Genomic DNA, 60,948 nt, shown 5'->3' with positions numbered 1-60,948 from the left:
TGTGGCTAAAATCATCAAAATACTGAATATCGGGGGTACCGTTATATTTGCCTGCAGACAAAAGAGAGATCTGTGCGAAATTTTAGCTTCCTATCTTAATTCGTTTAGACTGTAGCGTGATTACAACAGATGGACAGACGGACGGACTGCGCTAAATCGTTTTAGAATTTTACGCTGATCAAGAATATATATACTTTGTTGGGTCTAAAATGATTATTTCGATGAGTTACAAACGGAATGACGAACTTAATATACCCTCCATACTTTTTTGGTGGAGGGTATAAAAACATAGCAATCAGATTATTAAAGAAAATAAACATGAAGTACCGATGGCGAAATACCAAAAAATTGATTATAGACAAAACCAGGCTTAGTAATTCCTAGTACGTGAAACTATCCATTCTTAAATAAATCAATCGTTTCTCAGTGATACTCTTAATTAAACTACGCTACATAGAATCTTAGGTTATTCTCATGGCTCAATCATTAAGGTGCTAGTACATAAAAAGTTTGAAGTCATGGCTAGGCATATTGATGTCAAATTATAATGGAAAACGACGACAGGATTTTAGTGCGGCTCTGTAATCTCTTAAAGAAATGTCACAAGATATGCCTAGCCATGACTTCAAGCTTCGTATGCAAAGATATAAATTAGTAACGACTTGACAAAATGCATTATGGAAAAATAGTTAATGTGAAATATATATAGGGCCAGAGTAATTTTACGAGTAAAATTTTTTGTAAACCAAAAATTTGGACTCAAAATTGCATTTCATTGACGTTTTCGAATAATTTAAAATTGAATTTGCTGTTAAAACAACTTAACATTGGTGATTATGTTGTTATGATGTAATAACAGAGGTATTTACACCTGGTGACAATATTTTGACTCTGTCTTGTCCCATCTTCATACCTTTATGTCTTTGTCTTATGTACTTACACCTTACGGTCTTCCTTCATATTATTTAATCTAAAAACTGTTTAATCTAAAAGCTGTTATTTTATCAGATGAAATGTCAAAAATCATGCTTTAGGCGAAAATATTTATTGTTAAATTGAAAATTGGTTTTGCTGTTCATTGTCCCAGCAGCTTTACGACTACCTGTATTCTTGTACCATGGTTTTGATGTTTGTTTTGCTTGCAGCGAATTCAAATTTAATTAACAGATCGTTTGGTAATCAGCTGAGCTGGAAGGGGGATCTTATACTTGGATCATGGTTATTCTGTTACATTGCAGCGCACAATACTACTAACAAAAAACAAAATATGTAACAGCGCTAAATTTGGTATAAAGGCATTTTAACTGTAAGCCCCATATTTCATGTATGCCCGGAAACCTTTACAAACAATAGAAGTCCAACATGTGTACACTATTTAAAAGTCGTAAATCGATTTACATATCCCTACGTTGTTGGCTGCACTGTATTTGGTGGATTGTATTTGGCGGATAATTTGTTTTGATTTACCGAGTTTTTTGTTTTCATTCTCAAACTTAAATAGAGTCGTAAAGGTTCTGGTGTGTCTACCTGTGATTGAAAAAAATCTAATTATTTACAAATATGAGTACAAATACGTTATGTACAACCGAGAACAGCGATGAAGCTGAGGAAAAATCTTCGAACTCCAACGTCAACGGACTTCTGGATAGTTCAGGAGAAGTTGTCAACACTTCCTACCGCTTACAATCTTCATATTGCTCCACTGTGTCTAACGATAGTGAATTGTCGTCCTTATCGCTATGTTTGGATAGGGAAATGGAAAGCTATTCGAGTCCCATTGATATTGATGAGTTACCGGCATTCGAAGTACGTTTGATATCGCCTCTTGGGCGCACACCTTCGCCTATTGACAGTGAGGATATGGCGACACCGACAAGACCTGCCCCAAAGGAAAGACTTGCCCCTAGCCCCTGCCACAACAATCCTGACTACGTGGCGCTTCAAGATATAAATGCTCAAATAAGTCCGCCAAGTGATAATAGTGAACAGCCCGAGGACGAATCGTGCCTTAGTCGAACTAGTAGTTTAGAGACAATATTTGAAGGTGTATTTCTGAATACGCCACCTCGGTCAAATGGCAACACACACTACCCACGTAATTCTCGATGCAGAAAAAGTCTGCTGGAAAAAGTGGCTTTGAACCGCCTGCAAAGTGGGAAAGAAAATAAATCGCCACAGTCAAAACCAGAATCGCCTTTGCGACATCGCAATTCCTTAGATTTTAGTCCCAACACACGTGCAGACCATGGATTTTCCTAGATGTTTAAATAGTATTATTTAGATACAAATATATATATAATTTTCTCAGTACACTTCTGATTTTGTGTATTCTCTAATCGTGTTTTATTTGAAAAAAAAAACAGTCCGCTATTCAAAACGATTCATAAACTAAATCTATTTTACGCAGTCGTGTGTATTTCCTCATATCTATTATCAAATATTGATTTATGTGTATGTACCTATATGATAAATAAAACTATAGTCATGTTTCAAAAACACACAATATTATCTTTCAATTTTCAAACCGCATACACATCAAATTTGTATAATGTTAACAACAAATCTTAGGAAATGTGAATGAGTATGGTGGATGCACCAGTAGTTTGCTGTGTTTGATGCACCAAATACGATATACACTGGTGGCCAAAACTAGAGCAACTTAAATCGCAAAGACAATAAATGTCCTGTAACTTTTACAAAAATAAACAAATCGTAATTATTTTTCCAGTTTTAAATGAGGGGTTTAATTCACTTTTAAGAAACTAAAAATAAAAATAGAAAAACAATTTTGAACGAAAAATAATATGTGGAAAACTAAAATGACCCAATTTTTGCTTGGTCAAAACTAAAGCAATTTTTTATTTTTTATTTTAAAATAATTAAATTTTGGCTAGTAGTCGATAGCATAACCATTATTTTTGATAGCAGCTGCACACCTACGAGGCATTGAATCTATAACACGCTCAATTTGATCCTTCGGTGTGCTTTCCCAGGCACCCCGAATTCTTTAGAAAATGTTGTGCTTATTTATTTCCGAATCTCTCTTGATCTTCCTATCTACGATACTCCAAAGGTTTTCTAAGGAGTTTAGGTCAGGTGATTGTGCCGGCCATAACAAAACATGAATTTTTGACTCCCGCAACCAATATTGGACAAGTTTTTATACAAGTTTGGGATCATTGTCATGCTGAAACTCCCAAATCAGCCGAATATTTTACTCAGCGTAAGGGAACAACGTGATGTCCAACACATCTTTGTAAACAAACCGATCCACAACTTCCTTTATTTTATGGATAGGCCCAAGTCCATAGAAAGAAAAACAGCGCCACGCCATTTTTGACCGTCCCTCATGCTTCACTGTACCTTTGCAGCACTGCGGCTTGAGTCCTTCATGTTTTGGTCTTCTCACCGTGAAATTTTTCACGTCTGAGCCTTTAATATTATACGTAGACTCATCCCAGAAATAATGTTTTTTCCATTGAGTTTGATTCCACTTACTATTATCGTTTCCGAAAGCCTTTTTGATTTTTTCAGATATGAATGGTTTTTTGATGTATTACGGGCATGCAGACCAGCTGCCACTACTCGTCTACGCACTGATCTCGAGCTTATATCCAATGATTGCTCTCTCACCAATCCAGTTGAACTTTTAAATGGTTGTTTTTTTATTTCTCTCACAATTTGTGGATCAGTACGAGCTGAAGTTTTTCACGGCCATCATCCGTTATAGACTGTTACTACTGATCCAGTTTCAAAAAACCGACTTAGTATACTGAAATAATTATGAAATCACATAAATATTTATGAAATATTTCTCGGAAATCATTTTCTGTGATATGTTGTTTTGATAGTCACTGATAATTTGCTGTTTTATTCAGGTACTGTATTTGCTTTTAGCCATTTTTAAAATTTTTTTGGGCAGTACTTAAAAAACGAAAAGAAAAACACATACTGTTGTAAAAAACTTCTCAAAAAGGATTTATGACAAGCGAAATTGTCGAATGAAGCAAAAAGCGATAAATATCACAGTAAAAACAACTGAAATTGCAGCGGTTATATGAATGTACAACAGAGTTGCTTTTGTTTTGTCCAAGCCAAAATTGGGTTAATTGACTTAACCAAACATTATTTTTTATATAAAAATGAATTTTGGTTTTATGTTTTAGGTTTTTAAAAAGTGAATAAAGTACCTAATTTAAAACAAGAAAAACTTTCTCATTTTCTTAATTTTTGAAAAAGTTACAGGGCATTCATTCTCCTTGTAATTTCAGTTGCTTTAGTTTTGGCCACCAGTGTATATGTCCGATTCAAGTGAAATTCGGAATGAGTGACGGAATTTGCTATATCAGATTTGGATATAGCACCCATATATACATTTTCGGCCTATTTCATTTATTTGATGCAGCAAAACACTTTATATATCTCAATTTCAATGAACTTTAAAATATGTTACAGAATTTGATACATAAATAAAATTGCCAAATTATATTAAAATCAGTTCAGATTTGGGTATTGCTCCCACAGATATATTTTCAACCTATTTTACGTATTTCATGCACCAAACACGATTCCTATCAAATTTGAAACATGTGACGGAATTTGCTAAATAAATAAATTTGCCTAATTATATTAAAATCTAATTATTTAAAATCGGCCCTACATATTTTCTGTCGATTTCGTATTTTTGATGCAACAATCGCGCTAAGTATGTCAAATTTCAAAGAAATTTGGATGTATGACAAAATTTGGTCAAAAAATTGTCAAATTATTATTATTATCAAATTCAAATCGGTTCAGATTTGGATGTTATTGTATTAAGACCCACCACGCCATTGCAATGGCGTAAAAAACTACACAACAATTTAGTTGAGGCTAATAGCAACAGAAATGCCGATCAACATTTATCATGTTCCTGCTTTTCTTAGGTCAAATGTACCTGGCATATTCACGCGATTTGTTTGTTGTTAAAAAACATTGTGAGCCCATTGTAAAAAATAAAATAATCTTGAATTATTTTTATTTCAAATTCACAAAATATGTACAAAATTTTCAAAATTAAATCGACTCTAATAACAACATAAACGGATGTTACAAACCATTTATAAACTTGTTTTTCCTTTTTGTGCAAGATAAACTCAAATAAGCAGAACAAAATTGAAGACAAAATCATAAATTTATTAAAACTAATAAATATCGGATTTCAAGATACTTTTACCGCCAGTTGCATTTACATTTTGGACAATAATAGATATGATGGAAATTTCCACCACTCTGCAAGAAGGGTTAATTTACGAATTGACATTTATATGCCAAGCATTTTCCAAATTTTTCCATCTATAGGTTCTTCGCTAGTCCTGTCTATTTTATGTAGGCTTTTGAGATAACCAATTACGAAAACAAACGAAACGATTAACGTTCAATCAATCGTTTTGTACTCCGAACAAAACAAAACCTCAAATTTTTCAATGCCAGAAGTACACAGACAGAACGATTCCCGAGCTGTCTCATTTGCAAACGAATCGCCGGGAAACATTTGCTGTGTGAAACGATAAGTGGTAAATTGAGCGTTGTTATTCTTAATATTGTTTGTTATACTTTTCTACATTTTATGATGGTGAAATAAATGATAAAAAGGAAAGATTTTATCTTAATATTTCTTTGTACATTATTTGTAATGAGTTAATATACAGGGAAACGTTTGAAAACGTATGCGATGAGTTTTGTACTGTTTCGTTTCCAATATTGCGTCATCCAGCAGAGTACATTTCAGTTTTGCTTTGTTTCCACTCATCTACACAAATCGTACAAAATAACAAACAAGTTCCGTTACCTTTATATCCGTTTTGTTTCGTTCCATACTTCAAAAATGTACAGAACGAAAGGATTGCAAACGTGTGATATAGTTTATTTTCGTAGGCTGATTTTAACTGTTAAAATTCGGGCTAAAAACATATCTGAGTTAGACAAAAACGCTGAAAATAAAAACTATATATTTATATTTTATTGGTAAAAAAATCGTATGTACATAAATAAGTACTATCTATTTACAACAGTTGTACGATTGCATGGTAGTTTTAAAAATCATAAAAATTAAAAACGCAGAATTCCTAGTACAAAAACAGGTAGACATTGCATGTGGTGCCTTTGTACATCCTCCGTCTTGTTGTAGCATAGCTTTGTAATTTTTTCGACTACTGCTGTAATCTATTCTTAATAAGTGAATATTCAGGTAATATAGACAGGAAGGCGATCACGATAGCTGGAACTAAGTAACAGTAGATGTATTTACCTGCTTCAGTCAGAAATTCTGCGAATGGCGTGAACCGGAAAATACTTTCACTTTCAATAAACCAGGATTTACTTCGCTCCATCTATAAAGAAATTTAATTATGTTAATCAGGTTGTTGCAAGTTTAAATGCTGGTGCATTTCATATGGACTTACTTCAGACAACGCTCCTCAAGTCTTGCCTTTACCTTGCTCTTGATGACGGAAACGCCTCCGGCACTGTGTTTTCCACGACCAGTTATTATAAAAACAAATTTATAATTTCTTGAAGCCAAACGTAAAGATGTGATATGACGATCTAGAAACAGGTCTAAGCATGCCATCGCTTCTAAGAGGTGAAAATAGTGAAGATCTAAATGGTCGGGGTTATTTTGGGTATATTTGTGGACGTTCATTATACAGTTTGCGGCTCGATGGTTGTACATATCTATTTTCTGTTTATGCAAATTAGCTATTTGAGAATAGTAAAGACCTGCACCACCATTGCCTGCTTGTATAGCTTCCTTGGCCTTTTGGTAGCATTCGGCCCTCAATTGACAGTGGTGCGCTGCAAGGTTGCGAGCTTCTTCGAATTCCTTCAGCGCTAGCCGTTTCGCTGCTTCTGGCGAAAAGGAAGGATCTCTAGTATTATTTTCGTCATCCCAAACGTTGACATTCGAAGTCCGACTTTGCTTTTGATATTCATTAGAGTTTTGCTGTGAATGTTAACATAATGTTATTTTAATGTAATTTAAATTAATTTTAATACTTACGACGTCCTCCAGATGGGTGTCCATTGTCTCTGCGTCGTGCATGGTGCTTTGTAAAATTGATACTGTCTCTTTGTAATTGTTGTCTGTCGAGGATAGAATATCGAGCAGTGTTTCGCGTGGAATGTCTGGGAACGTTTCGCAGAGTTTCATCTGAGTGAGATGTGCGGCCAGGTCCGTAGGTTGTGAAAGTTTTTCCATTTCACTTCTTTGCATATCGATGCCTTCTTTATCTCTCTTGTACAGATTCCAAGCATATTCAATGTCTAACATTTCACGTAAATTACTTGGTGATTGTTTATATTCGGAATATTTTGGGTGCTTAAGAAGACGTGCAAAGTCTTCATCTTCTCGCATCATTTGCTGGCGCTCCTCTTCCAAATGATTATATGCTGACTCTATCCATAACATGTACAACTGCTTGGCCAGAGAACGTGGCATAAATACCTTTAAATTGAGTGGTAGTGTGGATGGAACTTGTTCTTCAAAAGAAGACTCATTGCGGAAATTATCGAGTAGTTGCTGAACTAAATGTTCACCGAGGGACATTTCCAGCATAGCCTCATTTTCGTTACTTTCATTGCCAATGTCTTCATCAACATCGTCGTCATTTTCTTTATTGGAAGACTCATCTATATTTTCACCTTTGTCTTCACACTCTTGGGTTGTGGCTATAGAAGTACCATCTCCGGATGTTAACCCATTTCTAGAATTTCTTATCTTCAATACATGTTTGGAGTAGTGACTATCTCCTAGAACAAAACAGTTTTCGATATTTTCTTTCACTTCTAATAGATTGCGATCGTATGCTAGTCTTGGACGAGCGAACCTCTGACGTTGTGGTCTTTGAGAAGGTTTTGTCTCTTTGCTGTCCACATTGGTTTCATTAGCACCCACATGTAATTCATTGTGTGATACAGGATATTCCAACTCAGCCCGTACTTGAGGTTCATTCGGGGTAAGTTTGCATGAGCACACAAACTCGTCAAAATCGTTATCATTATCTTGTAGCTCTGTGTCTCCTCGGAGTTTGGACAACTCATCTTCTTTCAACAAAATATCCACTGCCCAGTCAATGTCCCCGTTACATTTCACAAAGAGATCCCACAGACCACCGATTTCCTTATTGGGATATATTTGTCTTAGTGTGATAAATGAAGCATTCTCATTGGGACAATCAATACTATGGCGGGTGAAAGACGAGGAAGAAGTAATTTCTTCATTGTTCTTTATGTTCAAGGCCATAGTATCCTTATCTGTATCGTGGTCTCGCAAAAGATCAATTAATGACTTGCCCCTATCAGCGCTTACATTAATCTTATTTTTATCAAATGAGGGAGTTACTTGTACCGACTGCAGATCCGGGCCCCAAAAGTCTATCGACTCGGCTTCGTATGGCTTCCAAGCATTGGACAACTTTTGTTCGAGCAAACTATATACATCTCGCTCAGAAGCGGACTTTATCGGAATTTGCGAAGATGTTTGTTGAGAATTTGGTTTTAATTCCTCATCGAGTTTTTGCTTCTGTTTTGGGGGCGAAGCACTTGACTTAAACTTCTTACGCTGATCTTTCGGCGCGTTTGTGTCATACGGGGTCCAGTTAGATTTGTCTGTGTCTTTAGAGTGTGGCAGTTCCATTGTTTGACTTTCCTGTCCAACAACGGTTTTGTCTTTTTCATCGGCATTTGGTGAAACCACGTTGGCTATTGGTGGTATACTGCGAAATTGTGGCAAACTAACAGTATACTTTGTTGTTTTAAACATCTACAAGAAATCAGAAAAAAATACGAAAGTCAACAAAATTTTAACTGAAAGAATACTTGGATGTTGAAAGTATTTCAATGTATACATATGTTACTAACAGTAAAATGTATATATATACAAAACAAAATATACAAAATATATAAATATATATATATATATATATATATATATATATATATATATATATATATATATATATATATATATATATATATATATATATAGCTATCGCTAATCTACTTTAGTTCGGGCGGAACAACTTTTTATACTTTCCACAATTAAGTTTACCGAAGTGAAACAATATGATTTACTATATTTTATCCGTTCAATAGAGAACGTGGTTCTGGGTATATAAATAGGGATCGTATTGAAAAGATTGCAAAAAAATCTTTTGTTGGACAGTTTAAAAATACAAACAGTTAAGTCAGAAATCTTAAGTTAGACCAGTACCGCTAATATAGATCTAATATTAAGATCAACATTTAAATTATAATACAAAATAAATTACGAAATTTGAGCTGAAAACTTTAAAATACCGAATAGCGGGGGTTACCAAAATTCATATATTCTTGATCAGCGTAGTAGAATTCTACGAATTAAATATGTCTGTGTGTTGTAATCACTGAAATTGATTCAAATTCCGTATTTTGATAATTTTAGCAATAGACGATCTTATAACGAATATGTGCTTTATGGGGTCTTGGGAAATATTTCAATATTTTGCCAACGGCCCGGAAACTTAAACATGCATTCTACTTTATGGTGAAGGGAATAAAGAATTGTATGTATGTGACTTGCCTTCAACAATTCAGGAACACTTGTTTTTTCATATTTATCTATCATATGTCGAATTTTGTCCGCAGGAACTCCATGCAAATTACGTCGGGCTAACACATTTGGCGATTTTCTCCACGAGGGCTTTGGTTCAATTATTTCAATTAGATATCCATTTTCTATAGCACATTTTACGTAAGGCAACATCTCCCAGGCTTTCATATTTGTATTGTCCACAAAAATTGGACTGAACCCGCTCATTGCTTTCTCTCGAACTCGATATTGATTGAATTCATGTGCTTCATTCAGAAGATTTACATTGTACTTGTAGACACCTTTGGCGTTGTAAAAATAGTCGTCAGTGCTAAAAATAAAGTCCCCAACAGAACAAAATGGTGGTTGTAAGTCGACATAATTTTTTACAATAGAACGAGCGGAATATGTTTTCCCTACTCCAGGGAGTCCACGCATCAGCACCATAACACGATATCCTTGCTTAATGAGATTGCCAACTTTCTGTGCCTGTGCGGACAAAGGTTCGGTTTCCGTTCGAGGTGGCTTTGGAGCTATGTCATCAGGATTGAAAGCGGAATCCGTTTTCGCGTCATCACTTGTTGTTGGGGGGTTGCCTTCGTTACTTGTCATTTGGTTTACACACAAATCCACTGTAATAATGCAGATACCATGAAAATATCTAACGTAGTTCAACGTTTAAATGATACGTACAGTTCCAATTATTTGTAATACAAACTTTTCGTAGCTTCCAAAGTGGTGTCGTACAAAATAGTTCTTTCAAGTGCTGAAGAATTTTTTCCTGTTCCGGACTATCTTGTTCCCTGGCAAACATTTCTACTTTATTGTGTTGTTCTTTGTTTTTGCAATTGTTTTGTTGTAATAATACGACGTAGTATATGACTATCTTCTGATTCGTGGCGGTAACTTTGTAGAATGGAATGCACCTTGACTTGCTTCAGTTATGCTAGAACATTGCCATAATTCCAAAGACATTTAAGTTAATATTGCGATAAGTAGATTATTGTCAAAGTGATTATAAAACGAAGAAAAACATAGATAGTCAGCCAAATATTCACGTATTTATAAAAAGTACAGAGCGGAGAAATATTTAGAACCGCCGTTTTAAAACACATCTGCCAATTATTTGTCAACAACGACATCTGTTGAAATCTGCCGATTTAACATTCGAAGGCGCTTTATTAGCTGATTCCATAGCTACACTTATTCAACAAAGGTTTCAATGTTTCACCACTGAATTTGAACACTGAGGGCGTTTCTTAAAATGCTACGTACTCAGTCGACGTTTTTCACCACACAAGTAAAACGCATGTATTTATATGAAAGTTACCCAAATACGTCGAGGCGCATTTGAATAACACAGGCGTACAAAAAATTTTACCATAGTGGCGAAGTTGAATATTGGTGTATGCTACGTTGAATTTTAGGTAATACCATGGTACAATGAAGACAACGTGGGCTAACTTAGAAAAAGTTGTACGTATAGGGGTCTACCCGTAAGGATTGTAATGTCAGAATCATGATCAAAGTATAAGGTCCCCCTTCCAGTTAGGCTGATTACCAAACGATCTGTCAATTAAATTTGAATTCGCTGCAACCAAACAAACTTCAAAACTATAGTAAAAGAATACAGGTAGTCGCATCGCATAGATGCTGGGACAATGAACTGTCAAACCAATTTTTAATAAATAAAAAATAAATAAAAAAATAAAAAATTGTTCAGAAAATATTCAAATTCTGGTGTTTTCAAAATGCTTATTGCAACGAATGCATCGACAAAATCTACAGTTTTTGTCGCGAAATAAATCATAAGAGATATATAGAACATGATATTGAAAAGAAATTTTGACCATTCATTCAGTTTTCGCGGTTTTAAATTATTTATTCAAAATCAATGCAACAAGTTGTTTGCTTTTTTATTGTTTTGATTGTAATTCTGACATTACAAGCCAAACAGGCAGACCTATATACTTGCAATTTTTTCAAAGTTGACCTACCTTCTCTTCATTGTACCATGGGTACAATCATGGTACAATGATATCAAGGTAGGGCTATGATACCATATGATTTCAATTTTTTTTATTTTCTTGGCTTAAAATGTCATCTTTATTTGTTTATGTATGTGTTTTCTTTTCGATAACAAAAACATTGTTCAGAAAACATTTAAATTCGGATGTTTTCAAAATGTTTATTTCATCGTATGCATCGACAAAATCTAGAGTTTTTGTAGCGAAATAATCCTTTAGAGATATATAGAACATGGTTTTGAAAAGAAGTGTTGACCTTTCATTCAGTTTTCGCGGTTTTCAATTATTTATTCAAAATAAATGCAACAAGTTGCTTGATTTTGTTATGGTTTTGATACTATTTCTGACATTACAAGCCAAACAGGTAGACTTCTATACTTGCAATTTTTTCAAAGTTGACCTACCTTCTCTTCATTGTACCATGGGTACAATCATGGTACAATGATATCAAGGTAGGTCAACTTTGAAAAAATTGCAAGTATAGAGGTCTACCTGTTTGGCTTGTAATGTCAGAATTAATATCAAAACAATAAAAAATCAAACAACTTGTTGCATTTATTTTGAATAAATAATTTCAAACCGCGAAAAATGAATGAAAGGTCAAAATTTCTTTTCAAAATCATGTTCTATATATCTCTTATGGTTTATTTCGCGACAAAAACTGTAGATTTTGTCGAGGTATACGTTGCAATAAGCATTTTGAAAACACCCAAATTTGAATATTTCCTGAACAATTTTTTATTATTGAAAAAATACACACACATAAACAAATGAAGTTGACATATTAAGCCAGAAAAATAAAAAAATTGAAATCATATGGTAGTTCTGCCCTACCTTGAATTAATTGTACCATGGGTACAATGATATCAAGGTAGGGCTATGATACCATATGATTTTAATTTTTTTTTTATTTTCTTGGCTTAATATGTCATCTTTATTTGTTAATGTATGTGTTTTCTTTTCATTAACAAAAAAATTGTTCAGAAAACATTAAAATTCGTGTACCTTCAAAATGTTTATTTCAACGTATGCATCGAAAAATCTAGAGTTTTTGTAGCGAAATAATCCTTTACAGATATATAGTACATGATTTTGAAAAGAAGTGTTGACCTTTCATTCAGTTATCGCGGTTTTCAATTATTTATTCAAAATAAATGCAACAAGTTGTTTGATTTTTTATTGTTTTGATACTAATTCTGACATTACAAGCCAAACAGGTAGACCTCTATACTTGCAATTTTTTCAAAGTTGGCCTACCCATGGTACAATGAATTCAAGGTAGGGCAGAACTACCATATGATTTCAATTTTTTATTTTTCTGGCTTAACATGTCGGGTGTTTTTAAAATGCTTATTGCAACGTATGCATCGACAAAGTCTACAGTTTTTGTCGCGAAATAAACCATAAGAGATATATAGAACATTATTTTGAAAATAAATGTTGACCTTTTATTCAGTTTTCGCGGTTTTAAATTATTTATTCAAAATCAATGCAACAAGTTGTTTGATTTTTTATTATTTTGACACTAATTCTGACATTACAAGCCAAACAGGTAGACCTCTATATTTGCAATTTTTCAAAGTTGACCTACCTTCTCTTCATTGTACCATGGGCCTACCTTCTCTTCATAGGTAGGCTAACTTTGAAAAATTTCAATTTGGTTGGTGTTTGGTTTGTAATGTCAGAATTACTATCAAAACGATGAAACCATGATCAAAAAACAAACAACTTCTTGCATTGATTTTGAATAAATAATTAAAAACAGCGAAAACTGAATGAATGAAAATTTATTTTCAAAATTGTGTTCAATATATCTCTAAAAGTTTATTTCGCTGCAAAACTATAGATTTTGAAGTTAAAAACCCCCCGAATTTGAATATTTTTTGAACAACTTTTTTAATTATTGAACAGAATTAACACATATAAACGAATAAAGTTGACACATTGTACCAAGAAAATAAAAATATTAAAATCATATGTTATCATAACGCTACCTTGATTTTATTGTACCATGGGTTCAGGTGACAAGTGAAAACTTTTACAAGGTGTGATGGCTTCAATTCTTGTTCTATGAAAATTTGAAATGAAATTTTTTATAAAGGAAAGAAATGTCAAATGAATAATTTTATAAAAGAAAAATTTTTCATTTCATATTTTCATAGAACAAGAATCCAGCCCCTGTTTTGGAACACCGCATATTTACTTATACTTGCAATTTTGTGGCAACTACATATACCGGTGATTGCTTTCGGTTTGTAAAACCCTATACTAGTCCCATTTTCGATCTTCAGAGCCATACATCTAGTCAGTGTTTTTGTTTTGATTGTGATCCTTATCAGTCATTCCGTTTTGTTTTTATTTCTACGGCGACGGCTTTTTAATAGATGCTTTGTAATTTGGTTTTGCTCTTCATCATTCGTGTGTAAATGTGTAGTGGCGTTGAATATTATTTTCTATATTTCCGCATAATTCAATTAAACTCAAGTGTAAAATGTTAACTGGGGAAGATTGCACATAAATAGAGTACGGTAAAGTTTTCTTTAAATTGAGCAAAATGTATAGACATTACACATTCCTGAATTTTCCAGATAAGCAAAAATGTATTTTCCAATTGGCTGGCCAAAAACCATTAACTTGGCTCTACCTGGAGAAAGTAATAATTTAAAACACATCTGCTTTGATGCAGTGAAAATACTCTTGGCTGCGGCGGGAAACGACTTTTTAGGCATTTGGTATGCGAATCCACTGGTTCCAATCGTCTATTATCGTAGAAGCGTGGAATCAGTGGTAAGCTACGGAGAAAATAAGTTAGTTGTTTGGAAGCCAGATTCACGACAATTGATAGTGCTTACGACTGGTGGTGTTTTAATACTCTATCAAGTAGATTTCGATGGAAACGGAAGTGGAATATTTCTCCAAATGGACTCTCCGCATTACAGTTTAAAACGGGACTCTGCTGAACTATTTATTAAGGAGAATATTCCAAAGCTAAGTCTGAAGGAAGTTTGCATTGTGGAACTTAGTTCAATTGTGACAACGGTATGTTGCATTAGTTTAACAGAACTTCTGGTAGCAACGGAACGTTGTGAGCTAATGCGACTGCAGTGGTGTGACTTGGAGTCGGCAGAAGTTGGAAGCTCGACAACTGTTGCTGATGCTATAAATTTGCGACAAATACAGTTCTACGTCAATCAGCAATGCAGCTTGAAATCTATTCCACCAGTCAGTACAGGCTCTTTTGTTGCAGCCCTCGAATATTCGCCGTTTATTGGAGGCTGTGCCGCGGTATTTAGCGATAAAAGAGCGGCATTCTTAATTGCAAACCACCTTAGATTTGAAGCGGCAAACATGCATGGATTTTGGATCCCTGAAATTGAGGATGCTACCGTTTGTAGCGTAAACCATAAATTCCGTTTGCTTGCATATGGGAGAGCAAATGCAGACATTTCTGTTTACGGCATCGAAGATGGAACTGGCGGCTTGGAATTTTCTCATCGCCTTTCGTTAAATTCAACGGTAATGCCTGGTACTCTAGGTGCGGTGAACGAGCTCAAATGGAGTCCAGATGGTTGTGTTTTGGCTGTTTCTTGGGAAAACGGTGGAATTGCTTTATGGAGTACATTTGGGGCACTTCTGATGTCATCATTTTCCTGGGATTTTGGTATAAATGTTGATTTGATCCACGACAATCCTTTGTGTGTGAGCAAATTAGAATGGTCCACCGAGGGCTATCAACTGTTCTTGACTTGCAAAGGTCGGAAAAATGAAGAGCAGCACATCGATGAGCCTTACACCAACGTATGTCAATTGAGTTTTGTAAAGAGCGCGTTGACGATGAATCCATGTATGACAGCTCATCCCCATATCTTGTTGCAAGGTTAGTACATAACAAATCAATTAATTCTACAATTGAGGATTTTTGAATTACGGACAACAGATACTTTTAGTTAACCAAATATAAAATAGAAGATGAATGTTGTTTTGAGTACACATTCTTACATTCACTTTATTGTACATTTCTCCCATGTTTTCAGTACACATTCTCGCACGATATGCAGCGCTTGTTTTACATTTATTGTACATTTCTCCTATCAAAAATATAAGAAAAACTAACTTGTTATACATTCTCTATTATAGTTGCTGTTATGCGGAATAACGCCACCAAAGCCAAAATGTTACTAATATAATGAATCCTTGAGCTCATATTCATCAGATAGTTTGCTCTTTGTGAAATGTGTAACATTCCAATATATTATAAATTAGTTGGCTTTAAATTACCAAAAGTTTGGGGTTTATTTTGAGATTAGTCACATGAATAGCGTTCTTGATTAAATGTGGTAATTTCGTTTAAGACCCATTTTCCAAAAAGTTACCATTACCAGTTGTGTGCAATTGTCACTTCAGCTGTCTTGGGTTGAAGATTCCCATTGAAGAACATCTTATTAGAAGACATATGATCCGAAGCTCCAGAATCAAAATACTAATCTTCCTTAGTAGTGCTGCTTACAAAAAAAAAAAAATGTCAATCGTAATATTTATCTTCTTCTTTGTATTGGACTTAATAGGGCATTTAACAGCAATATGTTCAAATTTCTGACAGTTGAAACATTTTGGACCTTTGGGTTTTTGCTTCTGGCGGGTGGGAAGAGCCGAAGATTCTCATCACAACGGGTTCGTACATTTTGCAAAATTTTAAATTAATGGAATCATCAATCCCAACAATATTAAGTTTGCCATTCCCCGATACATTTTATGTCCTGTAAAGTATATATTCTTGATCAGCATAAAATTCTATATCTATAGGTTGATAGAATTTTACTCAGCTCGCACAACTTTTAGTTGTGAAAATAGTCTATATAGGTCCACGTTTAGGTATATAGATTTAAGGTCCTTTTGATGGTTTATTCACAATATAAACACGAAATTTGCTGTAAATTGGAAATTTGTGTTCTGTGAATGTAAAAAATTATTAAATCCATTATCCATAAAGGATCAACTTTTGGTCTAGTTCCTAATAACTGTATTTAGAGATATTCGGTGTTTTGATGGCTTCACGTGTCACACTTTTCAGCGGAATTGTTTCAAATTTGTGTATTTCGTGTTCGTAATGGGTACTACCTCTTATGACTGAAAATTTCCTGTGTAGACCCACGCCTTCGTATACCTCCCACATAACGGTACCTCTTAATATTTGGTATTTTTGTGATTTTAGTTAAGACTTTTTAACAGGATTATCTCAAACTTGTTGTTTCGAGTTCGTTTCACATTTTTGTATAGAATCATATAACTGTATTTTTTCATCCAAATGGTGGAAGTTATTCATATTTCTCTCAATGTATCCGACAATTTCTTGTAAGGCGGTCTCCCTTGACAGACTTTTGACATATGTATGTATATATCTTTAAAGGAGAAAATGTTTGTAAGTTTGATTGTTGGTTTGTAATTTATATACTCGAAAAACGCTGAGCAGATTTTCCTGAACATTTCCAAGTATACCACAACATCACCTGAATGCAACATAGGCTATATAAATTTTTGGAATTCCATTTAGAACTGCAGGAATATCATCAGAATCGGAGGTACCTCCAAAAAAATTAGAGTTTATAAGCACATATCTATTGATTGATTACAGATGCGGTCTCCAAATTTGTGTAACGGAATTTGGTCTACAAATAAATTTGTAAAATTATATTGATATCGCTCTCTTTTCCTTGTTCGACCATTACTTAATGTGGCGTTTCCACTACACTTGATTCGCTCTCTATTCTTTGTTTGACTCTTTAATTGTGAAAAAACTACTTAATTCTTCACACAAAATTTTCTGAGCGAACCCTCATATTTGTACATTGTGCAAATCAAATCACTCTCAGAACAACGAAAAAATATGTCCCATCCCTAACAAATAAGAGCATTTATCGAAAAAATAAATTATGACATTTAAAAATTAAAACTAGAAAAATTTGATAAAATTTAAAAAATTTTTGGGAAGACTGAAAATTATGAATGAAAACTACAATGTTGAATGGCGTATGCACATTCAAAGGAAAGTAAATTTTGTTTTCTCTCTCATCCGAAGTGCGCATTTTGTCCACGAGTTGAAATTTCCACAGAAAACTGGAAACAAAAGATGCAATATTTTCAAAATGTTTGTATCGGCAGAAAAAATGTTTGACAAGTGTCTCTCCAGCAGAATTTAATATTAGAAAAATACAAAAATATATTCAAAATGTCAACATTTACACAGAAAGTTGAAAACATGAATGAAAATTGTAAAATTAATGATATAATAAATCTTTGGGAGAAAAACAATAATTTTTTCTACTCATATTAGTGAGAAATTCTTATAAATTCTCATTAAAATCAACAAATAAACTTTTTGAAAAAAGTAATTATTTTACTGTGAATTACGAATCGTGCCGTATGAACGGGTTAGGAAACACAAACCTTAAAAATCTCCTGCAAGATGGTCAACACCGACACAGATGCATTTTGGGTCAGATCAGGACTGGTATAATGTTATCAGGACCAAAAGGCGTTAACGATTGCGCTCTAATTGAAGGTCAAGAGTCTAAAGACCAGTATTGGTCCATTTCGAAGGAAATTGAAGAATTTCAAAAAAAATCCGAAAACTACCACTTAAATGAAAACCGTTATATGGGGACTATACGAAGACGTGGATCTGCATAGGAAATATTTTGTCATAGGCTGTAGTGCCCATTTGTAACTTAGCGAAATAATCAGCGTAAAATTCTAAGACGATTTAGCCCTGTTGTAATCACGCTACAGTCAAAACGAATTAAGACAGAAAGCTAAAATTTTGCACAGATCTCTCTTTTGTCTGCAGGCAGGTCAAGTTCGAAGATGGGCTATATCGGTCCACGATATCGTATAGCCCCCATATAACAGTACCCCACGATATTCGGTATTTTGATGATTATAGCCTCATTTTCCAATAGAATTATCTAAAAATGAGTACTTTATCCCTTGGAAGATAATTATCTATATAGGTCCACGATATCGTATAGCCCCCATATAACGGAACCCCCCAATATTCGGTATTTTAACGTAATTGTCTGAAATTCTACACAAGAATTTCTTTGTGAGCACTTTACCCCCTGAAAAAGAATGGTCTGAAAATCCGCACAACGAGTTCCTTGTGTTTACTTTATTCATTGAAAGATAATTATATGTAGATAACATTATATGTAGATAAAATCCACACAAGGAGTTCCTTTGAGTACACGATACCGTATAGCCCCTATATAACGGTACCCCCCTATATTTGGTATTTTGATGATTATAGTCACATTTTTAAACGGAATTGTCTTAAATTCTACACAAGGAGTTACTTGTGAGTTCTTTACCCCTACACACAGATTTGCCAATATAGGTCCACTATATCGTTTATCCCCCCATATATCGGCACCTTCCGATATTAGGTATTTTAAAGATTTTAACGTAATTTTTAATGGATATTATATTTTATTTTTTTAAATGTCCTAGTTCGTTCCAAATGGAGGAGGGTATTCAAAGTTCGGCCCGGCCGAACTTACTGCTTTTTTTACTTGTTCTCTTTCCTACCGTATTGACAGGCAACATTTTCTTAAAAACCCTTTCGAACTGCATGTCTAAGGAATTGTGTGGGTTATTCATCGCCGGTTTTTTTACAATTAATTCTTTCTGGAACAGGGTTATCAGAAATGTTATAATTGTTTGTTATTGTATTTAAGATTTCAACCATGGCTCAATAAAAAAGGTGTATCAACTCCAATGAAACCAGAAAAATGCAACTCTATGCTGGAGTCTTGTCGTGTCAAATATACTTTTAAATATGCAACAGTTACTTTTGTTTATTTTTCATTTTTTAAACAACATTTTTATATTGGGGAAAACCCGCAAAACAAGAATGAAATTTTGGGGTTATCCCACAAGATTGATTCTAAAATAGTAGGACAATATCCGAAAATTGTAAAATGTGTTGTACATTAACGTCGAAAATATGCATTTATTTTGCAACCAAAACTTGAAATAATTTCAAATTATTGTATTTCTTATTCAAAACAATACACACACATACATGTTCTACGTTCTATAATTGTGCCATGGTAAGTACATCTGCTACCATATCCTTTGTACACAGATATTAAAACCTTATGTTCTCATTCTTCACAAGTTCTTTCATAAAATGATGTCTAATGTCAATATGTTTGGATCTGGCATGGTAAGCGCTATATACTGTTAAATTAATATCGCTTTAAATGCTTTTACAAAGCTGTAGTCTCTTGTTTTTTTTGTGTTCCAAGAAATGCATCAAATTTGAAGACATATTCTGAATTAGATTTTCTTTCGTCGATATCACTCCCAATCAGCATCGGAAACCCCTCTAGATATTCTTTATCTGACTTTTTCAAATTTAAGCTTTCATCACAGTACCTTTGAGATACCTCAAAATTCTTTTGACAGCTTCCCAAAAGGCTTTCCCTGTGTTGCATAGAGTATGTTTCCAATGGCTTCTTGGTACGGAAATTTTCTAATTTCCTTTATATCTTTTTCTGTTGTTGGTCACATCTGTTCTGACATTTTTTGGTTTACATCTAACGGTGTCGAAACAGAATTGCATTAATCGTGTTGAACATCTGTAACGTATGACGAATGTAGAGTTCCTGATCCAATCAAGTTTCCCATTTTTACGATCTTGAGTTCCTCTCATTCACAAGATATAATGAGGCTTTTCTTAATACAGAGTTTCGATTCTTCCCTATTTGTAAATACCAAGATATCATATACGTATGTTACCACGCAGTTAATTTCATCCTTGTTTTTCTTGTAATAAACTCACGGCTCTATTGTTTTACGCCAGTTGTTTTCAGAGTACAATCTGGTTTTTATTCCAAACTCTACTATCTTGCTTCAGGCCGTATAATGACTTATTTAATTTGCAGACCATTCCACTAGAGTTTTGAAGTCCTTCAGGATTTTTTATGTATATTTCCTCGTTTAACTCATTTTGAAAGAAAACAGTAACTACGTCCATTTGGTCAATATCCAAATCATGCTGACCTGCTAAGCTTAGTAACAAACGTATGGATGAATATCGGTGTTGGGAAGTGGATTAAACCTGGCGTATATTACAAGCCGCTTGTGATTCCTGCTCTTACCAAAGTGATAGTGAAAGCACGCGGGGTTCTTCTTCGTAAAAGTTAAATACCCTAATACATGTTGAATATTAAAAAATAGGTTGAAAACATTTTATCTCCTAAGTGGTCAATTGCTTGGATAGTTTTGAGGATATTCATTAAATCTGAGTTGACTTAAATTATTTTTGGATTTTATTCCCTGAAAATTTATTTTACAATAACAACAGCGTTGTTTTATTTCGATTATTTTAAGTTGTGCTAAGACAAGAAATTAAATTTTTTGATTATTGATTTCATTGCAGGCGATGATACACTATATTTGAACCAAGGTGATAACCTGGAAAAAATTTATTTTGGAGGGAAATTCGTTTTTCCAAATAATAAAACAGACACACATACACAATCATTGGACACAAAAGAAGCAGACGGTTGCTTGGAAGTAAAAAATGCAGTCGATATATCGTCTATTTTGGCAGAGAGCAAATATTGGACAGTCCTACAATTACCTCAGACATATGTTGCAACGAACTGGCCCATACGTTACTCTGCTATAGATGCCGAAGGTGTTCACATAGCGGTCGCTGGTCGCACTGGTTTGGCCCACTATTCTATGCCCACGAAAAAATGGAAACTTTTCGGCAACGAATCCCAAGAAAAAGATTTTGTCGTGTCTGGAGGATTATTGTGGTGGAAAGGATTTATTGTATGCGGCTGCTATTCTCTTCTTGATCGTACAGACGAAATACGTTGCTATCCGGAAGAGTGCAAATTGGACAACCAATTTGGAAATCGTATACAAGTAAGAGCTCCGGTTATATCGCTGAATATGTTTCGGGATCAACTGATTGCTTTAACAGCAGATGGAATTGTTACATTGTTTGCTATGCGTAAGTGTGACGCGTATACGCTTAAAGCCGATTGCGTATATGAGGTAGATGTCAAAAGCATTTGTATTCATCCGGCGTGTATAGTTTCACTGACTGTCACTAATTTACGGAATGATTTGACCGCCAAATCTATGGTTACAGCGGGAAACGGAGAAGCAGAAACCATAATTGTCAATGTATGTGGCCGTATACTGATGATACAAAGGGACAACAATAATGCCGTTGTAAATTCGTTGATGGCATCTTGTCTAGCATCCTGTGTAGAATGTTTTTGGTTATCCAATTCGACCCAAGTTGGAAGCCCCATGCGCGATTGTCTTTGGCTGTTTTCTGGTATTCACGGAATGAGAGTGTGGCTTCCTATATTGCCTCCATCCACGGAACAAAGAAGAGACTCTTCGCACCGACTGCATACGTTCATGTCTAAACGTATTATGTTATCGTTCCCATTGAAGTTATATCCCTTGGTCATATTATTTGATAATGTGATTGTATTAGGCGTGGAGAACGAAACAATATTGTATACGAACGAGTCAAACTCTCATTTTTCTTTGCCATTTTCTCAACTTGAACGCAAATCTCAAGTATATTTACATAAGATTTTGAGACAACTCATAAAACGCAATTTAGGATACAGTGCATGGGAAATAGCACAGTCTTGCAGACGTCTTCCGTATTTTCCACACTCCTTAGAGCTTTTGTTGCACGAGGTTTTGGAGGAAGAAGCTACTAGCAAAGAACCCATTCCAGACGCTTTATTACCAAGTATTTTGGACTTTATAAGAGAGTTTCCTGTTTACTTGCAAACAATCGTGCAGTGTGCGCGTAAAACAGAAATTGCCCTTTGGCCATATCTGTTTTCGATTGCTGGAAAGCCAAAAGACTTGTTCCAACAATGTTTGGAATCTGAGGAATTGGTAACAGCTGCAAGTTATTTAATAATATTACAAAATCTTGAGCCTTCCATTATAAGCAAGCAATATGCGACTCTACTACTGGAGATTGCTCTACAACATCGAAACTGGGAGCTGGCCAAAGATCTGATAAGATTTCTTAAGGCAATTGACCCAAATGAAATCGATTCGCCACGCTCTTCAATGGTGGTTAATTTGAAAATTGCACCTCCCTCACAATCGCAGTCACAAGTTAATCAGAACCCCGATGCATTCAACTTAGTATTAGGGCCAATAGGTAGGGAGCGAAGTTTCTCGACCACTGTACTGGCATCAAATACGACAAAAGATAAGAAGGAAAAACAGGCATCCAATCTTGCTGGAACTTCTGCAATGGAAAATGTTCCTTCTAGTACCAGTGGATCCGTTGTAGTAGTTCGACGAAAGTCTGAACGCAGTCATTCCACAAAAAGTGAAAAACGAGAAACTTTTTGCATTGAAAGCATTTTACAGAAGCATGCTAGAAAGCTTTTACAAAGTTGCAAACTGATTGATCTGGGCTATATGAGTGCGTTCCTGGATTTTCATTTGGTAACATGGTTGTCACAGGAAGCTGAAAAGGCTGCTCGTCTCGAAGATTATGTGAATGCAATCAATCTATTACACGAGGAATTAAAGCTACCAACCCCAGCTTCTTGCCCATCACAAACAGATTTTTCTGAACAAGATTATCATCAATTGGAGAAAGGGTATAATTTAGATAAACACTTGCATATTCCGAATTCCTCAAGTCAGACATCAGAATCGGGATATTTTAGTTTAGCGCTAATGGATACCCCAACCAGTACGAATAATGGCAACACCATTCTTCACACGAATATTCCGTCCATTAATGAAAATGAAGAACTTCAGTATCCCTTAGTGCAGACGCAAACTCATAATTCCAATGTCGAATTTATCAAGTCGCGTTCCAACTCTCAAACTTCACTTGATCACACGTCCTATAGGCGTGTATTTTCGGTAGGTGATGAAATGTCGTCGACTTCACTTGCGTTTGGACTTCATTGTAGCACGGAATTACCTGAGAAGTTAGCAATAAAATTGAGATATCTGTTGCAGTTGTTTATCGAAGCGAATTGTGTGGATTTTGCGCTGGTTTTGTCAATACTATTGCAAGACGCCTCCTCTATCGGACGCATTATCAACGTTCTTACAAGATCTGAATCAGTGGCAACATGTTGTCGCATACAGAATGCTTTGAAACGTGTTGCATTATGGTCATTCGAAACGGAATGTATTTACAGATCATTTATGATTTCGCTGCAGCCTCATATCTATCTTTTGGATCAATTTATTCAAACGTCAGCGTCCACTATGTCGCCGGCTTCCTCATCGTTGGCAAGTGCTCAGATCAATATGAACAACGGCCGTAATTCAGAGAACCGCGATCCCAACGATGTTTCAGAAACAGGGGATCACCAGGTCGAGTGTTTACAGTCCAATCATATTCAGCACGGTGGCGAAAGTGTCAATGGCAATTGGTCTTTTGAAGATAAAAGAAATATACTGTCTCGTCAATTAAGTTCGGATAGTGCTTTAAGCACCACCGCTCCACGTCAAACACAACTCAGTAATGTTGGGACCAAAATCCCGTCACCAGGAACCGTAGTTCATAATGAATCCAGCGGTTGTCTTGTTATGTAATTCGTCATTTTCACTGTTATCTATGCCAGTGTTTGGAGCTGGTAAAGTAAGTCTATTTTCTTGTTCGCAATATATTCGTCGTGGTTGTTACACAAGCGTCGTTTCGCATGTAATCGTGAGCAATATGATTTGATATTAGATATGTGTGTTGGCTACATTCGTTCCCATATTGTTGGATGATTTGATATCACAAATTGTACATGCCTCCATATATTTAACACAAACAAAATATAGAAAGATTAAAATGTAATTATTATTAACATATATTGTATGTGCAAGCGTACTTTATTATACAACGATTTTAAATTTTAATATTTAATAAATCTAACTTATCATGGAAATTGAAAATTAAAAGTGTATAATGTAAACATAATTAAAATCCCTACATACGTACAAATATACATACATATTTTATTTTATTAAATAATAATTTGTTTATTATTAACTAAAGTCTTTCAATGTATCTTTGGAGTTGTAGAAAATAATATTATTTCGCTTGTGGTAAAATAATTTAATTATTGTATCAAAAATAAATTAAGGTGATACATTTGGTTTAATTTCTGAACTTGCGTTGTTGTTCCACTTAAGAAAAATATTGTTTTGGATTCCGCGACTGATCCACATCCCTCAGCGTTCATATCCTCCATCATTCTATGGAAAGGGTATTGTATGTTCGTATTAGTCCAGAAATTCGTAACACCTCTAAATACATGTATTTGACCCTTAATTGTCATAATTATTATACGTGTCATAATTCGGCGGGCTAAGTTTTCAATTATTTTAATACAATACAGTTTTGTTTATGCATTTAAGAATTTGGGTCAACGGGTATAGGTTATGTGAGTTTATCTACTCAGAAAATGAGTGCGAGTAAAGAGAGCAATTTTGATAGTTGAGTTACGAAGAGTTTTTAAAATTCTACTGGAAAAATTTACTTAGTCAGAATAATCCAGTAACATCAGATAATAAAAAACAGCTATTTTGCGGCGAAGATAAAATGCTTACGAATTCTGGGCAACAATTCAATATTTTTTTGAGATTGTAAACATTTAACGTTGTATTATACTATTTAGCTTTGTACTATAAAAATTGTCGTTTTGATTTGGTTTAAAATGCAACGTGGACAATTTGCGAAGCAGCTGCTTAAGGCAATATTTTTTACATTTCGTGATAAACAATTTTGAAGCAGAATTTTAAGCGCGTCCAACAAATTATTTGAAGCGGCTTAAAGTATGTTATATAAATTTTGAATCAGAATTATGTATTTTAACTGAAAACTTATTTTTCAAATGTGGCCGACCTTATAAAAGCCTTTGGCCTACATAAGGTCGACCAGTAAGCCCATTTTACAACTAAATTTGTTGTCAAAAACAAACAAATTCAAAGAGGGTCGAAATACAATAGTGCAGGAACTATTATGTTGTCTTCTTGGTCGAACTTATAAAGGTTCAATTAGACGTGACATACAACATTGCCGTAACCATAACCGTTCACACGTTTAATATTTTCGATTAGCGGTGCCATGGTTATGGCAACAACTTCTATCAACAATTTTTTGCAAAAATACTCAAATAAATGCACAGGTATGGAAGCGTAGAGCGAAAGATGTGAATAAAAACTTACCAATATATTTCAGTGTTCACTAAACACAATAAAAAACAAGTAAGCAAAGGCCGACCATTAAATACTCTACAACACTACAATTTGCATTAAAGTTTCTGCAGATCTGAAACCTTTTTGACGGGGTTAACATTCCCCAATCTACCATATAATAAAAGCAAATGTTGAACCTAATTGCTCCACTTTTCGAATAATCATCACACATCTGGAACCAATATTTTTCAAAAAGTAATAATCTCTAAAAAATCGGAGAGAACAAAGGTTTTACATTTGTTTTTGTGTTTGTGATGTCGCTAATTTTGTTATTTTTTCCACTCAATATTATCTGATGATGTTGAGAGTGATATGAACGAGACGCGCATTAAACCTATTCGCCAGTTTTGCCATGGAATTGAAGATAGAACTGTTTAGATCATATTTTTGAAAGAAAATCTAGGCATTTCATACATTTTCCCGTTATTTAATTCATTTTAATAACGAAGAAAATGATTAAATAAATGGAAACAACTTGTTGCATTAAAATTTGACAGGAAGCGGGCATAGCCTCAGGGCTGTATTTCTGTAGTTTTACGAAGCTGTGATATGACAACATTACAGGGCATATACGGAGATAGCGGTGTTGTAAGGAGAGTCGGGCTTATCCAAAAATTTTGCTCAACAAAGACGTAGACGAAGAATGGATTGATTCTAGGCTTCTGGCTGGATTACCCGATGAATATAACCCAATGGTTATGGGAACCCAACATTTGAAGAACAGCGATTGGTACTTTGATTCTGGTGCAACCGCTCATACGTGTTCCAAACTTGAATACCTCAACGATGACTTTTAGGAAAATAAATCTGAAGTAATTATGGTAAATAATACAGAGATTTTTATGAATGGCGTTAGAAATGTCAATTTGGTTTCAAAGGTTGCAAAATACAAGAATAGAAAATGTAACTTTTCAGGATGTTCTTCATATTCCAAATTTGTGTAAAGATCTGCCATCGGTTTTAAAAATAGTAGAAAATGGATGGGAAGTAAAGTTCTGAACAAATCTGGAGATATCGTTACAGGCGAATTGATAGATGCTATGTTTCGCATGAATATCGCTAATAATAGATCTATCATTTGTCAAAAAAAAAAAAAAAAATGAAACTAGGTGAAAAATGTCTTCACAAGCTGTTCTAGGTGTAGACTGCGAAATGATCAAGATTGTGATTCGTGTGTGAGTGTAAAACATCAAGAACACCTTTTAAATATGAAAAGCCAATGATATTTTAGGTATGTGGCCCAATGGAAACTCCTTCAAAAAGTAGATCGAAATATATGCTCACATTCATAGAAGAATCTACAAGAAAAGTTTTTGTATACTTCTTAAAAAAGTCGTGTTTGAAATACCTTAAAGTAGGTTGAAGCAAAGCCGTCATACACATCCCAAAACAAACAAATAAAAAAGCTGTAAGTTCGGCCGGGCCGAACTTTGAATACCCTCCACCATTTGGAGCTAATTTGACAATTCTCAAAAACCATAAAATCCGTTAAAAATTCTCTTAAAATCTTAAAAATACCAAATGCAGGGTCTACACGACGGCATGAACCTGCATAGGTAACATTTGTCACAAGCCATTACAATATTCAAATGCGAAAATTAAAATAATCGGTTATAAAGTCGATAAAATCATTAAAATACCGAATATCGGGAGGTACCGTTATATGGGGTCTCTACGAAAACGTGGACCTGCAAAAACAGTTTTCTGTCTTAGGCTGTAGTATCCATTACGAATTTTAAATACCAAATATAAAACAATTACGGTGAATAAATTCGCTAAAATCATCAAAATACCGAATATCGGGAGGTACCGTTATATGGGAGCTATACGTAGACGTGGACCTGCATAGACAATTTTCTGTCTTAGGCTGCAGTATTCATTACGAACTTCAAAATTCCAAACAATTCCGGTGAATAATGTCGCTAAAATCATCTAAATGCCGAATATCGGGAGGACCTATATGGCCCATTTTCAATATCAAAGGCCTGCAGACATAACATATATTTGAGTAAAATTTCATCAATCTACTTCAATTCGTTCGGAAGCTAGAGTGATTTCCACAGACGGACGGACATCGCTAAATCAACATAGAATTTTATGCGGATCAAGCATATATATACTTTGTGGAGTCTAAAATGTATATTTCGAGGTGTTACAAACGGAATGACAAACTTAATATACCCTCCATACTATGGTGGAGGGTATAAAAAGAAGGAAGCTGTACAATAAAGGTTAAGAAGTCTTATTTGTTGGATACTCAAATCATTCCTTAACGTATAGATTTTATGACCAAATTCGAAGTGAATTTAGTAGCAAGATACAGACTGATTTTACAGCGGTTGAAAATGTTGCAATAAATAATTATTCAGTGGGGGAAATAGATACGGATACCCCAGATGCTGGAGACATCCTGCCGGAATTAGACAGCGACATTACATTCTGATGATACAGACTGCTCTCCAATTATTGGTTTTGATAATGAATCCGATAGTAAATCCTCTGGTCGATCTAAAACTAGAATCACATTGCCACCAAAATTGCAACGGTCATCTAGAATTTCCAAGCCGTAAAATGACATGAGTACGTCTATAATGCTATAGACGCAAATGAAAACAATCCAAGACGGCTAAGGAATCATTAGAAGGAAACTATTATTGTTTTAAAATTAAGCGACTCTCAAAAGGTGAGAGATTCAAGGCCAGGCTTGTAGTCAAAGATATTCTCAGAAGTACGATATCGATTATGAAAGAGCCTTCTCACATATTGTCAGATATTCCTCCATACGTTTATTATAAGTATGATTTGTATATTGTCCAAAGTGACGTAGTTACTGCTTTGCTTCAAACGAGGAAATATACATGAAAATTGCTGAAGGACTTAAAATCTACAGTAGAATGGTTTGCAAATTGAATAAGCCATTATACGGCTAGTAGAGTTTGGAATAAGAAACTAGATGGTACTCTGAAAAGAATTAGTCTAAAGCAATCGAAAACTGAGCCGTGTGTTTATTACAAGCTAAACGAAGAAGAAATCTCCTACCTGGAAATGTACGTAGATGATATCTTCATATTTTCAAATACGGAGAATCAAAACTTTGTATTAAGAAAAACCTTTCAACAAATTTCAAGAAGGATGTAGGTCAAGCTCATAATAACTCTACATTCGTCATATATTACATTCGTCATATATCCACATAAGCGTGGAATATCTTTGTACAGAGGATATGGTAGCAGATGTACTTACTAAACCCTTGGAAAGATTGAAACATGCTCATTGTTGTAAGCTTATGTCAATGGGAGTACAATCTATTAAGGCTATTGAAGATTGATACGAACCCCCAAAATAACACTTTGCTATGTTATATGTTGTAACATCAATATACCTTTATAATCTATGTTGTCATTTCGTGGAAACCTTAAATACAAATAGAGATGATCATTCAAAATGCTAGGCTTCAGCGCTGTCCTAAACTCTTACCTCATATATAATTCCATGTATATTAAATACTAGTTAAAAACTGTAGAGCGACTGCAAAAAAAATTGTGGGTTCTTGGTCCATTTTAAACCCTAAATATTGTGCGAACATCTTCCAAAGCAATAGTCTTTTATTCTGACCCTAACTCTACCTCCATGCAAAATTTCGTAAAGATCGGACTATAATTGCGACCTGAATAAATAGTGTTGTAATGCGAAAAAATGTTACAAAATGTACAATTCAGTGTTGTAAGCATGGTAACATTAAGAAGATAAAGTCATTTCAAATAAGCATATCCATCTTTGGATTTTCCGTAACTTACCTAGCCAAATTTCACTGCCTAGAAAGCAGGTTCTCATCTCTGACTTGTGTATGTACAATGAATTTGAAATATAAATTTTGACACTGAGATATTGTCAAATGAATAATTTTGAAAACAATTTTAAACATATGATTGCATGACTTTACCTTCTTAATTCTATCATGGTTGTAAGTCAAATTGAAAAAACCTCATTCGATAAAAAAAATATGACAAAAATATAAAAATATCAGAAAATATTACAGAAAATTATTCACAATTTTTATTAGCATCTTTTTAGGTGATTTTTCTAGATTTTATTATCAGTTATTTATGGCAGACGAAAGCTGCTTCGAATTGGTATTTCAATAGTCAAGGGGCTTTAACTATTTGGAGCGTCGGATCTCAAAAACTAGAGCGTCTATTTTAGCACTCACCAAAATATTATCTAACCTTTTCGAACAAATGAGAGTAGCGGCAGTGAACACAGGGAGTCTTCAATTTTGTAGAACCATGCTAGTTGACTTTGTTGTAATTCAACAAAGTGCGCTTATCGGGTTTAATTAAATCGCAGGACTTAACAATTATATTCTCTCACCCAACATGGCACATTAGTGAGAGAATATTTTGACATTACTATGTTCTTGGACTGGACCGCATGACCCTGCTTTGCATTACATCAAAGTAGTTTCAAAACTACTCAACGTCATTTCTCTATGATACACCTCCACCAAAAAGACAACAACTTCATGTTCAAACGATAAAACATGAATACTTGACTTAACTAAGAAATCTTTCTTGACAGGTTACTGAGAAATTTTTACTGGAAAAGTTTTCGTAGACATCTAATCAAGGTCGGACAAGGAGACTACAATTGAAAACAAAGGGAGAAAGATATAAATAACAAGTAAAAAACTGTAAGTTCGGCCGGGCCGATCTTTGAATACCCTCCACCATTTGGAACGATTTTGGCAATTTTAAAAAAGATAAAATCAGTTCAGTGTCAGTGTCTTCTAATTTCTATTTCCGTTTTTTATCGTCATTGTCGTTTCGACAAACATAGGGTTGGTAATAGTTCGGGCTAAGAAAGGCATATGTACATGCCATGTATCAAATTAAAGTGATTGGATCATTATCAGAAGGATATATTTTCACCACCAGCTTTATCGGGGATTTCATGACCAATACAACCTAGCTGACGCAGTTTTCTCCACACTTGTAATTCATTAGCATTAAAAAGATAATGATTTCCATATTGAAAGTGAACCTTCCTGTTCCGTTCGTTCATATGCCAATTGGGTTCAGTTATGAACAATTGGGTTTCTTAGTTCGGTAATTTTATGAACAAGTTTCGTGAATGTTCCAGAAAAATATGAGTTTATGTCATATACATCAATAAGATCAGAGCGATCAAAATTTCTAAAACGTTTATAACATTTACTATTAAATAAAAATTTTTAACTGAGAAACAAATTTAGAATGAAGTAATAAAAACTGTGAGAAAGAAGAAGAAAACGAGTAAAAAGAGGCAAGTTCTACCGGGCCGAACTTTTAATTCTCTCCATCATAAGTAACTTGTAAAATCCGTTGAAAAAGATTGCTTAAATTATTAAAACTTCGACTGTCAGGTGTTACAGTTATATGGGAGCTGTATGCAAACGTGGACCTCCACGGCCAAATATCTCTTAGAAAAGTTGGTGGCTATTAAGAACTCTAAATTTCAAGTTTGAAATATTTATGTTGAAAAATGTCACTAAAATCATTAAAATACCGACCTGTATAGGAAATTTTATGTCATAGGAGGTAACAACCATTACAAACTCCAAATATTAAATTTGAAACAATTCCCGAGAGTTTTCGGCCATTTTCGGGCACTGCGACGCGGGTTTCGATCAAGTCGTTTCTTTATTTTTCGAACCATTTCTTCTGACGTTGCTGTTTTCTTCCGTTCACTTCCTTGACGTCGGCCTACGCTACCAGTATCACGGTAACGAGCGATGATACGAGAAAAAAGATTTATTCACATTTAAATGCTAGAGTGCTCTAACGATAGGCACTTGTGGTTTTCCAGCCAAATATAAAGAAATCACTCTATCACGCTTGAATTCCATCACGAATAACTTCTGGAAAATTTTCACGAAAATGCTTTTGTACGCTTGTAAACAATACACTGGAATAATTTTAATGTATATAAGTATAGGAGTGTATAAAAATTGATAAGAAAAACGTAAGTAAAAATAACGGTACATCCCAATATTCGATATTTTTACGACATTAGTGACATTATTCAACGGAAGAGTTTCAAATTTCGTATTTGAAGTTTGGAATCGTTATTACAGCATATGCAAATTACTTATGTAGGTCTACATCTTCGCATAGCTCCCATAAAAAGGTTTTCATTTAAGAGATATTTTTCGACGGATGGAGGATATTAAAAGTTCGGCCTGGTCGAATATAGCTGCCTTTTTACTTTTATGCTCTTCATCATACTATGGAGGGTATATTAAGTTTGTAACTCACACGTGTGTATTTTGTCAGAAAGCAAGTTAAGTTCTTAAATGGGCCATGTAGGTCCAAGTTTTCCTATAACCCCCACATAACAATACTTCCCGATATTCGGTATTTTGATTTAGATCACTATTTCTAAAAGAAATGTTTAAAATTCCGTGCTTAGAGTTTGTGACCAGGTCTACTTCCTGTGGCAAAACATTTTCAATATAGCTCCACTTTTTCCTGTAACGCTCATATGAAGGTACATCCTAATATTGTGTATTTTGACGACACCTTTTAAGTACAATTGTTTAAAACTAGGTATTTAAGTTTTTTAAAGGGTTCTACCTCCTGTGGCAGAACATTGTCTATATAGGTCCACGTTTTCTTATAGGCCCTATGTAACTGTACCTCTCCACAATTTAAGCCAAATTTTAAACCAGTAAAGAAAGTCCTAAAGTCGGGCGGGGCCGATTTTATGATACCCTACACCACTTTGCTAATTTAGTTGAGCTCCACTTAATAATTAAAAGTTTTTATTCAATCATACACGCTATGATTATGATTATAATTTAAAATTCAAATGACTAAATATGCCGAAGCATTTGTATCTTTTAAATTCGGACTTGTATTGCCCATTTAGTGCGAAATTAATTAAAAATCGGATAAAAATATATATGGGAACTATATCCAAACCGATCTCGATAAAATTTGGCAAAGATATTTCTGAGCTGTATTTGATATATTTCCCTGAATATCGTTGTTACGGAGTGCATATTACGGCTGTGGGTAACAAATTCAATAAATCGGATGAACAATATATATGGGAGCTATAACTATATCTGAACCGATTTTGCATACTACCTTCTAGACTAAATTCGGTCGTATGTGCCAAATTCCATCCCATTTGGACAAATATTAGACGTTTGGTGCACAATAAATGGTAAATCGGACGAAGTTATATATGGGAGCTATATCCAAATCTGAACTGATCTCGATAAAATTTAGCAAAGGTATTTCTGAGCTGCATTTGATATATTTCCCCAAATATTGTTGTTACAGAGTGCATATTACGGCTGCGGAGGACAAAAATAACAAATCGGATGAACAATATATATGGGAGCTATATCTATATCTGAACCGATTTCGATCAAATTTGGCATACTTATTTTCAGGCCTAATTTGGTTGTATGTGCAAAATTCCATACTATTTGGGCTGAAATTATACGTTTGGTGCACAATAAAAGGCAAATCGGAGGAAGATATATATGGGAGCTATATCTAAATTTTGACCGATTATCTCCAATTTCAATAGGGTTTCATCTCAATCGGATAATAAATGCGACCTGCATTTTGTTCACAAGAATACATGGACAGACGGACGGACGGACAGACACAAATATATATATCAACTCAGAAAGTGATTCTATGCAGGACCTATGGGTCTATCTCGTTTCCTTTTGCCTGTTACAAACAAATGCACAAAGACATAATACCCTGACCACCTTGTTGTGTAGGGTATAAAAAGAGCAAAATTTCCAGTTGATTTATTAAAAAATCGGCATGTATTTTCTATGACATTTATATATCCGCCTTATAAGGGTACCTCCCGATGTCGGTAAATTCGTTCCAAATTTAAAATTTTTCGGATCGACCGAACTTACAGTTTTTTTACTTGTTAATTTTTAAAGCGGCTTATGCTCTAATGTAGCCGGATTCCCAAGCCTACTAACCCTCTATAATCCGGACTATGGGGAGTACGTGCTCTCTACGTTATGGGGAGGTGGCCCTCTCGCTAGGCAGGGGCGAGAAAGTGAGGTGAGTGTATGTAATTTCAGGAGAAATTAGGGTAACTTCCATTTTGATACCAGAAAGTGCGAAGTTGAAGACACTAATTGAATTACGATCCTTCGTGCCAAAAGGAGTAGGAAGATATATCCCATCTTCGCTGCATATTATGGCCAAAAGTTTTGTAACACCTCTAGTCGTGTTTGTCCGCACGTCCGTTGTTGTATGTTAACTTGCAATCATTCAACCTATATGTCGCAGATGAAAAAGAACCTTGATATTTCTAATAGTCCAATTACGTATCCTTATATCTTGAGCAATTCATTTATTCTATTGCAAGGGTATTACAAGCGTTTTCCAACTGTAAAAATCGTTGACAAAGGTATTAGGATGTACACAGTTTGTGCCAAATTTTATACTACTTTAGATGATTATTGTGCGCACCAGTCAGACAGACTGCCAGAAATTTTGGCAATATTGGTACCGTTATATTGGCAAAATGTTTGGCTTTTGACAAATAGAGCCACATTTTTTAACGCCACTGTTTAAAATTCGGTATTTATAACATAATTACACGATTTTAGTAATATTTTCGAATGGATTTGTTTTATGTTCGATATCTGTGTTTCGTAATCGGGTCTAGATCCAGTGGCAAAACTTGGTCCACATATGCTTATGTTTCCTATTACCCCATATAACGGTACAGCTCATATTATGATATTTTTAAAGCTTTGACTGCGTTCCTCAATAGATTTAACTTGCTAGACAATTAGTTTAGGTTGAAAAGAGGGGCGAAGCGATTGCCAGAGGTCCTGGTAAACATAGGCTGGAAATACATAAAGAGCATATTTGGATGGCTTAAGTCATCGGCTGGCTTCTTCGTAGATGAACAAAGGAGGTTTAGGTTTACTTAGTTCGATTTTGGCCCTAGGCTCCTTTGTTCATTTCCGAAGAAGCCAGCCGATGACTTAAGCCATCCAAATATGCTCTTTATGTATTTCCAGCCATACACTTAAGCCGGTATAGGCCTGTTGTGCCCTAACTAAGTTGGACGAAATGCACTGTTTAAAATTCGGTATTTATAACATAATTACACGATATTAGTAATATTTTCGAATGGATTTGTTTTATGGTCGATATCTGTGTTTCGTAATCGGGTCTAGATCCAGTGGCAAAACTTTGTCCACATATGCTTATGTTTCCTATTACCCCATATAACGATACAGCTCATATTATAACGCGTGGTTTTGTCTAGGCTGAGGTAAGTTCAGTCGTTGCCAGGATCAACCTAAGGACCCACAAACCTTAAGTAAAACACGAGTGTTAATAATTTTAGTGTTTTTATTATAATCCTCTGGTGATTATATTTCGAATAATATGTGAAGAAATGGTGTGAGTTTGAGATGGCTGGGTACGTATGGAGACGGATTACGGTTAATTCGAAGGTCAATTCAGCTGGTCAGTGTTCGTGAGTTGTAGGCTCGGGAGTATTCGGGTTGATGTCGCCTCGGGAGTATTCGGTTGCTGTCGACTCGGGAGTATTTGGGTTGATGTCGATTCGGGAGTATTCGGTTGATATCGACACGGGAGCATTCGGGTTGATGTCGATTCGGGAGTATTCGGTTAATATCGACTCGGGAGTATTCGGGTTGATGTCGATTCGGGTCCTCCGAAGCTTGCGGGTTGCTGTCGGGAGAAACTTTGATTAGTGAGAGCGACAAGCGCTATGAGCTGGCTATGAGCGTAGAGCTTGCTATGAGCGTAGAGCTTGTTATGAGCGTGGAGCTTGGTAAGAGCATGGAGCTTGCTAAGAGCGTGGAGCTTGCTATGAGCGTGGAGCTTGCTAAGAGCGTGGAGCTTCTATGAGCGTGGAGCTTGCTAAGAGCGTGGAGCTTGCTATGAGCGTGGAGCTTGCTATGAGCGTAGAGCTTGCTAAGAGCGTGGTCGAAGTGTTTGCTAACGAGTACTAGTTTCCGAGACTGCGGACGAGCCACACGACTATTTCACTCGTACTTTGTCGGCGGAATTCGACGACCGCTGTGAAAGGAACCAAACTATAAATCCGTGTTATGCAGTAAAGTGAATGAGAATTTCTTTGTATGAGTAAAAAATGACTGGTTTATTTTGAAGATGCAAGGTGAATGAAACGGTCACGTTACATCTCCCCCCTCACTTCGAGTGAAAAAAAAAATTATCAATGATATTTATATAATAATTTTTTTTTTTAATTCATGTATATACTACATTATGCATGTGTTTTTTCCCCTAAAAAACACTTTTCCCTACCGTTGACTGAGTTTTAGTCCGAAGGCCCGCACCACCTAGTGTTAGGTGTATTTTACTTACCGAATCGGTAAGCTCATGCCAACATTTTTTCTTTATTTTATTTTGTCCATAAGAATACCAACAAATGCTGTTCTACAGCTTTATTTAAATAAAATAGTAATAACAACAAAAGTATGAGAAAACAAGTAAAGAAACATTAAGTTCGGCCGGGCCAAACTTTTAATACCCTCCACCCTACGGTAAAAGAACATTAGAAAAAATGTGGCAAAAAACATTAAAATGCCGAATATCGGGAGGTACCGTTATATAGGGGCTACACCAACACGTGCACCTATAATTACAATGTTTCGCCACACGAGCTAGGACCCATTATGACCCACAAATACCAACTTTTACACAAATCAGTGAAAAAATGTGGCATAAATTATCAAAATACCGAATATCGGGAGGTACCGTTATATGGGGACTATACCAGAACGTGGACCTATACATGCAATGGTTTGCTACACGCTCAGGGACCCGTTGTGACCTACAAATACCAATTTTCAGACAAATCCGTGAAAAAATGTGGCATAAATCATCAAAATACCGAATATCGGTAGGTACCGTTATATGGGGGCTATACCAAAACGTGGACCTATACATGCAATGTTTTGCCACACGCTCAGGGACCCGTCATGACCTACAAATACCAATTTTCAGACAAATCCGTGAAAAAATGTGGCATAAATCATCAAAATACCGAATATCGGGAGGTACCGTTATATGGGGACTATACCAGAACGTGGACCGATATATCTCATTTTCAATACCAACCATCCTAGGGACAATACACACACTTGTGCCAAATTTCAAAGGTCTACGTCAAATAATGTGGGCTCTATCGTGATTTCAACAGACAGACAGACAGACAGACGGACAGACAGACAGACAGACAGACAGACGGACAGACAGACAGACGGACATCGCTAAATCGTCTTAGAATTTTATGCTGATTATGAATATATATACTTTATGGGGTCTACGACGAATATTTAGAGGTGTTACAAACGGAATGACAAAGTTAATATACCCTCCTACCCATGGTGGAGGGTATAAAAAACAAATGACTGCTCTACAGCCTTAATGCTGTTCTACAGCTTGAAACAAAAAATTAACACAAAGGGGGAAACTACACCGTGTTATTCAAATGGTCTCGGGGCCTGTCGGGTTGAGTGATCAGAGGAATTACGATTGAAGCACCAGCACATTGCAATCTGGCACGTCCCGATATCAGGAAAGTTACCTTAACACTCGGTCGGTTGGGATAATGCAGCACAGTTTGATGTCGACGACCACGAGGTTTGGTGACTTTTAAAGTTCTCATCCATCGGATAAGCTCCTCCTCTGAATACCTTCTTCGGTTCCGTGCAACCTGTGCCGCTTCCTGTGTCCCTGGAATTTGTACCCACGACGTAGACGGCGCATCTTCCATTTTGGCTATCTTTGCAGGACTGACTGAGACGTTTGCACAATCAACCACCATTGAGGTGGTTGCAGTAGTCGCTTGTTGCTCGCGGCCAGTCGAAGTTGAAGGTAACGACAACCTTCCCCGATTCACGGATGGAGTCGCTTGCTGGCAAAAAATTGATGGTGGATCGTCTTACGCAGGCATCCCTCCGGTTATAGTCAATGAGGTGGATGCACGTTCACTCTTCTTATTTTCTTCTTCTCATCTCTCACTTCTACAATATTGGCGTGTATGATGGCAGAGACAGTGAAAGGGCCTGAGTATTTGGGTCCCAATTTTGAATTGAATTTGTCTGCAGCTGATGATAGTTGTCTCTCTTTTACCCAAACGAGGTCTCCAAGCGACGGCGACCACTTCCGACGTCGAAGATTGTAGTATTTTTGTTGTTTGCGACTGGCATTCCTACTATTCTATTCTACTATTCTCTTCCGCGTCGCCCCATAACTCCTTATACATAGCGTTCGACTTCGGTCTCTCTGCGGGAGATAAGGTCATCGGTTTCCGCGCAGAAATATTATGCCCGAATACTATTTCCGCCGGGGTGTATTTGGTTGATTCGTTTACTGCCGTGTTGATTGCGAAAGCAATCTCTGGTAAATGTTGATCCCAGTAACGATGGTCAATACCTCTATTCTGGGCAATCATCGTTTTCACAACACGGTTGGCGCGTTCGGCAGGGTTCTCGTGGGGAGCATAGTATGCTGTTGTTCGATGATCGACGTGGTTGTCCTGAAGACTGCACTAGCCGACTTGTGAATTGTGCCCCATTGTCAGTGAGTATCACCTTCGGGCAACCAAACCTATAGAAAACGCGCTCCTTGAGTGCTTTGACGACGTCTTGAGCCGTGGCTCTTCTTGTTGCGACCAACTCCACCCATCGACTGAATTTGTCGATGATTACCAACAACGAGGTGTTTCCCTGTGTGGATCTTGGAAGCGGACCAATGAAATCTGCACAAACGACTTCCCAAGGTGTGGAACACTGCATAGTATGCATGAATCCACTCGGTGCCTTCTGCTCGACCTTATACCTTGCGCACTTTTCACAGCTACGGACGTAATTCCTTACGTCCCTGGACATCCCAGGCCAGTAGAAGTCCTCCTGAATTCTTTTTAACGTTTTAAAAACCCCCAAATGACCACAATGTATGGAGTCGTGGTGTTCACGTATTACGTCTAAGCGAGCGTCGGTTGGTACACAGCGTTTCCACTCGGACCTAGGATCAAATGCACTCCGACGAGGTACATGTTTATATAAGTGATCTTCTATCATTTGGAGATCCGGACATTTATAACTACCTTCATTCACCTTCTTCACCATTTTGGTATACCAATCAGTCGAAACGGCGGAAAGAGCAAAACATTCTTCAGTATTCGGCAAAGGAGCTCGGGATAAAGTATCTGCAACGACATTCAAACTCCCCTTCCTGTATTCATTATCAAAGTCGTATTGCTGGAGCTCCAGTGCCCATCTTGCTAGACGACCAGAGGGATTCTGTAATGAATGGAGCCATTTTAAGGAATGATGGTCGATTATTACGGTAAACCGATAACCTTCTAAATATGACCTCATCTTCCTGATGCCCCAGAGGATGGCCAGACACTCTTGCTCGGTTGTGGAGTATTTCTTCTCGAGATCAGTGAGGGATCGGCTGGCGTATGCTATCACGGACTCTTGTTCTGTGTGACGTTGAAAAAGGACCACCCCCAAACCCTCTAGGCTGGCGTCCGTTTGGAGAAAGAATGGGTGTAAAAAATCAGGACATTCCAGAACGGGGGTTTCGGTCAGAACTTTTTTCAAATTGTTGAAGGCTTCCTCTTGTGAGGCACCCCATTCTCACCGTGAGGCTTTCTTCTGAAGTTGGTTGAGGGGGCTCACGATTTTTGCGAAATTTGGTATGAATTGTCTATACCATGAGGCCATACCCAATATACGCCGTAGTTCTCTCAAATTAGTTGGAGAGGGGAGTTTCCGTACCGCTTCTATCTTATCGGGATCGGTTCGGATGCCTTCGGGTGTCACGAGGTGACCCAGATATTTAATCGATTTCCGAACAAACTCACACTTTTCGAAGTTTATTTGCATCCCAGCGTTTTGCAGTCTCTCGAACACGATCTCCAACACACTAAGGTGTTCGGGGAAACTTCGCCCAAGTACGATGATGTCATCTAAATACACGAAGACCAGAGGGTGAAGATCCGAGCCGATTATCTGGTCAAGTGCTCTCTGGAAAGTCGCTGGAGCCGAATGTAGACCGAAAGGCATAACCTTCCACTGGAATAGTCCTCTTCCTGGTACAGTAAAGGCTGTGAATGGCCTCGAAGATTCGTCTAGTGGTATTTGCCAATATCCGTTTTTCAAATCTAAAGTTGAAATGAACTTGGCTTCTCTAAGTTGATCCAAAAAAGCGTTAATTTGAGGCATAGCGTATGCATCGGATTCACTAGCCTCGTTTAGCTGCCGATAGTCTATGCACATTCGCCAAACCCCCTGTTTCTTCCGTGCCAGGACGATTGGTGCACTGTACGGGCTGTGAGAAGGCTCTATTTTATCTAGAAGTAGAAGATTATCAACTTCTGCATTAACCATCGCCATCATTGCTGGGTTTCGGGGTATATACCGCTGTTTGATCGGCTCCTTGTGTTTCAGTTTGATTGTGTGTTTGGCGATCATACATAGGCCTTTTGACCGTGCAAACTTATCTGTGTGGCGTAATAGCATCGCTTTCAACTCGGCTTCCTCGGTGTCGGTGAGGAAGGCGCGTGGTGTTATTGTATGTGCGTACTCGATGAATGGCTCGCTCTTGGCTCGGAGTAAAATTTCTCCGTCGAGACTCAACCGGCAGTTCCTTTCGGCGAGGAAATCCATTCCTAATATCATGGGTTCCGCAAGGGTTGGGATAACGGTAACGGATAGTTCTGTCGCCTTTCCTCTATATACTAGAGTCACCCGGAGACCCGTCTCACAATTCGATACTCTCTTGGATCGCAGCTTCCTCCGCATCACTTCATCGATGTAGCTTAGCGAAGCCCCGGTATCAATTAACGCGTTTAGTCTAATCCCCTCGACACAAACCTCGATAAAATATCTCCCGGTTCGTTCGTGTGGTGTGGGATTTGAATCCTTAGGTTGTCGGCCAGTACAATCACAGACTCTTGAGAGCACGTCATTCTTTCCACAATGAGAACAGAACCTGATTGGAGTTTGTCGGCACTTCCATCGCCAGTGTCCTGGACGCTTACACCGCCAGCAGTGCTTATTTCGGGAGTAAGGAATGTCCGCAGTCGCTTGGAGCATATGCGAGGTATGTGGTTTTTCCAAGCGAGCTTCATCCCGCTTTATCAATTCAAAATCGTCGGTTAGACTTATTAATTCGTCCAGGGTGTTGAAATCGTGTCGCCTCACATAATGCCGGTACTCGGGGCGGAGACCGTCGTAGATCCGATCTAAATGGTTCATGGATCTAAGCAGTGGGTGGCGTCGGGAAGTTGTTAGCATGGTCAATATATAATCCTTGGCTCTTTCCCGGTTCTGCTGCCGCCGATTGTAGAAAGAGTTCTCAATTTGATTTAAATACCGCTTAGGTAAGAAGAATTTCGGCACGGAAGTCAGCCCACGTTTTGATCTCTTCTCGCTTTACCCGGTACCACCTCAAAGCATTTCCCTCTAATGTCGTAAGTAGTGATGGAAGTAGACGATCATACGAGATGTTATGACAATCGGCTAACTCCTCGCACCGCTCAAGGAAATCGATCACATCGTGGTCACCCGAAAACTTGAGAGACCAACGATTTATTATGTTCATTACTTCCGCATCAGACATCATTATGGTGGGAATGTTCCCTTGAGTAGGACCGACTTCGTCTCCAGAAATTGTTGGTAAAAAATTGTTCCTAGGTACCGGGACTGCTACGGAAGTTCCAGGTACGAATTCGGAAACCGAAGATTTTACTTCCTTTTCCAATTCACGTAGAAGGTTCTCAGCCGAAACACGTGTTCGTTTCTCTCGAATATGTTTGCTAAGTTGCTTCCGTAAGTACTCCACTGTATAACCTGTGGTCTCGAGCCCGACTTTTTGGCTTTGCTCCACTAACTGTTCTCGTTTCAACAAGTAGATCCAGCTAAGCGATTCAGCACTCAAACAGTCGTTCACTTCCAAACTTCCCTCACTATTATTCGTGGACCTCGACGAATCCTCGCTGGCGTTCGGTTTTGGTTTTTCGCTGTTCGTATTTTCGTCGGGTCCCTGCTCGGGCGCCATTTATAACGCGTGGTTTTGTCTAGGCTGAGGTAAGTTCAGTCGTTGCCAGGATCAACCTAAGGACCCACAAACCTTAAGTAAAACACGAGTGTTAATAATTTTAGTGTTTTTATTATAATCCTCTGGTGATTATATTTCGAATAATATGTGAAGAAATGGTGTGAGATGGCTGGGTACGTATGGAGACGGATTACGGTTAATTCGAAGGTCAATTCAGCTGGTCAGTGTTCGTGAGTTGTAGGCTCAGGAGTATTCGGGTTGATGTCGCCTCGGGAGTATTCGGTTGCTGTCGACTCGGGAGTATTCGGGTTGATGTCGATTCGGGAGTATTCGGTTGATATCGACTCGGGAGTGTTCGGGTCGATGTCGATTCGGGAGTATTCGGTTAATATCGACTCGGGAGTATTCGGGTTGATGTCGATTCGGGTCCTCCGAAGCTTGCGGGTTGCTGTCGGGAGAAACTTTGATTAGTGGGAGCGACAAGCGCTATGAGCTTGGAGCTGGCTATGAGCGTAGAGCTTGCTATGAGCGTAGAGCTTGATATGAGCGTGGAGCTTGGTAAGAGCATGGAGCTTGCTAAGAGCATGGAGCTTCTATGAGCGTGGAGCTTGCTAAGAGCGTGGAGCTTGCTATGAGCGTGGAGCTTGCTAAGAGCGTGGAGCTTCTATGAGCGTGGAGCTTGCTAAGAGCGTGGAGCTTGCTATGAGCGTGGAGCTTGCTATGAGCGTAGAGCTTGCTAAGAGCGTGGTCGAAGAGTTTGCTAACGAGTACTAGTTTCCGAGACTGCGGACGAGCCACACGACTATTTCACTCGTACTTTGTCGGCGGAATTCGACGACCGCTGTGAAAGGTACCAAACTATAAATCCGTGTTATGCAGTAAAGTGAATGAGAATTTCTTTGTATGAGTAAAAAATGACTGGTTTATTTTGAAGATGCAAGGTGAATGAAACGGTCACGTTACAATATTATGGTATTTTTAAAGCTTTGACTGCGTTCCTCAATAGATTTAACTTGCTAGACAATTAGTTTAGGTTGAAAAGAGGGGCGAAGCGATTGCCAGAGGTCCTGGTAAACATACACTTAAGCCGGTATAGGCCTGTTGTGCCCTAACTAAGTTGGACGAAATGTAGTCCACTTCCTTTTCGAGAAGAGCCGGGAAGACCATATCTTGTCACGCTGTCTAAAAGGGCTTAAAGCTTTTGATGGCTCCTTTACCATATATTCTTCAATTTTCGGTGCTTCATCAGTCACATTTCCTATATCTTCCGATATATATAAATGTGTCGCGATACTCGGCGCGAAGTGTGTGTTCATTAAAAGCCCTAGGGTCTCTTCTATTCTTTCCATTTTATTACAAATATCATCCACCATTGTCTCGGCTTGTCTACGGGTTTTAGAAAGAAACTTTTTAATTTTTGATTCTTTTTGTATTCTTTGAGTCCATTATGGTAGCTTTAGAGAATACTGCTAATTTTTCGAACTCTATTTTAATGCTTTGGACCTCTTTTCCTTTGCTACGAATGACTTTACTAACGTCTCCGTTAACCTACTGATATCCCTGTCTATTTCATTTATGCTTAGGCATTCAATGTTTTCTTGAATAAGTCGTTCTTTTACTAGTCTACCAAACCTCATCCAGCCAGTCTTGGATTTGCTCCGAAAACTTATTCGGCATCCGCCGTATTAGCTTAAATCATATACATCGATGATCCGAAAAGGAGTGTTCTACCGAAACCCTCCAATTTTGTATCTCGTTTATGAGATTTTCTGAACAAAAAGTAAGGTCTAAAACCTCCTCCCTAATTTTATTTACTAAGGTTTCTTTATTCACATTTTAAGAATCATTACGTCGTAAGTATTTAGATAATCTAGTAGGTCTTGGCCTCTTTTCTTAGTGTTAGTACTACAACACGCAATGTGGTGTGAGTTAGCATCGCCACCTATAAGTACTTCGTTACCTGTTTGTTTGCCTTGTTCAGCAGCCTCTGCCGGGTCAGGGACTTCTTCTCAGAAACCCCAGGCTTAACAGTCGATTTCGAGGCCGGGCCCACCTTTTCAATACTGCGGCTAACTTTTTCGCCCTCGGTCGAAAGATTCTTGTGACAGTCTCCTTTGCGAAGTTGTTGACTGGGTTTGCACGCTGCATCTGAAGGTGTGAAGCTTTTTTTCTGATCTTCTTCTCTGTCTACAAGGGAGTGGGAGGGTATATTAGTATGGAGGGTATATTAACTTTGTTATTCCGTTTCTAACTCCTCGAAATAATCGAACGAATCGAGAAAGAGGGCTAAAACTTTGCACGCATGTTTATTTTGTCAGTAGGCAGGTTTAGTTTGTAAATGGGCCATGTAGGTCCACGTTTTCATATAGCTCCGATATAACGGTACCTCCCTATAATCGGAATTTTGATGATTTCAGCTATTTTATTCACCGTTTATTTCATGTTTCGAATTTGAATATGGTAATGGCTTATGACAAACAAAGCCTATGTAGGTTCACGTCGTATAGACCCCAATAAAGCGGCTATATTCGGTATTTTTAAAATTTTAACAGATTTTATTTTCTGAAAATTTCCAAATTCGTTCCAAATGGTGAAGGGTATTCGAAGTTCGGCCCGGTCGAGCTTACTGCTTTTTTACTCGTTCTTTTATACTTCTTCTTCCATTGTTGTTTTTTGTTTTGGGAGAACACACCCGTAGTAATTTTTTGGGGGAATCCGAAGATCCCCAGAGACGGGTGATCACACCACTCCGCTCCAATCAGTTTGTAACTGTGACGCCCTAGTTCGAGCAAAATAGTGTGAAATTTCATATTTTGTCTCAGAATGGACAAATGGACAAATTAAAATTGATTGGTAGCTAAATCAATTGTTATTTGTTTATTTGGTTTTTTATTTTTTACAAAATATAGTAATTCTGGCACGACAAATATAGAAGAAAATATTGCAAAATAAAAAATTATTGAGCTTAATTAAATCTAAAATTAAAGCACACGCCATTTCCGCAAGCAAACTATTTGTGACCATTAAAACTTCCGTAGTTTGGGTAGTTATGGTTATTGTACGAAAAGTATAATAGGTGACTTTTTGATGAATACAAATCACAAATACCCCATTTATGAGATTATAATTTGACCAATGTACAGGGTGAGATAAAAAAAAACTGCAACCAACTTCAAACTGCTGTCATTCACAAATTTCATTGAGAATTTCCTAGAAACAAATTTTATTCGTGATGGAATTTAAGCGTGATAGAGTGATTTCTTTATATTTGGCTGTAAAACCACAAGTGGCTATCGTTAGAGCACCCAAGCATTTAAATGTGAATAAATCTTTTGTGTCTCGTACCATCGCTCGTTACCGTGATACTGGTAGCGTAGCCCGATGTCAAGGAAGTGGACGGGAGAAAACAGCAACATCAGCAGAAATGGTTCGAAAAGTGAAAAAGCGACTCATGAGCTGAACATATCTCAATATTCCATTCGGCAAATATTGAAAAATGAGCTCGGGGTAAAGCCATTGAAACTCCAAAAAGTGCAAGAACTTACACCGCAACAGAAAGAAAATAGACTCAAAAGACCTTAAGAGTTGCTTCGCTTGGCCGAAAGTGTTAAACTGCCGATGAAAAAAACATTCGTTGTCCAGCATTTTGTAAACAAACAAAATAATCGTGAGCTGAAAATGTGCACTTTCGGTTGGCTACCAGAACTCAAGTGCCGGCCATGGGGATGGTGTGGGCCGTATATATCGACCGTGGCATCAGAATAAATGCCGAATATTATCTCGAAAATATTCTGGAGGGTATATTAAAGCCTTGAATATTCCAACAGCACTCAGCACCATCACACTCAAGAATGGTTACAAAATGAGGTTCCTCGCTTCATTTCCAGCGCACAATGGCCACCAAAATCTCCGGATACCATCCCATTGGACTATTGTGTCTGGAGTATTTTGGAAAGCAAGGGTTGGCGCTAAAAAATACCAAACTATCGATCACCTCAAGCAAGCACTTCGCCGGGAATGGGCCAAAATACCGCAGAGCAACATACGGACAGCATGTGACGATTTCATTGGCCGTTTGAAGGCCATAATTCAAAAGTACCAAAGGTGACCAACTCGAACAAATCTAAACTTAATCTAAAATTTGATGCTATTTCCGACATCTTTTGCTTTCATTCAATAAGATTAAAAAAAAAATTAAAAATTATGCGTTTGACTTTGTTTTCTTACAATTTATATTTAACTTAAATCATGCTTCTCTATCTTTTCTGCGTCCATACTGTTTATTTTTAATTTTTTCCCCACAATGCTTGTACTTGTCTTTGTGTTTTTCTGTTTAGAGCTATTTTATCATTTAAATTAACGATACGCGAACAAAGTTGACAATTTTGAGGTAGACTACAAAGGTCAACATTAGTTAAAAAAACACGTTTTGAGTTGATTTAATTTGGTATGGTTAATATCATAATTTTGAGAGCATATAGCACATAAATCGAGATAATGGTCTTAATCATGGTATTAGGGTGTAGTCTAAATGGGCTTCTGACCTAAAAGTCAATTGACGTGTAATTGCACCCGCATACATTTAATTTGTACCTGAACGTTTAAGCATTTATTTAGCAGCCCCATTAGCAATACCCACTTGGGTCATGAACAGATTTTTGTCAAATTTTTTAAGACAGAAAACTTTTGTAGACTTTAATTCGTTTACCTATTCTTTGCCTATTTGGGATCCATTAATTCTCTATCAATTAATTGCCGACCGCAACATGAATTTGCTCTCATCTGTACTGACTGCTACACTTGCCTTGCGTGAATGCATCTTATGTTCAGTCTTACAAACTTTTTATATTACGACGAGTATTCCTATTAAAGTTAAAGTTTTCCTTGTGGTTGCTGTATCAACTTCAATTTTAATCTTACACCAGCCATGTATGTATGTGGGTTGTTCCCAGTTTGCGTGGTTTGAGCTATGACGAGACAAAAGCTCTTTCAATCCAAACTTTGTTAAATGTTTGAATACAAGTTATAATGTTTGGATGCTGCCATTTTATTTTCCCTTCGCCATCGCACCCTACATTGCACTCGAGGGCATCGTTAGTCGTTAAAGCAAAGTCCGTCATCTGCTCTTTTCGCTGAGCACTTTGGATGTGAAGTAAACAAAATATCCATACATATATATGCAAGCGCCATAGGAATAGCGCATAACGAGGTCGGCAAGCATCCGGGGGTGGGTGATATTCTAATTTTTTGTTTTTACTTTTGGCTGGCAAACTATTGGCTGTTTTTTATTCAGATTCAGTTCTTTTTTTGCTGTGATTAAAAAAGAAACTTGTTTGGAAATTCTGCAGATACTTTATTTTGTGGTTGGAAACTGTGCATCGAGTTAGAACAGACAGCAACAACGTTTCCATCACACTTAATGAAAATACTTGAACAAAAGGTTCCACCATGGGTGAGTCAAACGCTCATAGAAACCCATTACACTTTTCGGAGGGTTTACGTTTTCGTTGCCGCCAATCTTGTACACACAGACAAACATGAACTTTGTCTTTGATACAGAAAGGTACAAGCAATAGGTGAATATTTTAAGCAAAATTTATTCTGCCTGTTTAGACGAGCATATTGTTTGCTGTCTGGGAATTGCAAATGGGCTATATCTCGAATTGTACAGACATTGGGCATAACTGTGTTCTAGGTAACATAGAATATAGAAAACTATGTTCTCGAAATTCGTAAAAAGACGATTTTTAATTGGCACAGTTAATACAACCTATGCTTTTTTTAGTACCAATGTTCGGATAGTGATAACGGCACCCAGAGATGGGTAAGACATTTTAAGTCTAAGCTTTATCTTAAATGAAGAAAGCGTAAGCAATACATATTTTGTCTAAACGAAAAAAAGAAATGCAACGTTTGCATTTCACTTAGGTCGTACATTAGTTGTTGCAAAGGTATCAGGATTTGAACTTCTACTCCGATGCGGCCAAATTCTTAATTCTCTCATTCAACGTAGCAAAAAATATAGTCGTTCTCAATACCGTCTAAAATCTCTCACTTTTAGCTCCTCTCTTTCAGAACAAACCTAGTCTCTGAGTGAATTAATTGTCATACAAAAAAATGATGTTCGTCCGAGCCGAACTTTTAACACCCTCCACCTTTGGGCATAGAAAACCTTTTTATATAAAAAACAAAGTGGGCTAGGCCGTTGTATGGGGGTCATATCAAAGCGGGAATCTCTATAGACAATTTATACTTCAAGATTTGTCATCTACCAAATCTTCTTCAATTCCAAATTAGAAACAATTTCGTTGGTAAATGTGACTAGGATTGTCAAAATACCGAATATCGGTGGGTATCGTTATATGTGCGCTATAGGAAAAAGTCGACCTAAATATTCAATATTCTGCCGCCGGAGGTAGAACCCATTATTAACAAAAATACTAATTTTTAGACGAATACGTGGAAAATGTGGCAAAAATCATCAAAATACCGAATATCGAGAGATACCCTTATATGGCGGCTATACCAAAACGTGGACTGATACATTTTCAATACCAACCATCCTAGACATAATACAAATTATTCTGGCAGATTTTAATCATAATCAAATAATCATCAAGTACAACTATTTACATTTTACAATAACAACATTATGTTTATAGAAACTATAAAGTCATTCTGACAACTGGTTGGTATATTAAAATAAAAACAAAATTCTTCTTTAAAAAACGTATGGTTTAAAATCTCATCCTGAGGAAAATAAAAGTGTATTATCAGTCCTGCCATATATCAAAATAAACATCCCAGATAGAACCAGTCTAGGCCGTGACGAGGGAATTTAAATTGACGAAGTATTTTTGCGGGTTAACCCAAATTTATTAAAAGCTTATCAGGTCCCTCTATGGCCTTTGCATTCACTGAAAAATGTGAACAAATCATACATGCAACAACACCAATAGACCCAATGCGATTCCGTTGATCTGTTGCAATGATGTGGTACTTCCATGTCTCAGAGTTATTGCCATACCCTCATTAAGGGTACAATAAACCTATTATCCAGTCTGGCGTCAAACACTCCAAAATCAGACACAACATTAATCAAAGTGTAAATACGATAACCGTGCTCAGAAATGATTTCGACTACACAGTTGGGTCACGCCATTGTGATATGCCTAATCTAGCAGCAATTCAAGCAGTCACAATGTACATAACCATACGCGGTAGACTTATATGATCAACAAACCAAAAGCTGAAGCTAAATGAAAAGGCTCTTATTGTCCCATCCTTGGGTTAGGTACACGAGTCAATAGAAAAGAAATCCATAATGAAAATTCTCATAAATTACGCCTAAGTTGATTCCTAAAGGAATCAATTTACAGTTCTACTGAACTGTGCTGATTCTGATAGAAATCCGTTCGTATTTAGATATAGCTCCTCTATATATAGGTGGATTTTTAAGTCATCTTTTTGGCATCTTACAAACGAACAACGCTTGCAAATAATTTTCTTTTAATATCAACATATGTGCGCTTTTAAGAGAGTTCATCGGGCGCTTGTTCGATGTTATGGTCAGTTTAATTAAAAAGCGATTATTCGGGATATTGCATTCATTTACATTGTTGCATATTAAATCACCAGCGCGCTTTATTGCCAGTGTTAATAATTTGCAGGCAGACAGTAGCTTTTCAGCTTTCAATGTAGTATGAGGTTCGGTCGCTTGCTTTCACGAATTTCGCAAAGAATTAGCACATACAATATTTACCGAGAGAGCGAAAGTTACTCCCTCGATGTTCATGTCTGTGGAACATACACAATCATAGCTTTTGCATTGGTAGTGGTTGACTAATCTTCAATATGGCAACTACGTCTAGTCTTCAATGTAGATCAGGGCTAGCCAACCACCATTAACGCAAAAGCTTTGATTGAATCGATATCGATAATGGCAGATGTATTTCTGAACTGTATCTGATATCTGGTACCTGGGCTGAATTCGCTTGGATGTGCCGAAATCTAACAAGTGGCGCACAATTAAATTGGATTCGGAGGACACGATAATGGAAGCTATATCCAAATCTGATCGGATTATTTCCAATTTCAACAGGGTTCGTCCTTAGACCAAACAAATGATTTGTGGATTATTTTATTTCCATTTGGCAATAAATATGATTTACAAAAATATCTGGACAGGCGGACGGACTGACATGCATATTTCGACTCAGAATGTGATTCTATGAGGATGATTAAAAGGAACTATGGATCTATTTCGTTTCCTTTTGCATGTTACAAACTACTTCTGCTTAATATGAGAAATAGTGACCAACAATATCATGTGGAATGTAGAGAATACAGTAGTTGTTGTTGGAAACTGAATCAAATAATAGGTCTGTATGTTACTTTTCTGCATGAATTGACCGTCAATTTTTTTGAGAGGGTAATGTAGTTTTATTCTCTTTTGGAAGAAAACTGTGAAAAGTAAACATACTGAATCGCAGTAAAAACTTACAAATAATCTCATTTGTCCATAGAAAGAAACAAAACATCGTATTTTATTAAAAGGAAAAATGGAAGAATTTCAATTCCAATATTCCCAAGCTTTGGTGCATCTACCTACATTCTTCTACCATGCAATTAACGAAAAACTATTTTAATTCGTAGCAGCTTTTTGTGAGGTGTTTTCATTGCCATGGGATAAATGATGAAAGTGAAAGTTTATTACATGACCATTGGACGTGTCGTCTTACCTGATAAAATATTGTTTTTATAAAAGACTTCGATAAGTCAAAATCTTTTTGAAATGCGCACCTTAGTTCCCATCCATTCTTTAAAAGATCAATTTAAATGTATTTTAGTAGAGACGATGTTCGCTGGATCCAAAGTTTTTCTATAACAATTTTAGTGCAATACTCGTTTAAAAGCCGCAATACTCGTTTAAAAATGATCATAGTCGCTTAATTTACGCCACACAAATCGTATATTTATTATGTGTAGCCCTACTAAATATGCCGCGTGGGGATCCGCCCAACTTCTGACCTGCAATTCGCTTCTATTTTAATTCTGTTTCTTTATTATATTGTAGGAGCCGAAAACATATATTGATCTATAATAATTTTATTGAGAACTATCAGGCCCGGTCCGCGGCCCGTACTTTTAGACTTTTATGCATATTTTTTAAAGCATAATAAATTACAGATCTGACTTATGTAAGCGGCAAAATTTTTATTATAAGTTATGACTCCGTAGTAAATATAAATAAATATTCATGGCAAAAATTATAATAGATGTTCACCAACCGGCGGTTTAGATCTTTCGAATGAAAACTCAACTCAATTTTTAATATTTTTAAGAGCTTAACATTTTCCATTCAAATTAGCTGTAATTTTGAATTTGTATTTCCAAAGATTAGAATAACGTGCTGCGTTAGCTTTGTCCACCTTATAATTAGGGGCAGAATGATTTCAAATTAGTGATAGATATTTACTCTTTTACACCCATTACCGTAAGATGCGAATTAATTTTTTTGTCATTTAAATTTTGCGTTGGAGACCCAATAAAGTCCATATTATTCATCATAGTATATTTCAATGACGATTTAACAAATGTTCGATCCCGTATTACTTTCTAATATTAGGTCCTAGAGTGGAAAGCTAGATGCCAATTTTAGAAATAAAGGATCGCCATTTACCATCGTATTGCGCACTCATTTTTCATTCACATTTTTGTTGACATATTATTACGCGACTTTTTATTGCCAACAAACCATTCCGAAATTGTATGAATTTTCAAAATTCGTTAAGCCGTTCTTGAGTTATAAGCGTATTAACCAAAGACCTAAAATGGTAAAGATTAGGCAAAATGCATTTTTGAGCAGATGGTTTGTGTCTATACTATCTAGAATAACAGCTCATGGCAAGATCATGTTAATATAAAAACCACATTTATAGAAAAAAAAAAAAAAACAAGTAAGCAAAGGCTATAGTCGTGCGGGACCGACCATGTGATACCCTACAACACTACAGTGCGTTAGAAGCCCCCTTATGTCCAAATCTATTTTGGAAGATTTCGCTTGTGAAATTATGTCATGGAGCATTGTGCAGATATTACCCTTAGCATTTTGACCAGGGACATTTGCCCGCACTCCGTCGTGCGGTAAGTTGATGTGGTCCATTTTACAGCTAAATATCCATCCATCCAAAATTTTAGAACTCTTCTCTGTCCTTAACTCTCTTCTCAGGCGTGTAGATTGGCTTCAATTGTGTGATCAGGAAAATTTTCTGTTTTTCGTTCATTTCAACCCCAAAAATATTTTGCGGTCATCTTCAAAAGCAAGAGGGGCGTATCTCCAAATTAAGACTCATTTATATAATTTGCGTGTCTACGATATTTGGCTATATTCGTTAACGAAATCAGCATGAAAAAGGTTCGCCTTTTGTGTATTTCGGATATCGCCTGTAAGTAATGCCTGTCCTAAACTTTAACTTTTTGCGAGATTTCGTGTCCTTTGGTTTCTATTTGTGACCTTTATAACGGTTGCAAAATCTGGAAAATATTTAGTTGTTGGTCCATTTCAACCTAAATATATTGCGGACGAATTTGAAAACAATAGGCCTAGCCGTTCTGAGCCCAACCCTATGAATTTTCGTGAGACTCGGACGATAATTACAATTTGTATATAATAACACCAACCAGTGTTGTAAAGTGAAAAAATATTACAGAATATACACTTGAATATTATAAGTCTTGTTTGGAGTAAATCGCATGCGATAAAAAATATGAAAAAATAAAAATATGTCACAGAATACTACAAAATTATATTAACATCATTATTGGCATATTTTTATGCGTTTTTTTTAGATTTTATTTTTTATATGTCAAGAGGGCATTCTGAATTGACAAAATTTGTCTAAATCGGTCTAGCCATTCTTGAGATATAAGCATTCTATCTAACATTTCTTTCCTTTGAATATAAACATTGCATATATTTCCCTATATATATCCGATATATTTACTATCGGCATCTACGTAACGGTCAGAATTGACTTGTTCGTCTATTTGTGATTTCGCCGTTAGTAAAAATATTCGCGGTTTAATGGAAAATTTGATTTTATTTAACACAAATGTCATGGCCTTTTTCTCCCACTAAATATTATCCGATAACCATACAAATTGGAAGGCTTCTGCCCAGCCCAAAGCTCTTTCCCCATGAAAATTTCCGCGTCGATTGGTCTATAATTGCGACCTGTAGAGCAACTGCAAAATCAGGAAATTCTTCAGTTTTTGGTCCATTTCAACCCCTAAATATTTTGCGATCATCTCCAAAAACAATAGGGTTCTATTCTGACCCAATCCCCACCTCCATTTTCAATTTCGTAAGGATCGGGCCATAATTGCGACCTGTAGCGTGATTACAAATTAACATGGACAGACGGACGGACGGACATACATAACTAGATCGACTCAGCTCGGCGAGATAGGAAGATCCATATATACTTTCCTATGTGGGAAACCAATATTTCGAGGTGTTACATAATTTTTGGCCCAATCAAACTTATAATACCCCCAAAACATAGTGTTGTAGGGTATAATGACAAACAAAAGTTTGAAAAATCCAAAAATGTGATTTCAAAATTCTATTCCATAGACTTTCCCAAATTATTACATATTGCCCAAGCGGCTTAAATCTCTTAACATTGCTTACTATGTTGTTACGATATCATAACAACAGAGGTATTTTCACAGGGTTGCCATATTTTGACTCTGTCTTGTCCCATCTTTTGTATTAACTTAATATATTCATACTATCAAAAGAGAGATGTTTCAAGTATTTTCAATATAGTTGCTTGGCAACAGAACAAAAAAGGGAATACGAGACGAACTATACTATTACACTGGAGCCAAAGGTATTTCAAAATACATTTCATTGAACATATATTTCATTGAGTTCAAAAATTAAAATAAAATCTCATTTAAACTGTATATACTTCTGAAATGGATATTGTTATGAAATGGTTGAGAACTTCCGTCTCTGTAGTTGTGAAAACTGTAGTCAAACTTTATTCGCTAACATGTATATGTATATGTGTATGATATTGTGTTGTAACGTGTAGTCTCTCCTGCCTTTCCAATAAGTTGTGTTGATGGCAAAAGTTTTCATTCACAAGGCAACAGGAGTGGAACGACTGATGGCTTCAGGATGAAATTTGTGGCTATGGTTGTGTGACATAAGGTTTTCCAATGTTCATTCCTGGTAGTGGTAACCGTGATTTAATTCTTCTGTAGTCGCATATAATAGTGAGGAGTACATTAAAATTTAGGCACACAACGTGCACATCAATATCTACCTACCTGTACCAGTAAATTTGAACAGGAGTAACACTGGAATCTGTTTGGTTATGGAAACCTATGCTTTGAAACGATTTTCACAAATTTAGTAGATTTGTTTTTAGAATAACATTGTTATAGAGTATATATTACGGGTTTGGAAAGACTTAATCCGTTGAAAAATATACAGGGTCCGCCACATAATCTTCTCTTTTCAAACCAGTGCTGATTTCGTGAATGGTAAAACTTAGCTGATGTATGATTTTGGAGACAATTTGTTTTATCCTTCCGCTGAACGAATATGGTTTTGGACAAAGGGAAGCACGGTCAGCTTCGTATGTAAACAAGCAAAATTGTCGCATTTGCGGCTCAAAAATCCCGCACGCATAAATTGAAAACCCGATGCACCCAAAACGAGTCACTGTTTGGTGCTGATTTAGCCGAAACTGTTTTTGAAGATCACATTATCAGATGCAGAGCCACCTCGAAGCTACCATTTGACACCGTTGGACTATTATTTGTTGGGTTTCCTCAAAGATAAGTTTTACGCCACAAAGACAGAGACATTGTTAAAATACAGCTGCACACAATCGATAAAGTGCTTAAAATAAATTAACTGTGAACGTTATCATATCATTGTTTCGTTTTTTTAGAAAAGCCAGATTTGGTTTTGAAAATGGTTTTTGGTAAAACGATCTGAGATGCTCAAATTTGGATTAGACGATTACTGAAAATAACTTATCAATCACAATTACCATGTTAAGTTTTAACAAGTTAAAAAGCAGTAAGTTCGGCCGGGCCGAACTTTTAATACCCTCCACCATTTGCAACGAATTTGGAAATTTTCAAAAAAATAAAATCCTTAAAAAATTCTGTTAAAATTTTAAAAATACCGAATATAGCCGTCATATTTGGTTCTATACGACGTGGACATACATAGGCATTGTTTGTCATAAGCCATTACCATATTCAAATTCGAAACTTGAAATATAAGGATGTGCCGTTAAATTGGAGCTGTGCGAAGACCTGGAGCAGCATAGACAATTTGTCACAACCTGTAGCATCCATTACGAACTTCAAATACCACATCTCAAACAATTTCGGTGGGTATTGTATCTAAAATCGTCAAAATACCGAATATAGGGAGGTACTGATATATGGGGCCTATACGAAGACCGGGACCCGCAAAGACAATTTTCTGTCCTAAGGTGTAGTATCCATTTGGAACTTCAAATACCAAATTTGGAACAATTCCCGTGAATAATGTCGCTAAAAACATCAAAATACCGAATATAGGGAGGTACCGTTATATTGGGGCTATACGAAGACCGGGACCCGCAAAGACAATTTTCTGTCCTAAGGTGTAGTATCCACTTGGAACTTCAAATACCAAATTTGAAACAATTCCCGTGAATAATGTCGCTAAAATCATTAAAATACCGAATATTGGGAGGTACCGTTATATGGGGGCTATACGAAGACATGGACTTGCACAGACAATTTTCTATCTCAGGGTGTAGTATTCATTTGGAACTTCAAATACCAAATTTGAAACAATTCCGGTGAATAATGTCGCTAAAATCATCAAAATACCGAAAATCGGGAGGTACCGTTATATGGGGGCTATATGAAAACGTGGACCTACATGGCCCATTTACGAACTTAACCTGCCTACTGGAAAAATAAACATGAGTGCAAAATTTTAGCCATCTATCTCAATTCATTCGAAAGATAGCGTGATTACAACAGACAGACGGACAGACAGACAGACAGACAGATGGACAGACAGACAGACAGACGGACATCGCTAAATCGACTTAGAATTTTACGCTGATCAAGAATATATAAACTTTGTTGGGTCTGACATGAGTATTTCGAGGAGTTACAAACGGAATGACAAAGTTAATATACCCTCCATAGTATGGTGGAGGGTATAAAAACAACAAGTAAAAAAGCAGAAAGTTCGGCCGGGCCGAACTTTGAATACCCTCCACCATTTGGAACGAATTAGAAATTTTTCAAAAAAAAAAAATCCAATAAAAATTCTTTTAAAATCTTTAAAATATCTAATATAGGAAGGTGCCGATATATGGGGGGATATACGATATTGTGGACCTATAAAGACAAATCTATGTCTGCGTGTAAAGTACTCACAAGGAACTCCGTGTGTGGATTTTCAGACAATACGATTGGAAAATGTGGCTAAAATCATCAAAATACCGAATATCGCTGGGTACCGTTATATGGGAGCTATACGTTATCGTTAACCTATATAGAGAATTCCCTGTCGGTGGGTAAAGTGCTCACTAAGAACCCCTTGTGTACAAAGAACCCCTTGTGACCATTCCGTTTAAAAATATGGCTAAAAACATCAAAATACCGAATATCGGGGGTACCATTATATGAGGGCTATACAATATCGTGGATCTATATAGAGAATTCTCTGCCGAGGTATAAAGTACCCACAAGGAACTCCTTGTGTGGATTTTCAGACAATTCCGATGAAAAATGTGGGTCAAATCATAAAATGCCGAATGTCGGGAGGTACCGTTATATGGGGGATATACGATATCGTGGACCTGTATAGACAATTCTCTCTCAGGGGGTGAAGTACTCACAAGGAACTACTTGTGTTGATTTTAAGACAATTCCATTGAAAAGCGTGGCTAACATCATCAAAATACCGAATATCGGAGGTTACAGTTATATGGGGGATATACGGTATCGTGGGCCTATATAGACACTTCATTTTGAGGAGGTAAAATGCCCACAAGGGACTCCTTTTGTGGATTTTCAGACAATTCCGCTGAAAAATGTGGGTAAAATCATCAAAATACCGAATATCAGGGGGTACCGTTATATGGGGGCTATACGATATTGTGGACCTATATAGATAATTCTCTGCCGAGGTATAAAGTACCCACAAGGAACTCTTTGTGTGGATTTTCAGACATTTCCGTTGAAAAATGTGGGTAAAATCATCAAAATACCGAATATGGGGGGGTACCGTTATATGGGGGCTATACGATATTGTGGACCTATATAGATAATTCTCTGCCGATGTATAAAGTACCCACAAGGAACTCCTTGTGTGGATTTTCAGACAATTCCGTTGAAAAATGTGGGTAAAATCATGAAAATACTGAATATCGGGTGGTACCGTTATATGGGGGCTATACGATATAGTGGACCGATATAGCCCATCTTCGAACTTGACCTGCCTGCAGACAAAAGAGAGATCTGTGCAAAATTTTAGCTTCCTATCTTAATTCGTTTAGACTGTAGCGTGATTACAACAGATGGACAGACGGACGGACAGGGCTAAATCGTCTTAGAATTTCACGCTGATCAAGAATATATATACTTTGTTGGGTCTAAAATGATTATTTCGATGAGTTACAAACGGAATGACGAACTTAATATACCCTCCATACCTTTTTTGGTGGAGGGTATAAAAAGGGATACTTATTTAGTACTTATTTGACTATGTCTATCGCCTACATAATATGAATAGGCTCTACCTAACAAAGAAACTGATCACTCCCATTTTTAGCGTACTTTACTGTTAGGAAGCATAAGAGATATAGACTTAGAACATTGTGTTAATTGCTAATAAAATTGGCCTGCAAAACCCTTATCGATATTCTATGAAAGAAGAACCTATCGCATGCACTTTCTATATGTATCACAAGAAAGAAAATATTTTTTAAAGGACCTATATTCGGAATTTGAGTGCATGATTTAGTTTTGAGGTGGTGGTACCGTTTTATATGTAAATATATTCCAAAAACTGGACTTAAGTGAGAACTTTTCGTTAGGTTTCCTATGGCTAAAAGTTCCAAATTTTAGTCAAATCTATGGAAGATTTTGGCCAACATTTTTAGAAATCCCAGAAAAATGTTTTGTGTACAAGGACGTTTCCTTAATCCACAAAATTGCAACAAATTTATTTTGAAATTGAAAATATGAACGCAAACTCCGAAGATGGCCTACCTTTAAAAGTCACATGTGAACAAAGTTTCAGCGATTCTTTTGGGATCAATTTTGTTAGATCAATTTTCAACTTCTTCCTGATCAAACAGACCAAAATGTTTCTAACATCCCGAAATATTGGTCGTAGACCCACCATGTAGTATATCGATCATCCTAGCACGCCGAATTATGTCGATCAAGGTATGTGTGGTCCGTCAGTCTATGTTCGTCCGTCTGTCTATGTTAATTTGTAATCAATCTGAAGTTCGGTCTGATCCTCACGAAATGGTATTAGGGTTAAGGTCAGAATATAACCCCTGTCTTATATAAGTGACAAAATTTTTATTATAAATAATGACCCGACTGAATAGAAATAAATACCCTTAGCATGTTTACGTACGGGTATATTTAAAGTGGTTTAAAACAGCCATAGACTTTAAGTTGAGAATTAGAAACCTAAATGCGCATATTCTCACGGTACCTGCGATGTAAGTATGGCAATTTCAAAAAATAAAATCCGTTAGAAATTCTCTTAAAATCTTAAAAATACCGAATGTAGCCGTTATATCATTGTATATACGACGACGTGGACCTGTATAGGCAACTTTTCTGTCATAGGCTGTAGTTCTCATTACGAACTACAAATACCAAATTTGAAACAATTCCGGAGACTAATGTCGCTAAAATCATTAAACTACCGAATATCGGGGGGTACCGTCATATGGGGGCTTACGAACTTCAAATACCAAATTTGAAACAATTTCGGTGAATAATGTCGCTAAAATCATCAAAATACCAAATATCGGGAGGTTCCGTCATATATGGGCTATACGAAGACGTTGACCTGCACAGACAATTCTCTGTCATAGGCTGTAGTATTCATTAAGAACTTCAACTACTAAATTTGAAACAATACCGGTAAATAATGTCGCTAAAATCATTAAAATACCGAATATCGGAAGGTACCGTTATATTGGGGCTTTATGAAGACGTGGACCTACACCCACAATTTTCTGTATTAGGCTGTAGTATCCATTGCGAACTTCAAATACCAAATTTGAAGCAATTCCGGTGAATAATGTATCTAAAACCATCAAAATACCAAATATCGGGAGGTACCGTTATATGGGGGCTACACGAAGACGTAGACCTGAACAGACAATTTTCTGTCTTAGACTGTAGTATACATTACGAACTTCAAAAAGCGAATTTGAAACAATTCCGGTGAATAATGTCACTAAAATAATAAAAACACCGAATATCAGGAGGTACCATTATATAGGGATTATACCAAAACGTGCACCTACATGGCCCATTTTCAATACCAAAAGTCCTGCAGACATAATATACATTTGAGTAAAATTTTATCAGCGTACTTAAATTCGTTTGGAAGCTAGAGAGATTTCCACAGACGGATGGACATAGAATTTTATGCTGATCAAGAATATCAATACTTTGTGGCGTCTAAAATGTATATTTCGAGGTGTTACAAACGGAATAGCAAACTTAATATACCCTCCATACTATGGTGAAGGGTATAAAAATATAAAGTGAGTGAGTCCGTTTTATGGGGGGCATACCACCCAGTTAAACAACTTTATACTATAAGGATTGTTATCTATTGCAAGTCTTAAATGCCAAATTTGAAAAAATCCGTGGGTAAATGTGACAAGGATTATCAAAATACTGAACATCAGTAGGTAACATTATATGGCGGCTATAGGAGAACATGGACCTAGATATTCAATATTCTGCCACTGAAGCGAAAACCCATTCAGAACTACAAATACCAATTTTTAGACGAATCGGTGGATAATGGGACAAACATCATCAAAATACCGAATATCAGGAGATACCGTTATATGGGGGCTATAAGAAAACGTGGACCTATACATACAATGTGCTGCCACCGGATCTAGAACCCATTATGACCTACATATACCAATTTTTAGACAAATCCGTCTACAAATTTGGCAAAAATCATGAAAATACCGAATATCGGGAGGTACCGTTATATGGGCTATACAAAAATGTGGATCCATACATACAATATTCCGCCACTGGAGCTAAAAACCATTATGATCTACATGTACCAATGGTTAGACAAATCCGTGGAAAAATGTGGCGACAATCACGAACATATCCAATATCGGGAGGTACCGCTATATGCCCCTTGTGTACAAAGAACCCCTTGTGACCATTCCGTTTAAAAATATGGCTAAAAACATCAAAATACCGAATATCGGGGGTACCATTATATGAGGGCTATACAATATCGTGGATCTATATAGAGAATTCTCTGCCGAGGTATAAAGTACCCACAAGGAACTCCTTGTGTGGATTTTCAGACAATTCCGATGAAAAATGTGGGTCAAATCATAAAATGCCGAATGTCGGGAGGTACCGTTATATGGGGGATATACGATATCGTGGACCTGTATAGACAATTCTCTCTCAGGGGGTGAAGTACTCACAAGGAACTACTTGTGTTGATTTTAAGACAATTCCATTGAAAAGCGTGGCTAACATCATCAAAATACCGAATATCGGAGGTTACAGTTATATGGGGGATATACGGTATCGTGGGCCTATATAGACACTTCATTTTGAGGAGGTAAAATGCCCACAAGGGACTCCTTTT

The 60,948-nt window shown here is 36.6% G+C and overlaps 3 protein-coding genes across 4 annotated transcripts; 2 read left to right on the top strand and 1 right to left on the bottom strand.

Annotated features, from left to right (window-relative positions):
• The first annotated feature begins 1,396 nt into the window (after positions 1-1,396).
• LOC101899242 (uncharacterized) lies at positions 1,397-2,503 on the top strand. The gene has a single exon (XM_005185547.4). It carries the CDS (start codon positions 1,561-1,563, stop codon positions 2,257-2,259), a length of 699 nt encoding a protein of 232 aa, XP_005185604.1. The 5' UTR covers positions 1,397-1,560; the 3' UTR covers positions 2,260-2,503.
• Positions 2,504-5,979: 3,476 nt separating this feature from the next.
• LOC101899069 (NEDD4-binding protein 2) lies at positions 5,980-10,805 on the bottom strand. The gene is made up of 5 exons (XM_005185546.4): positions 10,301-10,805; positions 9,599-10,239; positions 7,040-8,800; positions 6,444-6,982; positions 5,980-6,371 (listed from the first exon to the last, which is right to left on the bottom strand). The coding sequence occupies exons 1-5, from the start codon at positions 10,419-10,421 to the stop codon at positions 6,299-6,301; spliced, it is 3,135 nt and encodes a 1,044-aa protein (XP_005185603.1). The 5' UTR covers positions 10,422-10,805; the 3' UTR covers positions 5,980-6,298.
• A 3,163-nt stretch (positions 10,806-13,968) lies between these two features.
• On the top strand, positions 13,969-24,812 carry LOC101898888 (guanine nucleotide exchange factor subunit Rich). 2 transcript variants are annotated; one of them, XM_020037493.2, is made up of 3 exons: positions 13,969-14,157; positions 14,223-15,511; positions 21,074-24,812. In XM_020037493.2, exons 2-3 carry the CDS (start codon positions 14,233-14,235, stop codon positions 24,253-24,255), a joined length of 4,461 nt encoding a protein of 1,486 aa, XP_019893052.1. In that variant the 5' UTR covers positions 13,969-14,157; positions 14,223-14,232; the 3' UTR covers positions 24,256-24,812. The 2 variants fall into 2 exon arrangements, with proteins under 2 accessions (XP_019893052.1, XP_005185602.1); XM_005185545.4 differs by having other exon boundaries at positions 13,970-14,162.
• The last annotated feature ends 36,136 nt before the right edge of the window (positions 24,813-60,948 follow it).

Source organism: Musca domestica, unplaced genomic scaffold (assembly GCF_030504385.1).
Source record: "Musca domestica strain aabys unplaced genomic scaffold, Musca_domestica.polishedcontigs.V.1.1 6, whole genome shotgun sequence".
Lineage (NCBI taxonomy): Eukaryota > Metazoa > Arthropoda > Insecta > Diptera > Muscidae > Musca > Musca domestica.
This window is presented reverse-complemented; position numbering and strand designations above follow the sequence as displayed.

Bases quoted from the DNA above. Each gene is read 5' to 3' on its own strand.
- LOC101899242 (XM_005185547.4), top strand. From the start codon at position 1,561: ATGAGTACAAATACGTTATGTACAACCGAGAACAGCGATGAAGCTGAG.
- LOC101899069 (XM_005185546.4), bottom strand. From the start codon at position 10,421: ATGTTTGCCAGGGAACAAGATAGTCCGGAACAGGAAAAAATTCTTCAG. The intron at 10,240-10,300 runs GTACGTATCATT...GCATTATTACAG, and splicing joins TATTACAAATAATTGGAACT to TGGATTTGTGTGTAAACCAA. The intron at 6,372-6,443 runs GTAAGTCCATAT...ATTTCTTTATAG, and splicing joins CTTGAGGAGCGTTGTCTGAA to ATGGAGCGAAGTAAATCCTG.
- LOC101898888 (XM_020037493.2), top strand. From the start codon at position 14,233: ATGTATTTTCCAATTGGCTGGCCAAAAACCATTAACTTGGCTCTACCT. The intron at 15,512-21,073 runs GTTAGTACATAA...ATTTCATTGCAG, and splicing joins TCCCCATATCTTGTTGCAAG to GCGATGATACACTATATTTG.